The 61,752-nt window shown below is 36.9% G+C and overlaps 2 protein-coding genes across 6 annotated transcripts in view; both read right to left on the bottom strand.

Annotated features, from left to right (window-relative positions):
- Positions 1 to 1,198: 1,198 nt before the first annotated feature.
- MLF1 (myeloid leukemia factor 1) lies at positions 1,199 to 39,000 on the bottom strand. Of its 4 annotated transcripts, XM_079922077.1 has the most exons (8): positions 38,730 to 39,000; positions 20,586 to 20,733; positions 16,240 to 16,281; positions 10,706 to 10,789; positions 9,482 to 9,610; positions 7,295 to 7,454; positions 5,572 to 5,710; positions 1,199 to 4,030 (listed from the first exon to the last, which is right to left on the bottom strand). In XM_079922077.1, the coding sequence occupies exons 1-8, from the start codon at positions 38,957 to 38,959 to the stop codon at positions 3,925 to 3,927; spliced, it is 1,038 nt and encodes a 345-aa protein (XP_079778203.1). In that variant the 5' UTR covers positions 38,960 to 39,000; the 3' UTR covers positions 1,199 to 3,924. The 4 variants fall into 4 exon arrangements, with proteins under 4 accessions (XP_079778203.1, XP_079778204.1, XP_079778206.1 ...); XM_079922078.1 differs by lacking the exon at positions 16,240 to 16,281; XM_079922080.1 differs by lacking the exon at positions 16,240 to 16,281 and having other exon boundaries at positions 1,199 to 4,026.
- An 18,814-nt stretch (positions 39,001 to 57,814) lies between these two features.
- The window catches only part of RSRC1 (arginine and serine rich coiled-coil 1), a 451,866-nt gene continuing 447,928 nt past the window's right edge, over positions 57,815 to 61,752 (bottom strand). For both annotated transcript variants that reach the window (XM_079922011.1, XM_079922010.1), the window contains exons 9-10: positions 61,211 to 61,363; positions 57,815 to 60,565 (exon numbers count right to left, since the gene is read on the bottom strand). In XM_079922011.1, coding sequence (XP_079778137.1) covers positions 60,473 to 60,565; positions 61,211 to 61,363 — 246 coding nt within the window. In that variant the 3' untranslated portion in view covers positions 57,815 to 60,472. The remainder of the gene's footprint in view (positions 60,566 to 61,210; positions 61,364 to 61,752) is intronic.

Genomic DNA, 61,752 nt, shown 5'->3' with positions numbered 1-61,752 from the left:
CAGCATGGCTCTTTCCCTTACCTTCTTCTCTCTGTTCAAATATCCTCTATCAGTGAGGTGTTCCCTGACCAACTCTTCTAAAACAGCAAGCTCTTCCCTATGTTCCTGCACTGCTTCATTTTCCTTCAGAGCTCTTCTTAGATACACCCAGACATTTTACATAGCTGTCTGTTGTCTGACTCTCCCAATGAGAATGTAAGTTCCACAAGGACAGTGATTTGGTTTTGTTAATTGCTGTACCCCCTGCTGTGCTAGGTGCTCAATAAATATTTGTTAAATGAATAAGATCAAATAAATGGAAATCAGAGTAAATTACAGAATACAAGGAAAGAAAAACCAGAGATTCAATGATGAATTTTGTACTTATTTTTTGTATATCATCCATGTATTAATTTTTAGTAAAGGATTTACTTTGATGAATCAATCCATTAATGTTGAATACTTTTAAGTAAACTTTTTTATTTGTAGGCTTTCAAAAATTTAGTCTTTATAAGCCTATGTATTTGTTTAAAATATGTAAATTAAATAATAATTATGTAAATAGTAATAACATTAAGGTTTTACTTTAATTTTAAGATATAATTATGATAAATAAAAAAGTGTATCTGGGGCTTCCCTGGTGGCGCAGTGGTTGAGAGTCCGCCTGCCGATGCAGGGGACACGGGTTCGTGCCCCGGTCCGGGAAGATCCCACATGCCGCGGAGCAGCTGGGCCCGTGAGCCATGGCCGCTGAGCCTGCGCGTCTGGAGCCTGTGCTCCGTAACGGAAGAGGCCACAACAGTGAGAGGCCCGCGTACCGGAAAAAAAAAAAAAAAAGTGTATCTGTTACTTTTGAAATTACTTTTTGAAATTACCACTTTAACAAACTAAGTTTCCTGAAGTAAACATTCATACTCATTGTCCTCTGTGTGTGTATATATATATTCATATTTTTCTGTAATTATTATACCAAGTATATTCTTAATTATTTTTATTAATCACCACTTTTAACCAAAGTAATAAACTTGTTTTCTCCACAGAGGAAACTAGAGGACAAAAGGCCAAGAACTGTCTAGCTAAATTTTTATATGGGTATACATTATAGATTACTTCTGTTAGGTTTTAAAGTGGCAAAATACACATACATTATATCATTCAAAGCAGTTACACATTCTATTAATTCATAGTCATTTTATAACTTTGCTATAACTTTGCCAGGTATATGTTATAACTTTTATATCTTATCTTTATAAGAATAAAGATCAATTCAGTGAAGGTCCTGATTCACTGCAGTAAGGGTCTAGGTCAAACATCAGTAGAATCTCCAAATTGCCCGAGCCCGACTAGCCTAAGACCATTGCCTTAGTCCATTCAGGCAGCTATAACAAAAATACCATAGATGGGGTGACTTGTAAACAACAGAAATTTATTTCTCATAGATCTGCAAGGTGGGATCCAGATCAAGGTTCCAGGAGATTCAGTGTCTGGTGTGTCCCACATCCTGGTTCATAGGCAGCCAACTTCTCACTGTGTGGGCACAAGGCAGAAAGGGTGGAGGAGCTCTCTAGGGTCCCTTTTACAAAGGCATTAATCCCATTCATGAGGGCTCCACTCTCATAACCTAATCACCTCCCAAAGGCCCCACCTCCAAACACCATCACATTGCCACACGTAGGGCACCATCTGATACCAATGTGCTCCTGCCACTGCCCTGTAACAATAAAAGATAATGAAGTCCTAAAGATAAATAATGAAAACCTATCACTGAGACTGAAAGTTACCAGGAAAATCACTAAAGTAGCAAGGAGCCTAAGTTTTCAACTTGGACTTATTGTCAAGGCCACATTCACAAAATAGTTAATATCCTTACATTCCCCAAGGACCCAGCGTTCCAGAAAGATCAGTGGTTGTCAATAAAGAAAAAATAACATGTGAACTACAAGCTATGGCGAGCCTTCTTTTTTATACTAGTTGACTTCAGAATGAAGATAAAAATAAAATCTGAAAAAAGTTAATTTCAGCATCGTGTGAACATAAAGAATTAACACTTAATCTCCAGATGTCACATATTTTGTAAGTGGCCCCTTAGGAAGCACTGTGGCATAGGAGGAAATATATATCTAATTCAATTTTAATTTGATTTCTACAGTAAACAAATTGAGATGAAAAAAGCATCTATGAATTCTCTGTTATATGATGCATAGAAGTTATACTGTTTTAAGTACAATTATTTATTAAAATGTGTTTTCATATTTGAATATAATGATTCAAGTTAACTTCAGTGTAATAATTTAGGCAAAAGGAGAATAATTACAGTGTCTACCGGGATTTTGCTCTGTCTAGGGAATTTATGCAGAAGTGTTATTTCAAATGGATGCCTTATGATAACTTCCCAGTATGTAATAGTATGTTATTAGTATACTAAATTATCCATAAGAGGAAAATTTTAACATCTTTAATACTTGCTCAATTGCTTTCCATTATAAAAATGAATTGACACATATGCATCTTATTTTAGTGACTAATTAAAGGCATGAAACACTGACTAGTAAAATTAACAGGATATGATATAGAAAATTAGATGAGTATAAGCACAATCACACAATTCTACTTCCAAAATTTAAAAGGGAAGATATTAGGATTATATAGAGTGATAATCGATTCTGTTTTTCCCCCCCTTGAAACAACAAAAACTTAAAAGTTAAGATTATATATTCTCACAAACTTCATGCCTAACTTTATAAAAACAGATTAATGCTCGCATTCTAGAATGAAAAAAACCCAAGAGCTGAATTTTTAAATAGTATACTTAAAAAGGGAACAATTGAATTATTAAGTACCTTGCTCAAACACACTTCACCTGTCTAAGAAATTTTGAGACAATCAATCATTCAGGTTTGCAGAATACCAAATGCATTTTTCTAAATGTCACAAAAAGGCCGAGCAGAGTTTCTCCAAGGACACTGCAACTTTAGAATGTTAACCGTGGAGATAGATTAAGCTGTCTGTGAGAAAGGAGAACAGAAATATGCTACCTTAAGATGTTAAAGAGAAAGGTCAATATAAAGTCTGTCGAATGTTGAAAATGTAACACAGAACAAAAAAAGAATACACTGTATAAAGAAACGATAAGAAAATTCATGTATATTAACAATTTAAAATCTCTTTGAAAAGGAACTATTTGATTATTCTTTATGTTCTTTATCAAAACAATAACTAATTTTTTGTAAAAGAGTACTAGTATAGTTTTGCTTTATTTAAAAAAATTCTTGGGCTTCCCTGGTGGCACAGTGGTTCAGAGTCCGCCTGCCGATGCAGGGGACACGGGTTTGTGCCCCGGTCCAGGAAGATCCCACATGCGGCGAAGCGACTGGGCCCGTGAGCCATGGCCGCTGAGCCTGCGCGTCCAGAGCCTGTGCTCCGCAACGGGAGAGGCCACAACAGTGAGAGGCCCGCATACAGCAAAAAAAAAAAAAAAAATTCTTTAAGCTAGCTGGCTACGTAACACATTATAAAATTTGAGCTAAATAATTTTAACCTTTGTAAACATCACCCTATTATAGTGTTAGTAAAAATTGAGACTATTTTTTTTACAGTTTATTCTTTTAACTAATTTTATATGATAGAACAGCTAGCTGTACATTCAATCTTGAATGTATAGGGGAATACATAGCCAATAGGAAAATAATTGTGAAAGCAAAATCAGCATGTGTTATGTTTTAAAGAGTGTCATAGAATGTTTAACAGCTTGCACTATTGAACATTAAAGTTTTATTCCTAAAGTAGGGACAATATAAAGCTAGCACTTCCAAGAAAATTCAGAAGAAAGTTGCTAAGAACACAGTATTGATTTAATAACAAGCAATTGGTCTTAGGTGTATTACTCAGCACCATTACTTTCTCTGTTCAAACAACCAAAACTAAACAAATCAAGTGCAATGCTATTTATTTTTTGTTGATTTTCATAGGTGATCCTTTGATGTTGAGTTTATCCACATAAACATTTGATCTTCTTCCACGTTCAATGGCTGGACTTTGATGCAGTTTCTCCCTGAGAAATATACATGTGAACATTAATACCATTTTTTAAATGGTCATTAAAAAAATCAATACAAACATGACACAGACCACTGTAATTTAAGATGAGTTTTATCTTAAAGGTTCCTTAATAGCTTTGAAAAACATATGGCAGACTATTTCACTTAACATTTAAGAAAGCAACAGCTGCTTTCCTGAGATAGATTTAACTGTTTACCGTTGAACCATGCTGTCCAACATGGTAGCCACTAGCCACATCGTTTACATTTAAATTAATTAAAATAAAATAAAAATTAAAAATTCAGTTCCTCAGCTGCATTGTTTACATTTCAAGTGTGATTCAATAGCCACGTGGGGCTACTGGCTACCATATTGGACAGTACAGATGCATAACATTTTCGTCATTGCAAAAAATCATTTCAGAAAGTTCTATTGGACAGTGCTGGTTTACAGAAAATGCCACTGATAGGCCATAAATTTATAGATCATCTATAAAGAGCATGCTTTTCTCTAACTGGGACCTGGATTTCATAGTCAAACTTAGCACTGTTAGGTTTTTATCAATAAGCTTTTCAAAGTGAGACAAATACTATCTAAAATTAATATGAGAGCAAGATTTCTAAAGAAAACATTGGGGCTCTAAATTCCTAAACAAGTATTTTAAAATAAAAGATGCTAGCACATGAAATTCTGCACAAGTCTTCTAATTTACTTGGTACCCACTTGTCAACCGCTGGTTCTGGGAAGGCTTCCACCTTCTGCAGCAATTCTCCACTCTCTTAGAGCCTAGAACAGATTTCTGTTTTCAGGCCTGCTGAGCCCTCTCTCTCTCGAGTCTAATTTTCAATAGGATTTAGGTAGTGTTTTCAATTGTTCCCCCAGAGTATCAAATAAAATTGTAACTCTAGGATATATACTAAATGTGTCAAAATTTCTATAATCTCTATAAAAGTGTGGTATTAGCACGTTCATATTTCGCAGCTATTCCAAACGGTAATTCCAAAGGAGGCTAAAGTTTTTGCAAAACTCTTCCAAAATATTTGATATCTAATACAGATACTGTTACATATTATACAAGGGTCTAAAAATCTTTTTACCATTAAATGCTCAATTTTGACTTGTTAGGGAAGTTTTGTTCAGCCTTTTAGCTACAGTTCCTCTCTCCTTACCATATCCCTAAACACCAGTATCTTTACCTGGTACAAAATGTATGACTCCTACTCTATCCAGATGAAAATCTGTTTCACAAGAATAACTGCATTATAGTATATTGCTCTACCTTAGGAGGATTTTAGCCCCATTGTCTAAAGCATAATTTGCTAGTAAGGTACTAGTCATATAATCCTAAAATACTATTGGTTTTCAGATACAAATTTAAATTTGTGTTGGAATACTCAGAAATAATATAAAGTTATTACATCTTTCACAAAAGATATTATTGATACAAACAACTTGGATGTTAATCAAAACTTCCCGATAACAGAGGTAAAATTACATAACTTCTCTTCTAAATTGTCTTTAAAAAACACAGCTTAGTTTAGAAATAACTTTTACCTTCTTTTAAGTTCTCGGGATCCTGAATTCTCATGACCAATGTTTCGCATCCTAGAGTTTTCTAGATTGTGCCATTGTCCCCTTGGTTGGTACTTCAGAACCTCATTTTGCCACTCATCGTCAAAAGCATGAGCATCACCTACATCCAATATCAAAATAAAGTGGTAAGTATTAAGGTATCAGCTGTCAGTAATTGCCTTGCTCCCCACACATTTCACTCTAGCCTGGTGTTTCCATCAGCCTAACCTTAAAGTAGAAGCAGGAAACTGCTTCAAATAAAAAGGTCTTGGACTCAGAGTAGTATTTCCTTTTCTCTTTGTTCCTCTCCTATTCCTGTTGATAATTTGCTTATGGATGATCTGGTTTTTCACACACCTGCCTGGATATCACATTACTTATCCAATGGACCCCATGACCCAGCGAGACTAACAGGCTTTCTTCCCGGGTCATCTCATGGTGATGCTACTCTTCCTCTTACTGGGAGGACACTCCTCCTGTGCCTAGCACTTCCTGTCCTCAGTTTGGCCTCACAAGCTTCTTTTTCAATTTCCTGAGACAGGTTACTCATCTGACAGTTCATGTTGTTATGAAGTAGGTAATCTAAATTCCATAATAACAATAAGTAAATGATAATACGTGTTCTTTCAGATTGCCTTTATAATAATGTGTTACTTTACTAAAATTTTCTTCAGTATCTTCATTATTGTGAAGTACTCTGTATATATTTAAATATGGCCAAATTACAAAGGTTAAAATTAAAGAGAGGTTAAGATATTGTGGCTTCCATCTCATTGCATAAGAATAATTTTATCCAGCTCCAAGAGAATTTCTTTTTCTAAAATCATATAATTTAAACCCTTTACTATGCTAAAACATTTTTATTCAAAATACTTTCTAAAAACAGGAAATGAATACAGCTTAAAAACTATAATGAAAAAAGTTAGGAAGTCTTAAATGAGTTGAAGAATGAATATAAAATCTAAGAAGTGGAAAGATTTGCTTGATATATATGTGATTTATTATCTGACAACACCAGAAATTTAAATCTTATCTATACAAAAGCCTAAGTGCCCCACAATACAGAATAGTTGAAATAAATTATGGCCAATTCATGATAAAACTTTTAGGTAACCATCTAGGATGTTTCTGAAAAGTAACATCATAGGTGACTGTTCACAATTATAGTGGGGAATTAAAATAAGCACAATATAAACTATATAGATAGTAAAATACAAATTTTGAAAAACAGTATGTGTGATTGTATGTTTATATATATCAATACATAAAATTATTAGGAAGAAATACACTAAAACGTTAATAGTAGTTATTTGGGGTTGGAGTTATGAATAATTTTAATTTCCTTTATACTTTTTTATACTTTTCGAATGTACTTCTTTGATATCAGAAATAAATAAAAACTCGATTTCCTACTGATAGTCTTACTAAAAAACAATTCAAAAGATTCCATTTTCCAAGTATAAAACAAAAAAATAAATGATACTCAACATTAACAAAAATCACTATAAAAAACAGATCTACAATGAAACACTGAAACCACAATTTTATTACTACTTTGATAACGTATTCTCTACATTTACACTTCATAAACTGTCTGAAACAACATCATATAAAATGTTTCTATAAAAAATATTCACCAAGTTCTATGGGTACAGCTGCTATTTTAACTTTGAGAGGAAGAATGCTATTTTCTCTGATAACTTACTTTCATTCATATTGATGAACTCTTGATTGACCTCTTCATCTCCAGTCTTCTTGTTCTTTGACTTTTTAATGACATGAGCTCGGTCATGGAGGTGATGACCAACAGCCATTTTTTCTAGTCCACTCTCAGAATCTCTCAGTGCTCTCCTAGTTTCCTTTACCTGTGAAAATGATGAAAATAAAAATTAGTTATTATTTAAATAAATATAGACTATAAACTCCTCAGAACCTGTTTACCTATAGAGGTAAGAATATAAATCTACTGCTCTAAAAATAATGGGTACTCAGTTCCACTACCAACTTGTAGTAAAATTATGGTAATAGTTCTCTGATATTTCCTGAACTGCTTACAATTAAAATGTCTAGGACAAACAGAACGAATATAATTATTAAAACAAAGAATAACTTAATTATATTAAACTTAGTGCCTTCAACACTGTCCTTGACAATTAATAGATGGGAGTACATACTAGCATTCCTACAAGAAAGGGCAACTAATTATTCAGCACTCGTGAAATGACTTATATATTCTATTTTCATTTAAGTCACCCATTAGACAGGCAAACCCAAATTTTCTTTACTATAAGTACTAACAAGGAAGTGGAGAAATGGGAACTCATACCAAAGTCTGTGGGAGCTAATTGTCTCAATCACTGTGTGATAATAACTTGGTGATTTCTAGGTAAGGATGAAGACACACATCTCCTCCGATCCAACAATAGCATTCCTAGCCCTTTTGCACGAGGAGACAGGTATAAAGATGAATAGGTGAAAAATTATAAACACCTAAATATCTATCAATAGAAAAATAGATTAAAAAACTGTGGTATAGGGCTTCCCTGGTGGCGCAGTCGTTGGGAGTCCGCCTGCTGATGCAGGGGAAACGGGTTCGTGCCCCGATCCGGGAGGATCCCACATGCCGCGGAGCGGCTAGGCCCGTGAGCCATGGCCGCTGAGCCTGCGCGTCCGGAGCCGGTCCGCAACAGGAGAGGCCACAACAGTGAGAGGCCCGCGTACCGCAAACAAAACAAAACAAAACAAACTGTGGTATATTCATATTTTAGACATTTATATAGAAGTTAAAATAAGAAACCAGAGCTACACATATCAACTTGAATAAATCTCAGAAGCAATTACTGAGCAAAGTCAAGCTGCAGAGGACACGTACAGTATGAAACCATTTATACAAAGTTTAGAAACCTGTAAAATAATTCACTGTATTGTATATAAGCATACATAAGTAATAAAATTATAAAAGCATGCATGAAAATGATAAATTCCAGGTACAGGCATACCTTAGAGATACTGCGGGATCTGTTCTGGACCACCACAATGAAGGGAATATTGCAATAAAGTGAGTCACATGATTCTTTTGGTTTCTCAGTACACATAAAAGTTATGTTTACACTATACTGTAGTTATTAAGTGTGCAGTAGCATTATGTCTAAAAATGCAATGTACATACCTTAATTTAATAACACTGTATTGCTAAAAATTGCTATCATCTGACAACACAGGGTTGCCACAAACCTTTAGTTTGTTAAAAACACAATTTATCTGTGAAGTGCAATAAAGTGAAGCCCAATAAAACGAGGTATGCCTGTATAAGAAAATGGTTGTCTTTGGGGGACGGAGAAAGGGAAAAGGAGGAGGAGGAAGGAGTATATTGGAAGCTTTAACTGAATCTGTAACATCTTTGCTTAAAAAGGAAGCAAAACAAGAGACAACTTAAATAGAGAAAAGTGTTAATGATTTGACTAAACTGGATTGAAGGAGTATGGGGTACTTATATTATATTATTCTCTATGTCCTTTCTGTATACTTGAAATATTTTATGAGTTAAAAAATTCATCTACTTCAAATAGAAACTAAAAGTAGACATTTATTTCATGAAACAAAGACTTCTTATAGTGTCTACTTACTTTGTCAACATGTAAAGCTAATAAACATCCATGGATATTAACATGAAAAAAGGCACCTGGGGCAGGGATGGAGGTAGGTGGGGGAGACAAAGAATGCCTCAAAATAAATACATAAATACAGTTAGTTTTATTGCTTTTCACACTGACCTGTGTTTTCTCCCCCCATCCCTTCCCCTGACCAGTACCAGGTCAAATTTTAATAGTTAAAATTTGATATAGGTGATCTATGATTCCACAACTTTATAAAGTTCCAAGAAAATACTTACCCCTCCTGGAGCCCTGCGGGTTTGAGTTGAGGCCTGGAAAACCTTTGGTGGTTCATCTCCTACTTTGGAATAAGTCATAACTGAGGAAGAACTAAACGAATGTCCATTTGGATCCGTTGAAAGGTTACCCTAGAGGTACATATAAATTGTAAATCCAGTGAGTTCAGTCAAATACGAAGAAATAATGTCAGAGGATTCAAATAAAGTAACAACACTAGCTAGAAGTTCTACTAAAGATAGTATATATGATCAGTATGATGTCCAAATGGTACCCCCATGAAGGCCCTAACCTCCTTCCATTTTAGGTACCAATTCACACTCTCCTTGTAAGGAATAATAAATGACAAGTGATTCATTCAGAAATCCTCAAATCCTTTGAGGTCAAAGACTTGTGGCTTAAATTTATAGATGCCGTGCCCTGAAGCATGTAATACTTGTACAGTCAGTGGTTGACTTTTGTGTGCAATTTTGCCAATGTTGAGCCAATTAGCCATATGCCAAGAAGTTTTATACCTTCTGTGGGTACCAACTCCTACATTTCTAAAATCATTAATAATGTCCTAGATTTGGACATTCTGAAATGATCCTTAGATTTCAAACTGGATGACTAAAATAATATGGGTGGTCTTCATACTGAATCAAGTTATTTTGATTAATATCATGAGTAGAAAAGTAAGAGTATTAGTACTAGTTTATAAGTGTTTGGACTGTATGAATCTAATCCAGTGCCTAAACATCATTCCTGAAATTTCTATTTTCAGAGTTATTTTTTAACACTAAAACTTAATTTCTTAGATGCTACAAATCTTTTTAAGTAGACAAGTTATACATAATAAAAAAATCTAAATTCATATAAAACATTCATTTACAATAGTGATCTTCAGCAGAATAAATGTTTTTGAAGTTGAATGTTTTTATTTTGAAAGTTTAATTAACGCTGCTTTTCAAACTTGCAGGTTCTGAGATCATTTTGGTAGGCTGTGACCAGGATTTTTAAAATATGAAGTAAAATAGAAAATATCAGCACATGCTGTAAACAGTATGATTATTTTCTCATGAAATTTTTATTTCAGCTGTAAAATATATACAGTACACAAGTACTGTCATGATGTAAGATATATTTTTCAATCACTGTGGACCATGGTTAGAAAAAGGTTGAAAGCCACTATAATATAGGATACCAATAACTGAAAATAACATTCTCATCAGTCCTTTAGTACTTACAAAGTTTCTTTGTAATTCCTGCATGCTGTTTCGCATATTTAACATCATTCGGTCCATTGCCTGAAAAGGGTTGACATCTGTACGCTATAGGATATTAGGAAGTATGTTATTAACTATAAGCACAACACAAAGGAAGCAAAATCAACATTCCCAAAACAGCTGAAATTTTTTTTTTTTGATTTTTGCTGTGGGGTCTCATGCAGTGATCGACCAGGCAAAGATAATTTAAGGACTATATAATGAAAGTGATTTGTTAAAGAAGAATTTGAAGCATACACAAAATCCTAAACAGCCAACATACAAATGGTTAGGGAGTTGTAACACTATAAATACATGCATACATACATGTGTATATATCCACACATATATACATGCAAGAACATATAAATACACACACACATAAAATTCAACTTGCTCATAACATAATCTGGTTAAAATTTAAATACTGAGTGGTGTATCCTTGGCTGTGGGACAGCTCTAGCATAGACTAGTCTTCCAATTTTTCCTTCTTCCTTCTGGATATCCTACCAGGCAAATAAATAAAACCCAAGTATAAGATGACAGTGTTCCTTCCAGCAGTCCAACATGGGTGATAGAAGCTGCCTCTGGAGTAATCAGTACTCCTTTCCATCAGACTTGGACCCAAGTGATATAGGTTGATTCCACTAACAGTCCTTGGATTTGCTGCCCACCACTGCCAGCTCAGTAGGGCATACACTTGAAGCATGAGGTATGCTCCTTTATTTATTTAAGTAATTTATTTATTTTAATAGACCTTTATTGGAGTATAATTGTTTCACAATACTGTGTTAGTTTCTGCTGCACAACAAAGCGAATCAGCCACATGCATACATATATCCCCATACCCCTCCCTCTTGAGCTTCCCTCCCACCCTCCCTATCCCACCCCTCTAGGTCATTGCAAAGCACTGAGCTTATCTCCCTGTGCTATGCTGCTGCTTCGCACTAGCTATGTATTTTACATTTGGTAGTGTACAAATGTCGATGCTACTCTCACTTCGCTCCAGCTTCCTCCTCCCACCTCGTGTCCTCAAGTCCATTCTCTATGTCTATGTCTTTATTCCTGCCCTGCCACTAGGTTCATCAGTACTTTTTTTTTTTTTTTTAGATTCCATATATATGTGTTAGCATACGGTATTTGTTTTTCTCTTTGTGACTTCACTCTGTATGACAGACTCTAGGTCCATCCACCTCACTACAAGTAACTCAATTTTGTTTCTTTTTATGGCTGAGTAATATTCCATTGTATATATGTGCCACATCTTCTTTATCCATTCACCTATCGATGGACGTTTAGGTTGCTTCCATGTCCTGGCTATTGTAAATAGTACTGCAATGAACGTTGTGGTACATGTCTCTTTCTGAATTATGGTTTTCTCAGGGTATATGCCCAGTAGTGGGATTGCTGGGTCATATGAGAGTTCTATTTTTAGTTTTTTAAGGAACCTCCATACTGTTCTCCATAGTGGTTGTATCAATTTACATTCCCACCAACAGTGCAGGAGGGTTCCCTTTTCACCACACCCTTTCTAGCATTTATTGTTTCTAGATTTTTTGATGATGGCTATTCTGATCAGTGTGAGGTGTTACCTCATTGCAGTTTTGATTTGCATTTCTCTAATAATTAGGTGATGTTGAGCAACTTTTCATGTGCCTCTTGGCCATCTGTATGTCTTCTTTGGTGAAATGTCTATTTAGGTCTTCTGCCCATTTTTTAATTGGATTGTTTGTTTTTTGATATGGAGTTCCATGAGCTGTTTGTATATTTTGGAGATTAATCCTTTGTTGTTTCATTTCCAAATATTTTCTCCCATTCTGAGGGTTGTCTTTTGGTCTTGTTTATGGTTTCCTTTGCTGTGCAAAAGCTTTTACGTTTAATTAGGTACCATTTGTTTATTTTTGTTTTTATTTTCATTACTCTAGGAGGTGGGTCAGAAGAGACCTTGCTGTGGTTTATGTCAAACCACATATATGGTTTGTGTTTTCCTAAGTTTTCCTCTGAGAGTTTTATAGTGTTTGGTCTTACATTTAGGTCTTTAATCCATTTGAAGTTTATTTTTGTGTATGGTGTTAGGGAATGTTCTAATTTCATTCTTTTACATGTAGCTGTCCAGTTTTCCCAGCACCACTTATTGAAGAGACTGTCTTTTCTCCTTTGTATGTTCTTGCCTTCTTTGTCATAAATTAGGTGACCATATGTGCATGGGTTTACCTCTGGGCTTTCTATCCTGTACCATTGATCTATATTTCTGTTTTTGTGCCAGTACCATACTATCTTGATTATAGTAGCTTTGTAGTATAGTTTGAAGCTGGGGAGCCTGATGCCTCCAGAGGTATGCTCCTTTAGAAGAACAGTTAAGAATTCCTCCAGAACAGTAGTTTCTTAGCCAGGAGTGATTTTGATCCCAGGGGGACATTTGGCAATAATTATACTCATTTTTGTTTGTCACAGCTGGGGAGGGTATATGACTGGCATCTAGCGGTAGAGGCAAGGGATTCTGCTAAACATCCTACAAAGCATAGGACAGCTCCCCAGAACAAGAATTATCCAGCCCAACGTGAAAGTAGTGGTGTCAAGGCTGCAAAACTCTGCTCTAGAAAGATCTGCTATTGATTTTAAGTTTTATCACTGGAACAATCAGCAGGAATCAAAAAGTGAAGCACATATTCTAGTGTGTCACCCAAAGCATCATCTACTATTATAAGGAGTGTTTAGTTCAAGGAACTCCCCTGCTCAAGCAGGAGGAGTGTTTTGAATCCTGTAAGGCACTGTTATTCAATGCTGGTATTTCAGCCCTTCTGGATATTCTTTTGCTTTGTGCCAAGCTGGGACTCAGTAAAGAATCATCAAAGGCCTGTTTATGTCTCTGCCTTCTACTGGGTTTTTATTGCTAGTTACAATAGAAAATAGATGAAAAAAGCAAATTCCTTTTTAGAATCTGCATTTAGCACAGTAGGGAACAACAATGACACGTTTAGGAGTTACTGATACATCTTTAGGATGCAAAGGACTACAATAGAATTAATCTGCATTTCAGAGATTCAACACAATTCAGGAAATGTTGTGAATTTTTTGCTTCAACATTAGGTTGAGAATCAAGGCTGTATAAGAGAGAACAATTCAAGAGAGACAGAAGGGCTGGCCTAAGGAAGGAGAGGAGGAGGAGGAGGAGAAAAAGATCCGATGTTTGGGGTATATTCTGTCTCTTCTCAATTCACTATCAAATCAGCCATCAAAAGATGTATCTGTACTTGCTATGGGGTGGCCCAACGCCTTGACAAAAAAGTGGAGCTACAAATTAGAGCGGAGATTCCAGTGGGCTTTTGAGGCCTTCAGGAACTCTGTACAGCTGCTCTTCTCTGCCTAGAATGTTTTCTCCTGACTCTCAGTATAGTTTCTTCTAATCATTCAAGTATCACCTCCTTAAGAAGCCCACCCGTCTAAACTAATCTCTGCCTCACATCCACCTGTCACTATATCATTACTCCATCTCCTTCAGAGTACTTTGACGATCTGAAATTATTTTGTTGTTTATTGTCTGTCTTCCCACTCTGTAAAAATAATCTCTGTGAAGGCAGGGCTATATTCTCTGTCTTACCCACTACTAATTCCCAATACTTTAAAAACAACTCCTGGCACATAGGAGGGCTCAATAAATATTTGCTGAATGAAGGAACTAATTATCTCTAATTAGTTAACTAATTAGCTCAGCTCAAACCCATATATCCAACTGTTTACCAGATAAATCCCACCTGGACAGCCCACAGATGCCTCAAATGCAAAACACCCAGAATTGAAATGACCTTTCTGAACACCCCTGCCCTCATACCTGCACTGCATCAATGCTCTCTGTTCCTAGCTCAGTGGCATTCCCATCTACCTAATTCCTCATGCCACAAAAATAAGCATAATACTTTCCTTCTCCCTCTCTACTGATCCATCAACCCAAGTTATCAACAAGTTCTATCCATTCACCTATTTAACTCTTTCTCAAAGGAGATTATTTCTCCTTATCACCACAGCTATTACCTGAGTAGAAGCTATCACTAATACTTCCCAGAATACTTGATCAGCCTCCTAGTCTCCCTGTCTCCACTGTGATCCCTTCTAACCTCTCTCCTCCCTGCAGGCACAATGATCTTTAAAAAATGAGAACCTGGGGGCTTCCCTGGTGGCGCAGTGGTTGAGAGTCCACCTGCCGATGCAGGGGACACGGGTTCGTGCCCCGGTCCGGGAAGATCCCACATGCTGCGGAGCGGCTGGGCCCGACAGCCATGGTCGTTGAGCCTGCGCATCTGGAGCCTGTGCTCCACAACGGGAGAGGCCGCAACAGTGAGAGAGGCCCGCGTACCGCAAAAAAAAAAAAAAAAAAGAGAACCTGATTCTACTACTGTTTTGATGAAAATTCATCAATTGCTCCCCCTGCTCTTAAGATAATGTCCACAATCCTTACCAGGGCCAAAAGAAGTTGCCCTGGTTACCTCTCCATCCTCATCTATACACACTCTCCAACTCACATCCTAGGGCCAAATGACCCTAAACACCTTTGGGCTCCCTAGCCTCTAGGTTTCTGCACATGCTGTTTCCTCTGTGTTGAGCACTCGTCTTCTCCCCTCCCAGATTTTCCTGGCTAACTCCTATTAATCCTTAAGGTTCAGGCAGTGTTCTCTAGTTGACCTGCACTCCACCATCCCAAAAGGTCTGGGCTACAGGCTTTTTTCTGCCTGTGCTCCCACAGCATGCTGAACTTCCTGATCATTTTTACTGATAACTCTGTGCTATAGCTGTTTTCTTTTTTCCTTCATCACTTGTCCCACTAAAAACTCTGGTCAGGAAGGACAAATGTTATATGTCAAACTTTAAGGAGAGAAATGGCTGAAGTCTAGCACAAGAGAATAAAAAAACTTTTTCATGAGAGCATAGGTGCATCCATAGGAAATGTTCCAATGTGATGCTATTTTCTGTTACTCCTCAGATTGCCTTTAATGTGTTAGAAGCTAGAGCCACAGAAAACAGGACCAAAGGCCCGGAGAAACAGGGGTGGGAGCAAAGCTGGTTGCAGAGTAGCCATGCTTGAACATGGGAAAGGAAACGCATGAATGAATTGGCAATAGAGTCCTAGAGAAAGCAGCCAATCTGAGCTTTTCCAGATGTGCTTGTCTATCTACAGTTTGGTGGGTTTTCACCTTTTGAAAAGTCTTCATAAGCTTGGGGAAGTTTCCAACTTTTAAACACAACTGTGGGGATCCCTTTTGCAAATCAAGTGAGTAGTCATCAACTAAAATGTACTTTTTCTTTTGGAAAACTGATTTTATTATGTTGGTATTACTTACTTCACAAAACACAGGCCTAAACACTCTAAGATAAATTTAACACATGACACAAGTTTTCAGTAATAAATGCTAAAAAGCCATTATGAAATTGGGCATGCCAATTCAGTTTGCTTGAGTTAATGAAAAATAAATATTTGTCAGAAAATATTGCTCAAATGGTTTGTGTCTTATGATATGAACCATACTACCAAAACTGCCAAAAGGCACAAGAGAACTCATCACCTAGAAAAAAACTCCAATTAATTTTGGTTATGATATTTATTATATAACAATCTCTGAAAAAGAGAGAAATGCACTGCATAATCACATAGTTCAGAGCTAACCAAATTACAGAACCTTTTAATCAAAAAGAATTCAACATATATTTTTAAAGTTATCTGCTTATTATTCATTGTAGAGCCTGACAGGATCCTGGCAGGCAAATAGAGAGACCATATATCACTTTTAAATAAGACTACTCTAGTATTTGTTAAAGGCAGTTGAAAGAGAAAGTATTTGCTATGGATTGAGACAAACATTTCTCAAAGGAAATGCAAATTCACACCAAAATTAACACATAAGGTACAACGATTAAGATTATATCATCTTTCCTTTGTTCAACTATTCCATATTTTTTTAAAAATCAGTTAATCTTTCCTTTAACCTGTTAAAAATCAAAAGTATCTAAATTAATAACATTTCAAAAAATTAGTAGAGCTATTTGGCCAAAAATTTAATGAATACCTCCTAAGAACTAATTTATAGAATAAGTAATATGGACTTCAGAAAGGATCACACATAGATATTTAAAGATATCTGGAGTCTTCGATAGGAAAAAGAACATTAAGTATAATAGATAGAATAATCAAAATTAATAGTTCATAAATTATATTTCTCAATAGGTACAGATGAATGAAAATAAATTTTTAGATTCGTATACAAATTAAAAACTTTCATTACTTGGAAGTTTTAAATGTTGAAAATAAATTTTGAATTTCTTGGTAAAAGGTATATATAAAGTTTTACCATTATTCTGTGATAATTTTCTCCCTGTGTAAGTTATGACAAAAAAACTAGAGAAAACTGTGTTTATATTCAATTTTATAAGTTACATCAGTTGATATATACTTATACTGTATATGTAGAACAGTAATCTCCAAAGTGTATTGATGTACCAGTAAAATTCCTCTTTCTGTTTCTTTTTACTGAAAGGAAAAACAGATTTTACATTGACTCTGGCACCATCTCTCAACCTAATTGTCAAATGGTCACATGTCATATCTTGAATTATAAACTGCCTAATTAAATAAATTTACAGATTAAATTATAGTTTTAAACAAACGAATCCTCTCAAAATGGACAACTGGCTTAAAAGTATCCCAATAAAGAAATCATGAACTGAAGAAACTGCTAATAGTACAAACACAGGAAAACGGCAAAGCTGATGCTTCTTCTACTTCTGTAGGTGTCTCTGTTTTCCCTCCTAATAGGGCTGTTAAAGATGACAAACGTCAAGAAATGGGCCAAAAATAAAGAAAAAAGTTATCAAGTGTCTATTTGAAATATAAATTTTCATCCACTATGCTTAAAAGCATCAGCATATGGCTCGCTACTTAATCAAAATACTCATTTTAAAATTTATAACTTCATAAAAAGAGAATAAAAAGTTTGTGTAAACTGTTAATAAAAGTTCAAATAGAACAGCCAGCATGCTCAGAAAGTCTACTGTTTTCTTCACTGTGCTCTTTTCAAACTAGGCAGCCATCTTTTTCATCTTCTGCAGTCAATTTCTAACTTCTGTTTCTACTTTCACATCTAGTTATGAGACACTGACTTAGAAAAGTCAAGTTAGGATACAGGCCTTCTGTTGCTACTGTTGTTTGTTTGTTTTTGTTTTCTTTTAATTAATTTATTTAGTTTTGCTATTACATAACTCTTTCATACTGAGCCATAAATATGTCAAATGTATCACACCCTAGGGAAAAAAAGGTGAGCCATATCTCACCAGTACAAATTATAATGTACCGGGAAAGAAAAAGTGTTTTGGCTAAAAGAGAAGCTGAATGTTCCTTGTAAAACTGGATGAAATTCCTATATTTAAAAATTACTACTGCCCTTCAACTGCCCTAGGACAGTGCTCAGTACTCTTGGTTGGCAAAGAGTTTTCATAGTTTGAACAAGAAAAAACCCCACTGGTGTTAGCTTTCTAAGACAGTTGATACAATACAATGTAACTGAAGAAGAATGTATACTACTTGATTTTAGATGGGAGAGGCAACTAAATACTACCTAGCAGTATTGACTATATAAAAAGTTATAAAACTCAAAGTTTTATGAAATGGTTTTGTCTAAATCTGATATAGTAAAAATTACCATTTACTTTTTATTTAATAGGTAGATGAGTACTGCAGTTTTTCTTGGGAAAATGTTTAAAGACATTTTTATTAAATTAAAACATAAGACGATAGGTTCACATATAGGTGATTAGTGTACTTTACTCAGCATTGGTTTAAAAAAAAGCTAAAAGCTTTCCAGTCTATTTGAATATCATCATGCTCTCCATTAAGGTGGCCAATAGCCACGTGTGGCTATTTAAAATTAGTTTTAAAATAATTAGAATTTAATTAAAAATTCAGTAGCACTAGGCACATTTCAAGTGCTCGACAGCCATATGTGGCTAACCACACTGAACAGGGCAGATTTAGAACATTTGCATCATCCAGAATGTTCTATTGGATAATGCTACAGACTTTAGCCTACATCTATGATTAACAATCTTACACAAAAGTTAATTTATGTCACTATAAACCAGACAAGGTAGCAACGATTTTAGTTTTCCATTCAAATGTTGTTCTTGGCCTTCCTTTATATTCAGAGTTGTTTTCCTGCTTGACTTTCCTTATTCAATCATCACATTTATGCAACCATATTACTTCAGCTGTGTGGGTGTTTTTGGTTCCCCAAAACTTGATTTCAAGCCACATTGGCAAGGTAACTATGAGGCAAGCTAAAATACAAATAGTTCTAAATTATGAATCGTATAAGCTACAGTTTCACAGAAATTTATCTATTTGGTTACATATATTTCTTATTCCAGCTCATTAAACATTCAGATGTTTTAAGCACAAGTACCCAGGAAAGCACAAGTACCCATTTACCTCTACTTCCAATGGATGACCAGCAATGTGTTTTAAGCACAAGTACCCATATACTTCTACTTCCAATGGATGACCAGCAGAGTTACAGCTTAGGCATCCTTAATAAGAACTTTATATATATATATATATATATATATATATATAAAATATAACTTTATTATAAACAGATCTCCTTTCTATGCTTACAAGGGAATAAAATTGTCACTTCTTTTTCTACAAAGCCTACGAGTAGCTCATTTATGCACGTAAATACAAAGCACTATGTACAGCCCTACTCTTTCTTTGCTGTGGTTATAGCAGATATATAAAATGCTTCAATGCTCATGTGAAAGATAAAATTTCAGAATGTCATATTTGATTTTTCTGCTCTCTTTGACAATTTTTTCCTTTGACCTTAATTTTCAACTTTTATGGAAATTTATAGCCCTAACAGTAAAAAATATATATAATGATACCACATTAACTAATTTAAAAAATAACTGGAATGTAATTAATATATATATTGGAATAATATATATGTGAAAAAGAAGGTGAAGATTACTTTCATTTAAATGGCAAATGCAATGTTATCCATCAAACGTCTTAGGAGTATTTGAAACATTTTGCTCTATTTAAGACCACTGCAAATAGAAAATACAAAAATGTTTTCCTGGAAGATTCGGGAAGTTTCCCAACTGACCAATTCAAAATGTTTACTGAGTTCCAAATATCTACATTTCTATTGCAGAGATTTATCTTTTAGAAAGAAACTCCTGTGGATTTGTTGTTCGAGAACTGCCATTCCTGAGGCTGAAGAAGCAATAGAAATAAGCAGAAAAGAAGATACTTAAGGTATATAAATACCCTGTTTTTTTTTTTTTTTGAGTTGAGTATGTTTGTAACCTTTTAGTTTTGCTCTCAGACAAGACTTCTGAATATATATTGTAGTTTTGCAAGGCTTTTGAATACAATTAAAAGTTAATCTCAGTTTTGAAGGTCCAAGGTAGCCATGCAGAAGACTGGTTTTTCCTGGTCCAATAGAGATAAAGCATTATACTATCATTTTTTATTTTAAAGTGGGAAAAAAAAGTGTTGTATGCAATGATATTTCCTTGCCTGTTCTAATGTAAGACATGGGAGTAAATGATGAGGTGAGGAAAAAACTATATACATATGGAAAACAATGTTTTAAGTTTGGCTTGTAATATATAACTTTATGGTGCTAAAAGTTTTAGTAGCACAGTGGAATTCTATACAATTAACAATTCATTGTTAAAGAACTCAGCTTTCCAACTGGTCCCTCCTTTTACATAAGTTATTTCTATAACATAAATATTAGTCATATCCTGTTGTCAGAGATATATTCTTCTGTAATACTTTTCTTTACTAACTTTAAAATAAAGAACTTACAGTCAAGGAATTTTCTCCATCCTCATGTCCCGTATGGTTACGAGCTCTTCCTCTGCCATCAGAGATGCTGAACAGGTCTCTTCCAAAAGGTTCAGAAAAATTTCTCATCATCTGTCGCATACTTCCTTGGTGTGCCATAAAAGAATCACTGTTGAAAATACATATAATCATGTAAGAGTAAGTGTTGGAATTTAAATAATAAGTAGGCAGCTTAATACTACAAAGAATGAATTTGGGCTAATATGCTTGTTAAAGAGACAAAAGAAGAGTTTAGGAGAATAGAATTATCTCATAAAGACTCACTATTCATGAATACAAAACCTGTTCTGTTTGTTACCTACCATAATTCACTTATGTATAATAGTAAAAATATACCTTTATTTATCTCATTGTATGAAATTGATAAACACAAAGTAACACATCTCAGGTAGTTTAAGCCAGCACTAAAGGAAATGGCAAAAAAGGACTGAAAAATATTGCTACTAGGTAGAGGCCACTTTGGGCAGTCTACATACATTCTAGTGAGAGCTAATAAAGAATGCTGGCTTGTTTATTTTTTAACTCTTATTTATTAAATATGAGCATTGAGAACCATAGCTATGTTATGAATACCATAAAAGATACAACATTATTTTTTAAAAAACAGGGTTTTTTTTGTCTGAATGTTATGGAGTTGTAAGAGTTCTTTATATATTCTAGACATCAGGCTTTTATTATATATGTCTTGTAACTACTTTTTCCCCCAATCTTGGACTTGCCTTTTCATTTTCTTAACATCAGCTTACTGAGCCACACAGCCAGGATCCTTTGTTAGGTCTTCAGTTTTCACCAGACTATGACCTTTGCATGGAAATTTTATTTCTGACTTAGTTTTCTACCTCTGCCTTTCATCTTTAACTAACTCCAACTCCTATGACATTTTACATATCTCCATAAGCATCTTTTATTTTTAGAAGATGAGGAATAAGTAGAATTTAAAACATGAAGGGAAGAATTGTAATAGAAAGTCAGAAGTGGACAATCTGACAATCTGAGGGGAGTATCGTATAAAAGAGTAAATTGTGTTGATTATTCTACCGTACCTTCTAAATTTCCTGTCTTAAATTTAAAAGGCTTCCATTTTTATTTTACATCTTCTAACATGGGAGATTTATTTGTAGTTCTTTTTTTTTTTTACAAAATGTTCTAATATTACTGAACTTAATTTCAGTTAGGTATATTATAGACTTGATTATCTAGTCTCTGATAAACCAATGAACTCACTAATTTATATGTGTGGTACCCAGCTTCTAAGATGGCCCCAATGATCACCACTCCCTGGTATTCATGAGCTCATGTAAACCCTTCCTCCCCTTAAGTATGGCTGGACTTACAGACTTGCTTCTAATAGAATATAAGTGATGGGATGTCAATTCCAAAATTAGGTTTTTAAAAAGACTGTGGCTTCTGCTTGTGTGCTCTCTTAGCATGATGGCTCACTCTGCAGGAAGCAGCTGCCACACTATGAGGCAGCCCTGTGGGGAGGCCCACATGAGTGAGCTTAGGGGCAGGTTTTTGAGACCAGCCAACAGCCACGTGAAGGAACTTGGAAGCATATTCTCCGTCAGTCAAGCCTTAAGATGACGACAGCCTTGACTCACAACTTGATTGCAGCCTAAGGGCCCGAGTTGGAACCGCTAAGCTGCTCCTAGATTCCTAACCAACAGAAGTTATGACATAATCAATGTTTGTTTTAAGCTGCAATAGATAACTAATACATATTACATCCCAAAGAGCAGTGTATAACACATTTAAAACTGCCCTTATTCTGTCAATTTTGGTAGTTTCATTTAATGACTGGGAAGGAAACAAATACAAATCTATAAAAATAAGTAGGTCTGTTTCTGCATCATGAGAAAATGTTTTCTAGATTTTCACCAAGTTTTGAGACTATGTTTGGGATGGTATGAATATATATATATAAGCTTCTATGGCATAAAACAAACCTCAATTGAGGGTGGTGTTTCTTAGATAGGTTTCTTAGATAGGTGGTCTTACTCCAGAGCAGTTGAAACTGAGGTACAAGAAGACACGGAACTTGTATTCTATTTATTCCTCATCTTCTAAAAACAAAAGACGCTTATGGAGATATGTAAAATGTCATAGGAGTTGGAGTTAGTTAAAGATGAAAGGCAGAGGTAGAAAACTAAGTTAGAAATAAAATTTCCATGCAAAGGTCATAGTCTGGTGAAAACTGAAGACCTAACAAAGGATCCTGGCTGTGTGGCTCAGTAAGCTGATGCTAAGAAAATGAAAAGGCAAGTCCAAGATTGGGGGAAAAAGTAGTTACAAGACATATATAATAAAAGCCTGATGTCTAGAATATATAAAGAACCCTCACAACTCCATAACATTAAGACAAAAAAAACCCCTATTTTTTAAAAAATAATGTTGTATCTTTTATGGTATTCATAACATAGCTATGGTTCTCAATGCTCATATTTAATAAATAAGAGTCAATCAAAAGTCACTAAGGAAGAAGTTCGGAACTACAGGTACTGACTACATCGGAAATGCTTCTCTATGTAGCATGCTCCCAGGTGAGTGGAAACTTTATTTAAGAACAGTAAGCAACTCTCCCAAGAAATGGTGGCTAGACAATATGATATACAGGTTCAAGTTCAACAAATGTTTATTTTGTATATTGTGCATCAAGCATAAAGGTTGATTACTGGTCTGGAGGAACTTCTGGTCTGACAGAGAAGTGAGACTTTATGTTTTAAAATTAAGATTTTAAAACTTAGATATTATATTAGTTTACTATTGCTTCTGTAACAAATCACTACAAATTTAGTGACTTAAAACAACACAAATTAATTTTCTTACAGTTCTGGAAGTTAGAAGCCCAGAATTGGCTAGAATCATTGTGTTGGCAGGGCTGTATTGCTTCTGGAGGCTGCAGGGGAAAATCAGCTGCCTTTTTCTAGTTTCTAGAGACTGCTCGTGTTCCCTGGCTTATGGCTCCTTTCCCCATTTTCAAAACCTGCAGCATAGCATCTTCAAATCTCTCCCTGAGACTTCCATATTTAAAAGATTCTTGTGATTAAATCGAGCCTGCCTGGATAATCCAGGTTATTCTCCTATTTTAAGGTTAGCTGATTAACAGAGTTAATTCCAACTATAACCTTAATTTCCCCCTGCAATGCAAAATGACATATTCACAGTTTTTGGGGATTGGGACATGGGCATCTTTAGGGGGGCATTATTCTGTCTACCACAAATACATTCCTAAAATCACTTTATTTAAAGCAATTTCCAATTGTTCCTGTCAGTCTGCATAAAATAGTCTTAGAAGATTGAAAAGCTATAAAATACAGCTTGTGATTAACCTGGCACTAGTGTGCTGAAGGGGATTTCTATGACTGATGATGAAGACAATAGATTAAAGAACTTGAACCTGAATTAGGACAAGCCAAAAGACATCAGCTCTGAAAGCACCAGCTCTTGAAGAAGTATCCACCCCAATGGCAGCATTCTCTCTGACTAATGGCCTGATTTGTAACTATTATTTCTTGTTATAATTCAAGGGGACTTTTGAGGTCCTTTATTAGACAACTAAATAATTACAATTTTTTAAAAGTAATTTATGAAATCCATGCCAACGCAAACTACCTTCTGTTCTTAAAGTACCAAAGAAAGGCTTCTGTTATACCTTGCCTCTCCCTCCCCCAAACCCTTTCCTGATACTTTTCCAGCTACTGTCTCCTTTCTTTTAGCACTTAAAATCTTCCAATAGTCATCTATACTTGTGTCCTTTATTTCCTTGTAGCTCATTCCCTTTATTTCTTTACAAATGCCTTTTCCTTCCCTTCACCTCTGCAATAAAACGCCAATGATTCCCTTAACCTTCCAATTACTGAAACCCAAAGGTCATCCCTAGTCCTTGAATTCTCCACAGCATCTGGAACTCTGGGGGCAATGCACTGTTCTCAGCCTTGTTTGATAAATTTCTCCTTTAAATTCTCCTTTCCTTCTCGCCCTTGATGGAGCTTCTTTAGTGTCACAGATAGATTACTGATGTGTCAAAATGTTGATACCTCATCCTTGTGGCAGCCAGGTGGGGCCTGAACCTGCCAAAGTCTCTGGCGCTGGTTACTTCCAGCTTCTATCAGTCTCTCCTCCTTTGTACTCCAAGTTGCTTTGCAAATATTCTCTAATTGTAAATGATGTTAAAATGCTGAAAAGCACTGCCCCCTAAAGACATACTTCCTCTGGGCTTTACCTGGTCTTCTTTTCCCTGCCCTCTGTGCATTATTTCTTTTAACTTGACCATGCTTAAAAGTCACCAGAGGTACCCATTAAAATGCAGATTCCTGAGACATACGCCCAGGGATTTTTGATTCAGTATATCTGGAGCATGGCCCAGTAATCTGCATTTCAGCAAGCATTTCAAGTAACCCTAATGCAGATGTTCCAAGGACCTCAAATGAATAAACACTATAATCTGTCCTCTTCAACCACTTTATCAGGGACTGTAGTTCAATTTCTGCTTGTTTTGATGCAAATGGTCTCCATTTATTTAACAAATATATACTGAATACCTATGTAGAAGGCCCTGTGCCAGGCAGTGGGTATAGAGCCCTGAACTTTGGAGGGCTAAAATCAATTTCAACTTCCTATTGGCCAGGAAGTTGTAATACTTTTTGAAGTACTCAGAGTATAAATTACAATGATAAAGCAATTATTGAACATTTGCCCATTTCTATCCAAATAAGTCTGTGTTTACTGAAGTATAGTTGATTTACAGTATTATATTAGTTTCAGGTATACAACATAATGATTCAATATATTTATAGATTATACTCCATTTCAAGTGATTATAAAATACTGGCTATATTCCCCGTGTTGTCCAATACATCCTTGAGGCTTATTTATTTTACACATAGTAGTTTGTACCTCTTAATCCCCTCTCCCCGCCTCTCTTGCCCCTCCCCTGTGCCCTCTCCCCACTGATAACCACTAGTTTGTTCTCTATATCCGTGAGTCAGTTTCTGTTTTGTGATAGTCTTTCATTTGTTTATTTTTTAGATTCCACATATAATGATAACATACAGTATTTTGTCTTTCTCTGTCTGACTTATTTCACTAAGCATAATACCCTCCAGGTCCATTCATATTGTTGCAAATGGCAAAATTTAATTCTTTTTTATGGCTGAATACTATTCCATTATACATATACCACATCATCTTTATTCATTCATCTGTTGATGGACACTTGGGTTTCTTCCATGTCTTAACTATTATAAATAATGCTGCTATGAACACTGGTGTACATGTATCTTTTCAAATTAGTGTTTTCATTTTCTTTGGATATATACCCAGGAGTAGAATTGCTGAATCATATGGTAGTTCTATTTTTAGTTTTTTTGGACAAAACTTTGTAGTGTTTTCCACAGTGGCTACAAAAATTTACATTCCCACTGACAGTGTACTAGGGTTCCCTTTACTCCATATCCTTGCCAATATTTGTTATTTGTGAGCTTTTTAATGACAGCCATTCTGACGAATGTGAGGTGATATCTCATTGTGGTTTTGACTTGCATTTCTCTGGTGATTAGTGGGATGTTGAACATCTTTTCATGTACCTGTTGGCCATCTTTATGCCCATCCAGTGAATTTTTTTCCTAAAAATACTGCATTTTTCACTTCTAGAATTTCTATTTGGTTGTTTTTGTTTTATAATTTCTCTTCCTCCACTGAGATTTCATATCTTTTCATTCATTGTAAACATATTTTCCTTTACATCATTGAGTAAAATTATAATAATTGTTTTAAAATCCTTCTTGGTTAATTCCAACATCTGGATCAGTTTGGGATCAATCTCTATTGATTATCTTTTCTCTGGAGAATGGGTCGCATTTTCCTTTTTTTTTTTTTTTTTGTCAAGTAATTTTGGATTGTATCTGTAAATTGTGGCTATTATGTTTGGGAGTTATATATCTGTTATACTCAGGAGTAGTGTGGGTTGCTGTTGTTGTTTTAAGCAGGCAGTTATTCTGGCTGGCCTTAATATTAAAATTCTGTCTCTTGAGTGGCAGCTCAATTCTCAATATTGTTTTTATCCTTGGCTGAACGGCTTTATGTCTCTCCCGCATATACAAATGTAAGGCTCCAATGGAGACTTGTGCAGAATTTATTAACAGCTCTTAGAGATCACCCTCTCTGATTCTCTCCCCTTTTGGGACTTCACTCCTCATTTTCCTGTGACTGTGGCTGCACTGAACTTTGAGCCTGGTTCTTAGCCAGACAGTTTCAAGTCTTCTATCAGAGTTTTAGCCACCCCTACATAGCACAGACCAAGCTTACCCATAGGCTACCATTGCTTTCCCTTCTTCCAACTGTTGAGTCACCTCCAGTGTATGTCTGATTTTGGTCATTTTCCAGTACCTTCTACAGAAAGTTGTTTTTGTGTTTTATTCTGGCATTATACTGTTATCTGAAGGAGGGCTGGTACAACTGGAGCTTTCTTGGCTATGCTAGAAATGAAGGTCTCCTGAATATATTAATCTCACATTCTATAGTCTTTTTTGTTTCATTAGTTTTGTTTCCTTAAATGTTGGTTCTTCTGTTTGGTTAGTGTAGCTTCTGTCTTTCGTGATGTTAGTTTTCCTCAAATGTTTGCAGTTATTTACATATTTTGAACAAGATAAAGAAATAAATGGATGCAGGGACATGAGTGGTTAAAAGTCTTTTAAGTGAGTTTATAGATCTGAATTAGGAGGGAGAAGCTGGAATGTGTGCTCAGTCCTACAGTTTGGTTCAGTATTTGAGATTTCCTGTTTTAACCTCCTCCCCAAACCCTTTCAATCCAAGGCCTAATAGACTACTCTCTTTCTTCTATCAAATTAGCTTCTCTAGCTTTTTACAATTTTCTTTTATTTTTACTGTGGTAAGAACATTTCCTATGAAACCTACCCTTCTAAGAAAATTTTAAGTGTACAATACAGTATTGTTAACTACAGGCACAATGTTATACAGCAGATCTCTAGATCTTATAATTTTCTTTTTCCTTCATTCCTGAGACACAGAACAGCAAAGGAGTACCTTGGGAGCAATAATTTATCCCCCTAAAAAGGAAATGAGGGGAACGTAGTGTGACTGTAGACTTTAATCCTCCCCATCATGTATAGTTATTTTCACTTACCTGCTTTAAAATAGCAACACAAAGGAGAAAAAGACGTTGGGGTTGGAAGGGAGCTACAGATTGGAGGAAGGGGAAGAGGATATAAAAGACAGATTGGCATTCAATCATTTCAACTTCCTTTCAATGTGCCTTTTTATACTGCAGAAGCTCAAAAGGTAAAATTTAATTTCCTAGACCCCACTGCAGCTAAGATTCTGGATTTAGGTTCTGCCAATTATGGACAATGGATAACTGGAAGGTAGAGATGTGGGAGAGTCTGTATGTACCATTAATTCTGTTTGTTGGTAAACATGATCACAGAGCTATGTAGTTTTTCTGTAGCAGTATTAGCAACTGAGAGTGTCTCATCACTAGAGCTTTATGGGTATTGGGGGACAGGAATTGAAATCCATTTCGCTGATATGGTTGCTAGCAGGTACACAATGGCTTTGGAGTTAGGAGTAGCAGCAGCTTCCCAATTTAGTGATTCCTAACTTGGGAAGTGGCAGTTGCTTCCCCAGTGGTCTGGATGTGATGGGACTTTGAGGGTCATTTCTGAAAGTTTAACCTAGTCTGTTTCGTCAGCCATCACAGTGATTCTCTAAGCCATCTAATGCCCTGTAATAAATCATTTTCTGCTTCAAGTTGCTAGACTAAATTTTGTTTTCCACAATATCAACGTAGGTGGGAAGGTTTACTCCTTTTATTTTCGTCAGCCTTAATCCCATTGCAGCATGTCTGAACAGTACTGACTGTTTCAACTATTTTATTATCTTTCTTTTATGTACTCCTCAATATTTTTCTCTACTTTCTTTTCTTTCCCTTGAAGGGAAGGCATAGGTTACCATTATAGGGAGTCAAGGGGAAATTTTTTTTAATTTAAGTTAAAAATAAAGTCTTGCTATTTGTTTTAGTCCTCTTTATAAAACAAAGACATTTGAAAACAGAATATCATACAGAAAATATTATTTGTCTTTTCTGCCCAATTAGAAGCTTCTTGAGGAAAGGGGACACATCTCTCTTGCTCCCTCTACTGTACAAAATTATCTGGCCCACAGATGTTTCTGGACTGACTGATGGAACAATAACCAAAAAAGGATAGGAAAAGAGCCATTGAAGACTTTTCAGCACTTTAAAAGCATTCAGATGGAATATAATGCCACCTTTAAAAGTGCAAGGCAGATATTTATGTATTGATATAGAAGGATTAGCAAGATATGTAGTATACCTCCATTTATATTTAAACAATTCATGTACATATGCTTATAAATGTATAGAATATATCCCTAGGAGGCTATGCAGCAAACTGGTCATAGTGGTTGCATTCTGAGAGGGTGGCTAGATGTTTGAGGGCCAAAGGTGGGAGGGTCTTTTTTTGTCTTAAATTATTTTATTGAAGAATAGCACATATAGAAAAGTGCACAGATCAATCACAACTGTACAGCTCAATGAGTTTTCCCATTTTTAAATGTACAGTTTAGTGTTAACTATATTTGTTTTGTTGTGAGGAGGGGTCTTTTAGTTATGTACTCTTCTGTACCTTTTTGAGTTTTTGCCACAAGCATGTTTTACACATTCCAAAAACACATTTTTGAAAATGTAAAGCACCTTGATACTTTATAAAATAAGGTATTAATTGCTGGATGTTGGATGTTATTAAATTTTAAGAGATTTTCCTCATTTTTTAAAGTCTTATAGTGCATGTGTAAACATGGAAAATTGAAATGGGAAAAAAGTTCTACTCCCACTAAAATGCTGTAAAATAAAGTACACCAATTTATTTCTGTGAAAACCCTAAAGCTTGTCAAATTTTGGTCTTCATGGTAAGATGTTACTAAGATTTTTGCTTCAATAAATTAATATTTCCCATCTGTTTTCAGTTAGGCATTAGTTTTAATTATATGCTAAGACAGAACTTTACTCCAAAAAATATTGTGTAGTTCTGAAGTCTTATTGCCTTAATTCGACTTGAACATAATTTCTGAAAATTGAATGTAGAAATTTATGTCGAATGTTTCAAATGATTAAACTGATTCTACAATAACTGGTGTAAAGGTGAGTGTTTTTAAGTTGTATAAAGGATTTCCAGCAATTATAGTCTTCTACTCAGAAAGCAGTGCCATTTCCCAGGTACGTGTGATGATATTACAAAGTATTAAAATAAAAAATAAAAAGATGAGGGCTTCCCTGGTGGCGCAGTGGTTGAGAGTCGCTCATGTCCCCGTCCAGGAAGATCCCACATGCCACGGGGCGGCTGGGCTCGTGAGCCATGGCCGCTGAGTCTGCACGTCCGGAGCCTGCGCTCCGCAACAGGAGAGGCCACAACAGTGAGAGGCCCGCGTACCGCAAATAAATAAATAAATAAAATAAAAAAATAAAATAAAAAAAGTATTCTCTAAATATATCTAATAGGGAGGCTGTTTCCTGACTGTTTTGTTCTACAGATCTGTTTACTCTTGTGCAGTATCAATTGTTTTAAAGGAAACTGGTTAAGTAGAGAAAGAAATATATTTATGAATGACAAATAGCAGGTCCTCTGCATACCTGACCGAAACGATAATTTTCAACCACCCCTGCATTAGGACCACTGCTGGTCTGGATGATTGATCCATATTCTAAAAAACTGTAACATGTCGGTACTCTTACTTCTTCATTTGTTCTCCTACTGTCACTCCCTTGTCCTTTACACACCAATCCACTTGTGGACATTGCCCTGACTACTTTCCAGCCTCCTTCCTGCTGACAAACTTTATGCAAAGTCATAAAAGGAAAGTGCTCTCCAGTGTGTGCAGGTTGAGGATGCTCTTAGTGCAACAGAACACAAAAATTTCAACAGGAGTCCAAAAATTAAACTGTTCTTAAACAAATTAGTAACCGAATCTCTGAGAATGAAGAGTCTCTTTAGTTGAACGTTCAGTATTAACTACAGAAATGTACTTGTACTAAATTCATTTAGGAAATAGGATAAACTGAAGACACTAGAGCATTAGGTTTATTTAGAGATTATTCATATTTCATTCTTTCCAACTAAAAACAGACTCTAACATACTACGAATAATCAAGTAAAGATATTATACACACAATGAAGAAAAATATCATAAATAATTTTCCCATGAATTCTTACAGAATTTTTAGTTTTGGATTTTTGTCTTATTAATAGGAGCGATGGGCATGGAAAATTTAACAGACTACTATTCCTAGACCTGCCACCTGTTAAAACTTTGAGAATCACTATTTTAGCAGAAGTATAGGCAACTAGTACCATGCAGAAGTTGTGACAATTTAAAAATTAAGTGGATCAATGGCACACAATGAGAATAGAGGGCAGAAACAGTTTCTCAAAATCAAGTTTCCCAAATCAAGACGTGAAGATCAAAAGTTAGTTTACAATTAAGGAATCAGAATTTGGTGTATGTATCTCCCTACTTTTTACTTAAAGAGACAGAGTTTCAAGTAGTTCTAAGACAAATAAATGAGTTGTCTAAGAAATAATTTCTAGTTTTTACCTTAAAAACCAGACTGTTCCTAAGTATTTCATATCTAGATGATGATATTCAATGCCAGATGATACCAAGAAATTGGAATTATTTTTAATTTTGTTAGATGTAAATATGGCATTGTGGTGATGTAAGAATACAACAATATTTTTCAGAGATGTGTTTAGAAATACATATGAATAAGATGACAAGAAGTCTGGAATTTGGTTTAAAACACTTTGGGGACTTCCCTGGTGGTGCAGTGGTTAAGAATCCTCCTGACAGTGCAAGGGACATGGGTTTGAGCCCTGGTCCGGGAGGATCCCACATGCCGTGGAGCATCTAAGCCCATGCGCCACAACTACTGAGCCTGTTCTTTGGAGCCCGTGAGCCACAACTACTGAGCCCACGTGCCAGAACTACTGAAGCCCGCACGCCTAGAGCTCGTGCTCCACAACAAGAGAAGCCACTGCAATGAGAAGCCCGCACACCGCAACGAAGACCCAATGCAGCAAAAAATAAATAAATAAATAAATTTATTTAAAAATACCCAAAACGCTTTGGAGACAGCAGCAGTGATAGAGATGGGTAAAGCAGGTGTAAATTTTGAAATTTTGGGTGCGGGGTATGCAGTATTGTTATACTGTTACACTTTTGTAGTATATATTCAAAATGTTTCATAAAAATCTTTAAAGAATAAAAAAGAAATAGAACTATGTAGAGTTAAAGAATTTCATACCATCTGATGTTTTTAAAATGGATGAGTCAAAAGAGAGTCCTTTTGCTGAGATCTCTATACTCACTGGACTTTTAGAGCTTAGAATATGGGTACAAGTATGAAGATTAAAATATTCATTCTAATTAATATGCAGTTACTTAAGAAAACCAGTCAACTTTCCCTTTAGATACATGGATGACATTCAACTGCATGAAGAAAGATACTTCAGGGAATACTAGTTTTGCTCAGTGAATAAATGAGTATTAAATAGCTATTATTTTCCTATAGAAACATAACATTCAGTAAGATTTATTTTTCTGATTGCATTATAATTGGGTTAAAAATGCAGCAACTAAATGTGGCTCATTTAAAATGTTGCCCAGGTTTCTCTTTATTTAAATAGGAGTAGGTATATTTATACATAGAGCAAATGCTAAAAAAATCTTAATTTTTTTATTGACATGAACAAAAGGCTGCTTGTTGGAAAAAGCATTAAGACAAAAGTGGGCTCACAGTCTGGCTTTTGCACCTGTCTGAACCATTCAGGAAGAAACCTGGCTGGACCCTGAAGTGAGTTCAACTCATGTCTACCCAAAACAGGAGCTGCTTGGAAACAGGACTTTAAGATTTCTCCTGTTCAAGCTCGATTTTTTTTCTTTTTTAACAAAGGCAAAATCTCTTGTGGTAGCAAGAAGTTATTTTAATATTTTAAAAATTAATCTAATAGAGTTTGTTTTCTCAGGTAGGAAGAGTTTTTACATTTTTCTACATATTCATATTGTTCTCTTTTGAAAATTAATGTTTAGGGACTTCCCTTGGTGGTCCAGCGGTTAAGACTCCACACTCCCAATGCAGGGGGCCCAGGTTCGATTCCTGGTCAGGGAACTAGATCCCGCATGCAGCAACTAAAGATTCCACATGCCGCAACAAAAGATCCCGCAGGCCATAACAAAGATCCCACGTGCTGCAACTAAGACCTGGTGCCGCCAAATAAATAAATAAATATTTTTTAAAAAAGAAAGAAAATTAATGTTTTATTCTTCTAGGAAAATAAACTAGAAATATGATGACACTTTACAAAGCTAATACCCTATAAACTGGTTATACTGTGTACATAAACTGGTCTATAGTAATAACTTGAAATGTGGTTAAAGATGTATATGAAAAATATTCTTTGTACATCCATAGGATGCAGTATTTTGCATCCACTAAATTCATGCTTTAAAGAATACCTAAAGACTAGGGAAATGCTTATGGTATATGTTGAGGAAAAGCACAGTATATTTATTTTTATAAATTTATTTATTTTTGGCTACATTGGGTCTTTGTTGCTGCACGGGCTTTCTCTAGTTGCGGTAAGCAGGGGCTACTCTTTGTTGCGGTGCGCAGGCTTCTCACTGCAGTGGCTCCTCTTGTTGCAGAGCATGGGCTCTAGGTGCGCAGGCTCAGTAGTTGTGGCGCAGGGGCTTAGTTGCTCCGCGGCATGTGGGAGCTTCCCCTACCAGGGCTCGAACCCATGTCCCCTGCATTGGCAGGCAGATTCTTAACCACTGCACCACCCGGGAAGCCAAAATAGTATATTTATAACCATAAAGTTTGGTTCCAATTTTGGAGAAAAAAATTCATATATGGAAAATAGAAACGAAATACACCAAAATAATGATAGTAGCTAAAATCTTGAGTTGCATGATTTCCTTTACCAAATTTTCTATAGTCTTCAGATTTTCCATGAGAATGCATTTTCATTTAAATGAGGAAAAATTTACGTATACTATTATAATGGCCATACTACTTCTTTCAGCATTGCTGACACAAACCACAATCAAACAGAATGAAATTTAGCACCAAACATATGTTTTCTACTCCGTTATATTTGCCTATCAGAAGCTAGGAAAAATTGTTGCCCCCTCCCCCGACAAAAAAATCTTAACTCCTAGATTGATTCTGGGTCTCTTGGGATAACCTCAACATAAAAGTGTTTTTTTTAAGGGCTGGTAATGTTTCATTTCAGAATAAGTTTTTTTTCTTTAAGATTCTCTCAAATATATATATGTTGTATATATATATATATAATATTTATATTATATATACATGTAATATATATTTTTTACCAGAATTACAATTTTACTGGCCTGTACAAGAATATAGATATTTGTGCTTCTAAGTAGAAAAGCAGTACACTATTCTTTATTACACAAGGGTCTTAGATAACTGATACGGCAGTCCCATTCATCAAGGGAAATTCCTTCCTTCCACTATACATGGTAGTGGCATAAGCAGATTGCTATGGGTCTTTGATCACAAAAAAATGTTTCCTAGTCTCAGTAAGGTGTATGGGTCCATAAAGAAAATAGATCAGATGATATATTTTCAACACTAGAAATAATGCATACAACCTTCGTAAGAGAATCTTTTAGGGCATGGACCATGACTTCTACAAATTTATAACAAAGTCCATGGGGCTGGGCATATAGTAGAAAACTAAGAAATACCTGAAGAATGAATTACATTTCCATAGGCAATTTTATCTGCCTACTGTTTAGAAGCACAGTTTAAAATGGTGGTGTGGCAGAAGGCTTTGATATTGTAAGAGATGTAGGAATGACTATGGCTCCTTTCCCATCCTGTAGGTACTCCCCTACTTCTGTGTGAATGCTTACAAAGTCACTGATAGAACTAAGCATTATGATATGATCAGATGGTACCAAATGGCATTCTTTGACTATGTCATAATCATGTTGTGCTCCTTGGCTCCTAACTCAATGGTTCGTACTTAATGAGCCAAAGAATGCCCCGAACAGTCTAGCTTATTTAATAAGGTGATTTTGTTTTATTTTCTGCCGTGGCAATATTCTCAATCAAGAAAATATCAGTCAATGCCTGTCTTGTATGTGTAATACATTCACTTTCAACTCAGTAAATAGGTCAAAGCAGTGTCCTCTGACTACCTCCAAAGTGCAAAATAAATAAATTTTTAAAAATTAAAAATAGAGATTATAGATATGTAAATTTTAGCCCCTGATGAGAGCGAGGAGATAGAAAAAGTAACATCCTAAGAATATAGGCAGAGCTTCTCTAACCAAAGACTGGTCATCACAATATGGTGCCCACATGAAGAGTTTGGGTGGCTTAAAGAAATGCTAACAATTTACTATGAAAAATAAGGCTGATTTACCTTATTAAAGGCTGTTTAATGTCTAATAGCTGATAAGTAGTAACACAGCTATTCTTTGTAGACTTGCACAATCAGAATTTCATTTCCGTAGCTCAGAAGATTCGAAGTTCATGTTTCTGTACAAAGCAGAAGTTTCTAGATTGTACTAAATATATGTAAACTTTTACATTTAATAATCAATGTTTTTTAGGGTGTAGGATAGATGCCAAAATCATTTTATTCTCAAATTAATTTTTCTGTCCATACTTGCATATTTCTATTCTTAAGAAAATGCAAACGGGAGGAGAAAGTAGTATTCTTGAGAGAAAACTGCATGCCAGGAAGTGCTAGCTTTTAGCCTTTGTGTTTTAAACCAAATTACAAGTATTATTTGTTTAAAAAGGTATATGTGAATGTATACTGTGAGGCAATTTTCACCGAAATAACTTCAGCTCTGAAACATATTATGACACCAAAAATGTCCCAAATATATAATAAAACAACAAACTTTAAAATATCACTTTTAAAGTTTCCCTTTAGTTTTCTGATGAAACATTTAATATGTGCTATTATAGGAAGGTAACCATTAAAAATGAATATATTTGAATTCAAAACTAGATTTTGTTTTTTACTCAAATCTCTAAAGTGTTTGACAATTTGACACTGTATTTTACTAGTCCTAATTTATTTAATAATTCTAAGTTTATATCCAAGAAGTATATACTTTTTGTCTGCCCACTTTTAATTAGTAAATTAGTAGAGTGTGCTTATTATTAATATCCCTGATTCTGAACTAATGAATTATTTAGAAAATGGTAGTATTTAAATTAGAAAGTGCCAACATCGACAATGGCACCTGTTGAATGCAAATACAGAGATCTTCCTCTACTTGTGATGATAAACCCATCGTAAGGTGAAAATAACCGTAAGTCGAAAATGCACTTAATACATCTAATCTACCAAACATCATAGCTTAGCCTAGTGTACCTTAAACGTGCTCAGAACACTTACGTTAGCCTGCAGTTGGGCAAAACTAACACAAAGCCTACTTTATAATAAAGTATTGAATACCTCGTGTAATTTACTGAATACTGTACTAAAAGTGAAAAACAGAATGGTTGTCAGTGATGGGTTATTCACTCTCGTGATCGTGTGGCTGACAGAGCTGAGGCTCACTGCCCCTGCCACTGCCTACCTCATCACAGTATTGTACCACATGTCGCGAGCCCGGGAAAAGACTGAAATTCAAAATTCAAAGTATGGCTTCTACTGAATGTGTATTGTTTTCTCACCATGGTAAAGTTGAAAACTCTTAAGTGGAACCATTGTAAATTGGGGACCATCTGTAACTACTTTCAGCAATCCAGCAATCAACTAAATACCACATTAACTACAAGACAGAGTAAAAGACGCCAGATTGTCATTAAACAATATCTCTTGAATACTTTCTACATGTCAGACATTAAAATAACCACTAGTGAACCCAATGACCAGACACATAATGTTAGCAATAGGGATAATATTTATATAAAAGATGGTGGGCATGGAACCCTTCTGTGTTCCTTAAGGTCAGTGGATGATTTAATAAGGAGTCTGTCACCTTTATCAATTCCTTATGCTTGACTTGTATTAAGTTGTGGATTCTCATTTTGTTTGGGGTGCGGGTAAAAGGGGTGGGTCAAATGACACATTACTTGAAATAAATATAAACTCACATTCTCTTTCTCCCTTGTCTCCCCTAATTATGTTTATTCTCTATATTGTTAATTGTGGAGCAAAGAAATTATACGTCAGTTTTATAAAGTTAATTAATTTTATCCCAGATTTCTATGATATGGCTGCCTACATTTGAAGAAGGCTACAGAAAATGATGACTGAAAAACCTACTGACATGTAACTGATGGTCCTATCCATCCTCAGCCCATGGGAAGAGTGTTCTTTGATGTATGCCTACTATTTGTGGTCTGTTACTATTTCTGACCCTGACTCTTGGGTTCATTGCCTTTGCTCAGAAAGCGTCACCCAAGAGTTTAAATTACACTTTTGCTAGACGTTTTAAAGAAGGTACTAATTATACATTCATGGTTTAGTTTAGTTCATTGCTCTTTTGATATAATCAAAGACAATACAACTCAAAAGTTGTCTGTCATAATCTTCTTAACTGTCGCCCATTGTACTGATGTCACAATTACATAAGAGCCACTTCAACAGCTCAACTAATCTATGGATATATTTAGTCCCTACTCTCAGAGGCTTTTAAAAGAGCAAATCATAATCCAAAATTTGAAATGTGTTAAAATGACACTGGTCATAAGCGTCCCAACTGCTACTAAACAAGTTAAAACAGCATGATAAATTTGCTAGAGTCCATACACCCCTTAATTATAATGAATAATCTTTAGAATAAAATATTAATCATTTAACTTTTTCTAAATTTATCATTTCATCTTTCTACTGTTAATTTTCTTTCAGTTATTACTTTTATGTTATTTGGTTTTAATATAGTACTAATACATTTAAGCCAATATAATATTTTTCTTTAAAAACAAACAAAAAAATCGATGTAGTAAACTGTTAACATTTTAACTTTTTAAAAAGATGGTCCCCAAGTTGCACAGATAGAGAATTTAAGTGATCAAAATAAATTAGGACAGCAAGTCAAAATTCAAACTGACAAAACACTTGGGTAAAAAAGTAACACAAATCTTCCTGTTTTAGGGATCACTAGATTGTGTTATTACTTTTATATAATCGACAAAGGAAGAACTAAAGAAAAAACAAGACACAGCAAAACCCAGAAAATTAGATCATAATGAAACAACTAATTTCTGGATGCCTTCGTCTTAAGGCATCATATTATTTCACTTGGAACCATTCACTGGGTTGGCACTTGTTTACCTGAGGTGTTCAGTGCACCTCTCTCTGCTTCCCTGTCCTATTTGTACTTTTGACAGAAAGAGGAGTCTCTCTCCAAACAAGGCTAGCTTTGTAAGAAAGCAAGCAAAGGAAACAAACAGGGCACTTGGCAATTTCCAGCCACTTCCAGGGAAAGACAGCAAAACCCTCCAAGTGCTCTTATAAGCACGTATTATGGAAAATACTTCTTTAAAAAAAAAGGTTCCTTTTTTGAAGACTTATTAAACATTCCCTGCCCCTCATTTGGAATAGAAGCAGGTGTGGAAAGGGTCCTGTAAGTATAATTCTCTGCAGAAGTTCCACCGAGAGGGCAGTTACCGTTGTCACCTGCAAAGCCTCTGCGGCTGCGAAGACGGGACTCCCAAAACCAGAAGCACAGGGGTTGCGGGGCGGGAAGTATCCGAAGTCTGGCCAAGTTGAGAGCAGCCGGCACACGGGTTTGTTGGGCGGGGAATCCCCCCACCTCACGCCCGCCAAATTTCTCTCCCCTCCTTCTCACGTCCCGAAATCCTCCTCTCCTCTCCCTCACACGCCCCTAAATCTTCTCCGTTCCCTCTCACGCCCCCCAAGTCTTCCTCTCCCTCAAACTGCCTCCTGGAGTCACTCGAATTCCCTCTCGCCCTCTTGAGTTTTAACTGACTCTTTTCCCTTAAGATAGCTCCGTTCAAGATCCCCGAGTTTCCGCGCGACCGCCGGCTCCCGGCCCGCCGACACTCACGAGAAGAAGGGATCATCCTCAAAGCTGCTGCTCAGCATCCCGAACATCCTGGCTCTGTCTCGGGCGGCGGCGTTTGCGAACAGATTGGAAAACGATGTAACGCCGCGGCCGCGACCCGACCCAGCCGGTCCAGCACTTGTCGACGCTTGTCTCCCAGTCGCTAAGGCAGTGCCCGTCGGGAAAGGCGGTGCTTGACGCGGAGCTGCTTTCCCATTGAACGCTGGTCCCATAACGTCACCAAGATGAGGCGGGGAAACAATGTGCCACTGCCATGGCAACCGCCATCAACACAGGAGACTGGAAGTCTGGCCACGCGCCAGCCAGGCAACCCATCGTGAAGCCTCGGGTAGCACAAGATAGCTTGTTCTCTGGGCTGCAGGAACACAGAAATCAGTCTACCCCTTGTGTGACCTTGGGCAAATCCCCCTCGGCCTCGAACCCCAAGTCTCTTTTCGGGAAAATGGAGATGGGTCAAGATTTAGGCCAAATGGCGTCCAAAGACCCATTCACCGGCCACATTTTGTGATCCACAGCAGAGTCCTATATCCAAAATGCTCTGTGGTGGTTGGTCGGACACTGTGAACAAATAATAAGAAAAGATATGCAAAAAGTTTTTGAGTACAGTTAGTAAATAGTGTACCCAGTACTTGAGGGAAATGGGATGAGGCCTATCAGATTTCAACAATCTTTGCCTTTTGTGAGCCTGAACTGAAAGCAGTGTTTCCCAAAGTGGGAAATGCTTAAGTTTTACGTAGACATGTTCTTTAAAAATAAGATGAGAATTTTGCTCTCTTCCATCCTCTTTCCAGTCCCTATTTCAAGAAGCAAGTCTCACTTTGATGCTGGTATGTCTTTAACACCTTCTCCAGCATTCCTTAACAGAGTAGGACTCAGGCACAAGGCCTGCAGCAAGCAGCCGTAGCCAACTAAAATTCCATTACTGTATATTTTTGTTTTAATTGTATTTATATCTGAGCCTTCTGTTTATGGCAAGTGAAACTGGTTTTAAATTTAAAGCAGTAACTAGTCTTTAAACACTAAGTGAAAAAGTGAGCTAATTTAAGGAAACAGTACAGGTGGGATTTGGATATGTTGGGGGGGAGGGGGGAGGGCATCATGACAGTGGTTCTCATATTATTGAGCTTTGGAAAACACTGTCCTGAGAACTTGCAGGAGCCTAGAGAAAGGTGGAGAAGAAGAAAGAAAGAACATTAAAGAAAGAGAAGAACAATTGAGTCTAAGAAGAGAGAAAATGCACCTTGCATGTCCATCCTTAATTAAGTGGGCTCCCCAGCCTCTCTAGAGGGCTGTCATGTGGAGACAGAGTGTTATCCATGGCTCCACAGGGCCTCCTGGGATTGGGCCAGAGAAGTGGCACTCTGCCAGAGTGAAGAAGCGTGCAGGGCCTGATTTGGAGGTGGCAGGAGTACTCAGGGTTATTTTGGGAGCCAGAAATTTAATCCTTTGGACCTTTTACCTCCCCACCTTTAGCCAAGTTCTCTGGCAGCCCCCCTTTCCCGAGACTGGTGACATGAGGTTGGGCAGCCTTCACAGCCCAAGTTGAGATAGTATAGCCCTTCCGGGGAAGAGGATATTTTCTTCCCCAGCCTCAGAATGAAGTTCAGAGAGCATATACATATTAGGGATCTTCTTGACTAGTTTCAAGGCAAAAAAAAAAAAAAAAAATTGTTTTAGAAGACCTGAAATTATTTTCTCTTTAAAATAATACAACACAAGATGTTAAGGAGGCCACGCTTTAAAAAAAAAAAAACCAAAAAATACTTAAATGAAATGGGGTAAGTTATTTGTGATAAATGATAGGATTAAAATAGTTCTGGATTAAGGTCAAATAAAGCAACTTGTGAGAAGTTTTTCCCTCTTGTTCCCATTGGGATTTTTCTTAGAATTGCACTGTTAAAACATGAAAACTTTAGTCCAGGCACAGGTTAGTCAGGGAGTTACCTGGAGCTTCTAAAAACAGTTTGGGCCTAATGGCCAATGCTTAAAAAATAGTTAGTAGAGGAAAAAGGACAGTTGAAGCTAAAGAGACCTCATCAGTTTCAGATCAGATAGGTAAAGAGGGAGGAGGTGAAAGACGAGGTGGGTTGGCAGAGGATGAATACCAGAGGAGGGGAGAATAGAGATGCAGAGCAGGACTAAGGGGAGAAGGTCTTGGACTTGGCTGTAGATAGAAAAACAATAGCTCATATTTACTGAATGTGTGCCAGGCACTGTTATAGGCACTTCCTGTGTATTAACTCATTAAATCCTCACAAGATTTTTATGGAGTAGCAATGGTTTTTTATCTCCGTTTATAGGTAATGCAACCAAGACACAGAGAGGCTAAGAATATTGCCAAAGTTCACACAGCCAGTAATTGAACTGGGTGGGGTGCCTGGAGTTTTCCCTGGTGGGGGCTACTTACACCAATGTGGGTGATGGGCCACACTTAAAGATGCAGGATGAAAGCAAGTTATTATTTCTCAAAATTATGCTGACAAACTAAAAAATGGACCCAAATTAAACAGTATAAAATTCAGTGGGAATATATTAAAATCAATTCAATTCAATTGTACAAATATCTACTGAGTGCCTACCCTCTGTCAGTGATTGATCTAGACACTGAGTTGTTGGTGAACAAAACAGACAAAAATCCCTGTCCTCCTGGAGTGTATATTCTTGTGAGGGCAGAATGAAAATAAATAACATAGAAAGTAGTATGTTAAAAGGTGATAGGTGTTAGGGGAAAAAACCAAGCAGGGTAAGGGGGATGGAGGTGTGTAGTTATAAACAGGGAATTCTGTGTAGGCCTCATCGTGAAGGTGAATTTGAGCAGGCTCACTGGAAGGAAGTGGACATGTATTGGAAGAGCATTCCAGGCCAGTGCAAAGGCCCTGAGGTAGCATGTGCCTGGTGTATATAATGCACTGTCTATTCATAGGTCCTGAAACTTACCTTCAGAGGAATGAGATAAGTCAAGTAAAGTGAAAATTACCTATAAGGATAATAGCTCCTGTTTGTACTTCTTATGTTCCAGGCATTGTATTAAGTGCTTTGTATACATTTTCTCATTTAATCCTTACAACAACTCTGTATACTAAGACAGAGGTCCCCAACCCCTGGGCCGTGGACCGGTACTAGTCCGCGGCCTGTTAGGAACCGGGCCACACAGCAGGAGGTGAGCGGCGGGTGAGCAAGCGAAGCTTCATCTGCTGCTCCCCATTGCTCCCATCGCTCGCACTACCGCCTGAACTATTCCCCTCCCTCCATCCCTGGAAAAATTGTCTTCCACAAAAACAGTCCCTGGTGCCAAAAAGGTTGAGGACTGCTGTACTAAGATGTTTATCTCCATATTATATATGGAAAACCTGAGACACAGAGAAATCTGGTGATTATCCAGTCAATTCAAATCCAAATTAGCCCTATTCCAAAGCTAGTATTCTTGCCACCACCCTGCTTTATCTCCCTATAAAAAATTAATCATTTACCGAGTATCTCTAAGTACTAGACACTTTTACATGTATAATCTCTAGAGAAGCAAGAATAACTACAATTCTGCAGCCTGTGGAACGAAAACCACATTCACAGAAAGATAGACAAAATGGAAAAGCAAGGACTATGTACCAGATGAAGAAACAAGATAAAACCCAGAAAAACAACTAAATGAAGTGGAGATAGGCAACTTTCCAGAAAAAGAATTCAGAATAATGACAGTGAAGATGATCCAAGACCTCAGAAAAAGAATGTAGGCAGAGATCCAGAAGATGCAAGAAATGTTTAACAAAGACCTAGAAGAATTAAAGAACAAACAGAAGAATTAAAGAACAAACAGAGATGAACAATACAATAACTGAAATGAAAAATACACTAGAAGGAATCAATAGCAGAATAACCGAGGCAGAAGAACGGATAAGTGACCTGGAATACAGAGTGGTGGAATTCACTGCTGCAGAACAGAATAAAGAAAAAAGAATGAAAAGAAATGAAGACAGCCTAAGAGACCTCTGGGACAACATTAAACGCAACAACATTCGCATTATAGGGGTCCCAGAAGGAGAAGAGAGAGAGAAAGGACCCGAGAAAATATTTGAAGAGATTATAGTCCATAACTTCCCTAAAATGGGAAAGGAAATAGCCACTCAAGTCCAGGAAGCGCAGAGAGTCCCAGGCAGGATAAACCCAAGGAGAAACACGCCAAGACACATAGTAATCTCTAACCACACTACAACTTAGGTTTCACTTGGAAAGTCACTGACCAAGTTGAGAGAATACAAAGAAAAGCATGAAATCCACAACAACGCTACAACTCTATTAAAAATACCAAGAGTTTGAAATGTCAGTGTGCCCTCTTTTCTTTCATCTATTAATTCATCAACTATTTATTAAAAAAATAGCTATATCCCGAGCACTATTCTAGGCATTGAGGATTCACAACTCCCTGGCCTCTTGGATCTTACATTCTAACAGACAGCTCTTTTACCAGCTAATTCGGCAAGTATTATTGTTACAGCACTTCAGAATTTTCAAAATGCTTTTGAAGACATTATCTCAAGTGCCCAAGAAGACGTAAACAGGTTCTTGAGTGCTGGACTTTCAGACTTAATTCTAGCTCTGCAGAGCCACGGGTGCTAGGCCATGATAAATATCTTTACTACAGTTAATTTCAATGTGTTTAGGGTTTCACTGTCTTAATCCGTTTGTCTTAAACTGTGCACAGAGATGCTGCAGGAGAGTTACAGCAAATTCACAGGGGGTGCCATGCAACAATTAAAAATTTGAAGGAGGACTTCCCTGGTGGTCCAGTGGTTAAGAATCTGCCTGTCAATGCAGGGGACAAGGGTTCGATCCCAGGTATGGGAAGATCCCACATGCCATGGAGCAACTAAGCCCGTGCACCACAACTACTGAGCCCTCACTCTAGAGTCCGTGAGCCACAGCTACTGAGCCCATGCGCCTCAACTACTGAACCCTGTGCGCCTAGAGCCCATGCTCCACACAAGAGAAGCTTCTGCAAATAAGAAGCCAGTGCACCACAATGAAGGGTAGCCCCTGCTCACCACAACTAGAGAAAGCCTGCATGCAGCAATGAAGACCCAGAATAGCCAAAAATAAAAAAAAAAAATTTTAATTAAAAAACTTCAAAGGAAACAGAAACTTGACATCTGTCAGATGTTGTGAATCTACTGGCTTGAGATAGTTCACATATTTCAATACTGTGCTACATTCCTTAAGGTGATGTCATAGCTTTGGAAAGCTAGGTTTTGAGAAATTACCATGATGACAAGGAAGTACCTTGTGAAAATCAGTGTGGAAAAGGAAATGTCGATGGCAAAGCTCAATCTGTTCCCGAAGTTTGAGAAGTTAAGCCATGCTAGAGTGGCACACATCTGTCAGTGTGATTATTTAAGAATGATATAAAAATTTTTTTCTTTCAATGTATGTAATTTTTAAGAAGGCTACTGAGTTTCTAGGACATACATATTTAAGTTGTTTGGACTTAAGTTGTTGGTAATAAACAGAACCAACTACTGAGTATTTCTTCAGACCTAGGGGGCACAGTGAATATATTACTGAGGCACTAAGGGCTCATGACCTGAGATCATTTGGGCACATCTGTCTTAACCCCATGATCTTTCTTTCTTTCAAATTTTTAAAAATTAAAAGTTGTATCACAAATCCAATTTTTCTAAAAGGTATGATTCATTTTCTTTTTAGTGTTTATTCTCTTTTCAACTAGCCGTCTTACCAGCCCTCTTACAAGTTTGCATTATATTTTTATGAAAGATGGGAAATCATACATAGTGATAAAAGACATATAATAAAAGCATAGGTCCAAGGTGTTCAAACTCCCTGTTGGGGCCACCTCTGGTCCCTACAGCATCATTGTTCAAATTAGGAACAGTTGCCTCCCTCTCAAGATACTTCCATTAATGGGACAATTGTTTAGTAAATTTATAAATCTACAATGTGTACGGTATGATTGGTGCCCCCTTAGGTGTTTCACACTTGATTACGGTAGCCCCCTCCCAAGCATGAATTCTTTCTACTTGTCAGAAGTTAATGTACCCAGCTCATCCACAAATTCATGAGCAAGAAATATAATTTTATTTTCCTGTAGCTGAACTTGATTTATATTCTGTGTTCCCATTCTATTGGGGGTGACCCTTCCTTCTCTCCCAGGCAGACAATGCCAAGGTGGAGTTAGTTGCCAGCTGTGCTGCATCCCTGAAGGCATCTTTATTCCACTCGCTGGCTGGAGTCAGGACACTAAGCGTCTCACGATGTGTGGCACAGTCTGGCACGATGAAGAACCGTCTTGTCCTAAATGTCAATAGCATTCTTCTCCCTTGAGAGTCATACTCTCTAAAGCAAGTTTTTCCTCCTGTGAAGTAAACCTTCAAAGCAAATTTGACTTCACAGAGAAAAATTTTCAACGCTAAGTCCTCCTTTTTGGTGCCTGCTGCTGAGGTGAGAGCCAGGAGTTTTGTTCACAGCACACCACGAATAAGCAGCACACTTTTCCAGTGGTGTTTACGGTTATAGCTCATTTTCTCTGTGGACACGTTATTTTGCACAAATTGTAATTGTCATATTTTATTTAGAAAAACATTGAGAAAATGTCACCTTTGAGGTATTGGTAACAAGAGGTCTGCCTCTGCTGAAAGGTGCTTTAGGCAGCCCCTTGGGGGCAGAATCCGAGGCTTTAGTCCCTGGGCTGGGGTCCTAATGTTCGGGTGGCAAAAAGGAAGTTTGTAGGAGAGAAGCAGAGGAATGTCCTGTCCTAGTGATGGAAGGCCAGAGAGGACAGAAAAACACTGGGGAGGGAGTGAAGGCTCACTGTAGGGTCAGGGCTGAAGCATGGATTATACTGCTGTTACATATGGGCAAAATTTTGGCCTTTCCCACATTTCTTAGATGTAAATCTTTGAGACTTTGATATTTTGAAGCACGTGCCATGTTCTTTTTAAAACATAGTCTTAGCTAAGGGCTCACTTCCATTTACTAACAGTTTCCACCTAAAAATTGTCTACCAAAAGTTTTACAAATTTTATGCTAATTCTCTCAGTAACCCTGTGAGGGAGGCACCACCTCCATTCTGCAGATGAGAACACAGATTCAGGGAGGTGGAGTGATTTGCCAAGGTCCTCTAGCTGGAGACTGGTAGAAGAGGGATTCTGATCCGGATGGGGCCACTTCAAGGACATTTTCCTCTCACTACACCCCTAGGTAGTTCTCATAACGAAAAAGAACCTGATGGAGTGAAATGGCATATATGTGAAGCTGCCAAGATTGTCCAAACTTTGGCATAGCTTGTTTGGTTTAAGTACATCAAAACTTTGGCCTGTGTTTTGAATTTTCTTTAAAAACAAACAGTAGCAAAAATGTTATTTAATGAATAAAATGAAGCCTATTACTCCAAAGACAAGGCATCTGAATGACAATGTCAAGTAGAAATATGTTATACTAATTTTTTTTAAGTGACAAACTTTCCACAGAGACCATAACAGAGCCATGTGTAGTTATGGAAATCCACACCCGAAGACTAATAAGTTTTCTAACTTACTTTTTAATTGAGGTGTAATTTAAATATGGTAAAGTCCACTAATTGTAAATGTACAGCTCAATAAAATCTTACATATGAATAAACCTACGTAGACACCACCCAGGTGAAGATACAAAGCATTTCAAATACCCCAGAAAATTCCCTCGTGGTCCCTCCCAGATCATCTCTCTCAAAAATAACTAGTATTCTGAGATTTGCTTCTTTTGCTTAACATTATGTTTGCAAAATTCACTCATATTATTGCATGTAGCAGTAGTTTATTATTTTTCATTACTGTGTAATATTTTATTGTATGAATTTACCACACGTAATTTACCCATCTACTGTTGATAGATTTTTGGATTGTTCCTTTCTTTTTTTTTTTTTTTTTTTTTTGCGTTTGACTAGAGCTGCTATGACCATTCTTGTACATGACTTAATTTTTTTTTTTTTTGGCTGTGCCGTGCAGCTTACAGGATCTTAGTTCCCTGACCAGGGATTGAACCTGGGCCCGGCAGTGAAAGTGCCGAATCCTAACCACTGGACTGCCAGGGAATTCCCATGACTTAATTTTTAAAATCAATTTAACATTCAGCTGTTTTTTCATCTTTATTTTCATTGAAATTCGGAAAGCTTTCTACAGACAATAATTTCATAAGGAGGATTTTTCTATTGAGTCAACTCTTTGATGTTTGCAACTGTCTATATTTCTTTTGTGTCTAAAATAGAAGGAACACTTTGTTGCGTCTTTAAAAAATTGAAAAAGTTTAGAATCACGAAGCCTAAAACAAGTTGAATAGTAGGTAGCATTCTTTAAGAAACACCGTTGAGGTCATCTGTTCTCAGGAACTGTTTAATGTGACTGTCTAAAGCATTATTTTAAAAGTTATTTTTAAACCTTTGATAAGATTTGGAGAGAATTCAAGCTGTGGGTGGATGTCCCACTGTGAAGGCAATCATATGAGAAGGCTGTCCAGGGCTTGAGGGAATTATATTGGAAAACTTTAAGAACTTGAATGCCTTCATCCTGGTCATATGCTTCGATGCTTTTACTATTTGAAGTGTTAGAAAAAATTTGCTTCCATCTTAGAAGAGTTGTTTTTAATTTCAAGGCCACATGCAAGTTCTAATGCTATCTGGGGTATATACATGGGCATAACAAGATAAAGGGGTGACAGGGAGTTAATCATAAGTAGCTCCAAGCTATACCTGGTTTCTTCCTAATTCATTTATCACCCTCAGACCTGGAATCTCCCTTGGGATACAGCCTCCAGGAGGGCTCATACTATGGAATGGCACTGGAGCCTGTTGGGAGAAACTGAGGTGGGCCACGCCTGGGGTTGCTGGTGGGCAGGAGAATGCTGTGTGGTCTGCTGCATGTTCTTAATGATAAAAGCTAAAACCTACTATGTGTTAGGCACTTTAATTCACAACAGTTCCATTATTCTTTTATAGAAGTAAGTAAACAGGCTTTAGAGAGTTAATATGTGTAAGAGCATATTACTAGGAAGTAGTAGAGTTGGGACTGGGAGCCAGGTTGTCTGGCTGTAGAATCTGGGCTCTTGATCGATGCACTGGTATAACCCCTGCTGCCTTGCTGTCCAGCACACAGGAGACTAGCTGTCTCCTTTATCTCCAACTGAGGATGGGGCTTTGCCTGGAGCCATAGTCAAAAACACAAACATCAATAAGGGCCAGGTAAGTAATGAAAGTGAGAGAAGTGGAATAGGTAAGATGATAAGGAGAATAAGAACAAACATTTATTGTTTCCACTGTGTGCCAGGCACCACTCTAAGTGTTTTACATGTTTTAACTCTCTTAATCCCAAAAACAATCTAATGAGATAGACACTATTATTACACCCATTTTACATGAGAGGAAGCTAATGGTCAGAGAAGAGCAATCATGTGTTCAAGGTCACACATCCAGGAGAACCCTGGGAGTCTGGCTGGGAACCCACACTCTTATCCCTGTGCTGTATGGCCATGGGTGCCTGGAAGGGCGTGACAGTGGGCACTGGAGGGGGCTTGTCTCCAGCAAAGCGGGGAACTGCTACTCAGCTCCAGATGACTGCCCTGCAGAAATTCATGCCCACTGGTAGTATGGAACGTCACATGAAATCTTCCAATTTTTTACAGTTAGCAATTAATTAAGAACAAGATACCCTAGCAGGCCAAACAAAACAAGGCTGTGGGCTGAATCTGGCCCGCAGGCTTCGAGTCTGTGATCTAGTTACTTCGAGCTTGAGCTGTCATGGCAGGAAAGGATACTTGAGCCCAGTAGCATCCACGTACTGCCTTCTGAGCATAGCTCAAAGCTGCGCTGACAGCAAGGCCTGTGTTGTGAGAGCTGAGAAGTGCCCGGACTCCCAGCTGAAGGCCTTCATGAGTGGATGCCAGTTGCCACATCACTGGCTGTCCATATCTTAAAATACTGGCACCATAAAGCAGTAGTTTCATTTCTGCAGGATATTTAGATTACAAACTAATGTTTTTCATCTGGTGTGCAAACATTTAGCACAAGTTTATCAGTTTGGGGTATTATATTACCTTTCTAATTCTGTTGTCTTAAAGTAGACCTGAGATAATCTTGCCTGTGCTCTAAAATGCTTGCATCCCAGTTTTGTAAGTTGAAGTACTTGTGGTTTTTGACTCTAGCTCTAGGTTAGGCCCTCCCTCAATTGGAGGTAAATGAAACAGCTAGTCTCCTCTGTGCCAGAGAGTGGGTCAGCGGTCCCTGTATAGCTTTGGGAAAAATCAGACTTTCATAGTGTATGCAATAAAGGATCAAAAGCCCATTTATCCATATAAAAGCAATCTGTTAAACTAAATGTGATTGGATGCTTCCAAGAGCTTTTTCCCCCTCTTAATATTTGTTACTTGTTTACTTGCTACTTGTTTTGTCACTAGCCAGAATGTATAGGAGAGCTATACATTTTAAACAAAAAGCTTACTAGGCAACATTTTTGGAATTTTATTTCTTTTACTTAATTTTTCTCCCTTCGAATCCTTATTTCCATACTGGGCATGTACTCTGGGTTCTTAGAAAGAAAAATGTTTAAGGGTTGTATTAGTTTCTTGGAGCTGTCATAACAGAGTATCTGGGTGGGTGGCTTAAACAACAGCAATTTACTCTCTCACAGTTCTGGAGGTTAGAAGTCAAGCTGTCGGCAGGGCCGTGCTGGCTCTGAAGTCTCTGGGGAAGAATTCTTTCCTTGCCTCACTCCTTGGCTTGTCCCCATATCTCTCCAGTCTCTGCCCCCATCATCAAGTGGCCTGCTCCCCTGTGTGTTTCTGAATCCAAATTTCCCTCTCCTTATAAGGATGCCAGTCACTGGATTTAGGGCCCACCCTAATCCAGTATGACCTCATCTTGATTACATCTGCTAGGACCCTACTTCCAAATAAGGTCATATTCACAAGTTGCAGGTGGACATGAATTTTGAGGGGATGCCATTCAACCCAGTGCATGCATCCATTAGTAACTTGTACAGAAATAATCAGAATAGGCAGGGAACAAATTTTTCAGAATTAATCATTATAGAAAACTTGGAATATAAGCCAACAATCAGCTGGCAAGCTTGAAAGTTATATAATTTTACAGAACTTTTACAGCATGTGTTTAGGATATTAACCTCATTCCAACTTCTTCCTGCCTTTTCTACTCTCATTCTCTCCCTGGCCCTATTTTCTTCACTGACTTGTTAGGATTTCTCTTTTATCTGCTCATAGTCTTTGAATTATTATAAAATACCTGATGCTTCTCTGGAACAAAGAATGGAAGGAAGAAATAAATAAATAAATAAAATAATAAAATAACCACCATTAATTTAATGGTAGTGTTGAGATATTGGCCTCCATTTGAGAACAAACTCATTATGAGAAGCTTTCTAACATGAGAAAATGCCAGTGTAGATCTCAGAGTGATGTCTCTAATTGCCTAGACCTTTTTACATTAGGTATCTGCATGAGTTATAACTCTTTTGTGAAGATAAAAAGGCTGCTGCAAGAAATAGCCCCAGTGCTGTAAGGGCTGTCAGACAGGAGGGCATCTCAAATGAGATTAATGATGTCTGCCTTAATATAAGAAGATTTAGCATAACCAAGATTATGGATTCTGCAGAAACCTGCCAGCACTCATTTATCTGGAATAAATACTATTTTTAATTAAAGTCCTAAGGTAGGTTATTCCTGAACTAATGAGATCTACAGCGATTACCTTTGCGAATTAATTTTCTTTCTTAATTCTCAGTCATTTTGATGATTATGGCTTATTCAGTCTTACTCATGGCAGTCAGCTTGTAGGACAAGCCGATTTCTAGCTAAAGGCACTAAATAACCCAATATTTGTTTTTACATGGTACTCTCATTTTCTAATTATATTTATCATTTAACCCAAATACTCTTATAGATCTGTCTGTCCAACTGAGCTGTATACGGCAAGTTGGCTTTATGAAATAAGATTACTCACAAGAGCATAAAGCTTCAATCTAAGTGAAATGGTAGGGAGTATAAAATCAGAAAATTACAGGACTGCTATTCTTAACTATTTGTTTAATTGATTCTGGTCTTTGCTAGGCACTGTACTTTTTGAGTGTTGTACACACATCAGCTCTAATCCACATACAAACTCTGCAAGATGGGAATTACTATTCCTGTTTACTAGATCATGGAACAGAGGCTTAGGGGGTTTAGGCTTAGGTTTAACTCTATAGCTCACTTCATACCACGATGCCATGCAGTCTCTGCTAGCAGTGGCAATCACCCAGCTTTCAGCAGACCTCCATATATACATCAGTGTTTATCAGTATGTGGTTCAACCAGGTTTTCAGTGACTCAATAGGGTTGGTTACTCTTGCGGTGTAACAAACCACCTAAAAACTTTGTGGTATGGAGGTGCCATTTTATTACATTCATAGATGCTGTGGGTAAGGGATTTAGACTGGGAAATGAAGATGGCTTATCTGAAGGGCCTCAGCTAGGGGGACTGTGGCTGCAGGAGTCTGCACTCACATGCTGGTTGTTGGCTGGAACCTCAGCTGGAACTGTCAGCCAGGACACCAACATGAGGACTCTCCGTATTGCCTGGGTTTTCTCACAACATGGCGGCCCTTAAGTAATTGGCATCTTGTATGACAGCTCAGGGTTCTGGGGTGAGTATCCCAAGAGAATTAGGCATAAGCCTTTCCTGAACTAGTCTTGGAAGTTATGCTGTGTCACTTCTGGTGTGTTCTGTTGGTTAAAAGCAAGTCACCAAGATTGACCCAGATTCACGGAAGGGGATATAGACCCCTCCCTGCCCCCTCAATGGGAGAAGTGTCAAAGAATTTGCAGACATGTTTTAAAGCCATCACAGTGGGTAATAAATACTTAACTACATATTGTTACCTGTGGCTTACATGTTAGTGTTGAGGTTCTCATCTATTTCCCTGCCCCTTCCGGACGGCTCACCTGGTTGCCAGAAATATAAGCAAGGGCACGCTCCAGGCAAATGCACCTCTATTACTAGTTGGGACTCCTGCCCCTAATTTCTAGCTGATCTACGACTTTGATACATTGGCTGGGGAAGAGTTGAAGCACTGGGAGCCTCCTTTTCAACCTTTCTTCCTAAGACAGAGAGAATCAGACTACGCCTCTCGTTTACCTTAGATGGTTTTGCTTGGCTTTTTGGGAGTGAGAGCAGGCTGAAAAAATTCGTATTTATTGCTTCACTCACAAGAGATCACACACCTGGTTAATTCAATTTTTTAGTAAGTTAAAATATTTGTTGACAGGAAGATCCTGCTGGTGGAGACAGAAATCATTGATCAAAGGTTGGCGGTAAATGTAGAATGAGAATTGAATTGAGCATTTTCCATGTGCTTACAAGATAAGATGAACGAAAGGTTCTTTTTTTCCCTTCAAGGAGAAAAAGTTGAATAGACATGGAAACTACTTAAATGGAAAAGGAGGTGATTAGGCACATGAGTTAAATGGATGATTTGGTGCCTCCTTTCCCCTGGGTCCTCACCTCAAGACATCATACCATTTTGACACGGAGTCAAGCTGAAACATTCATGCCAGACCTCTCTAAATGGGATACATTCAGGCTCCGAGAACTACTCTTAGCCGATGAGTACTGGCCTGGAATAGAGAACTGAGGAGTAATGGTGATTAGGAATTCTCAGGGTCGAAATGCCACTCACTCACTTCATGTTTGAAATGTTTGTACATAAAGCTACTGCTGTCACAGCTTACTGTAACTTCATGAAAAGGATGCTTGTCAAGCGGCCTTTGGAGAGCTGGAAACGGGAGTATGCCACCCAGCAGCATTTGATGGAACTATTTTCTGAATTAGCAAAAATTTGAATGGGCAGACGTGCTGTGTAGCCAGGTTTCTTTAGGATCTTCTATATTTTTAAAGGAAATAGTAAGATTCATAATTATCAGGCTATTTTCTGCTCTGACAAGCTGAAATACATTTCCTAATCTCTCTTGCAACAGGAGAGTAGTCAGGTGACTAAGTTCTAAGGGATGACATACAAACTTCCAAGTTTCCTTTAATTTTAACTTCTGAGTCTTCTTAAGAGGAAAGGAGTAAGTACATCCTTCACACTGCCCGGAATGTGGGCAGTGGGATGTGAGTACGATGGCTAGAGCCGGACTGAATCACATGGTGGAAGCCACCTACCTAATGAGGATGTTAGAGCAAGAGTCAGGGTTCCTCACATGTGAAGCCACCATACCTGCCTTTAAATGTCTTTCATTTGAGAGAGAAATAAACGTTTTTCTTACTTAAGCCACTGTTTGTTGTTACTGTTGTCATTGTTTACGAAGCCAAAACTAATTGCTATAATTAATCCTAATTGATACACTGCCCTTGCAGATAATTTTATCTGCTTTGGTCCCAGCAGGAAACAAATGACATACTCAAAAGAGTTTAACGAAGGCAATATATACAGAGATGTGAGCAGGGTTAAGGAAGCCAATCAGGGACTAACAGCTACCGGAAACTGCCCCAGCCTCCAGGTCAGAAGGCAGGAGGAGGGAGCTGTTACTATAACATGGTGGGAACTGTATCCTTGAGAGAGGGGCTAGCCACACTTAGGAAAGCAACCACAACTGAAACAGCAGGGGTACAGAGACCCAATTCTCTCTCCTCCTTCCTGTGATTTCCTGCTAGTGCCTACTATTGGCCGAACCCAACCAGAAGCCAGAGGGCAAGGGAAACTGGGTGATATAGTCTGTAAAGGTCAGCCTCCTGGGACACTGCAGAGAACAAAAGACTGAAGAATGATTCTGATGGATGATGGCGAGAACTAGCTATATATAATGTCCTCTCATTATAAAATGACTTTTTAGTTCTTGAGTGATTTGAAGATAATCTTAATTTGCATGAAATCATCCAATTTGAAAGTTAACTTATTGTTGCTGTTATTTACTAGTTAAAATGTGAAAGGTACATACCCTATGTCCTAGCGATTCCACTTTTAGGGATCTACGCAGCCATTAAAAACAATGAGGCATATAGATGTACTGCTCAGGAAAGTTATCTAAGGAATATGATCCGGGAAAAAAATTAACTGGAGACAAATCTGTTTTCATGGTCTGAAAAGAGAGCCCATGTGTCAATATCTCAACAGAGCCGTATTTGTTCAAGCAGAGGGAAAGGCTGGGATGACTGTTAATAATGGTCACCAGAGGCGACAGACTATGCAGCAGCCGACTAAGAGGGACAGATAATGTTTACATTCAAAAACTGGTTCCACATGGATGACCTTCCTTTTTGTGTTTTGTTAGTATTTTTCAATGAGAAAAAAAAAAAACCCATATCACAAAATGTGAAAGATATCACTTAAGAAAAAGCTTAATTCTTGATATAACTCTCATTTTGTGTACAATTTTTCTAGCAAATGAGCAAATTTAATAAATTATATGTGGCCATTTGCTAGCTTGCATAAATTATATAATTTATAGAAAAAATATATAAATGAATATTGAGAAAGTTTTGAGGTACTTATCAGAAAGAGAATTAGTTTAGTAAAGTGGTGGTCATTGATATTTAACTTACAAATTTCACATTTGAACTAGAATCCAATATTCAAATCCCCCATCGACATTTAAACATTATATTATTTTTTAAACTCCCAAAGCAAAAATACATTTCAAATCTATGCTGTCTTTGTTAGTGAAAAGACAGAGACTTAAGTCATCGATTGTAGTAAATTCTAAAATAGGTTTTTCAAAAAATAAGAACTCTTTGATGAGTTTTGTAACCCTTTCAAAGCTCTCTAAGGTCTGTGTAAATGCCTTTCAAAGGGATTTAGAAATTAATTGAACAATGCCTTTTGGGAATTATATTGCAGTTAGTATAGCAAGATAAACATATTTAGAAATTGGAACTTCAAATTAAGAATCCCAAACAGAAACTGAGTCTCTGATATTTTCTAGACTGTGTCGAATACTAACCTATTTACCAGTCACTTGTCACTTTCTCTTATTAATTGTAAAAAAAGTGAGTTAAAAGTCTCTGAGCACCTTTGCTGAAAACGGCCCACATGACCTTGGAAACACAAGTGTGCTCGTAGGGGAACAAATGTTAATGTGAAAATGGTTTACTTCCTGAAAGTTTAAGTGTTTTAGATGGAACAGCTATTACATAACACAGGGACTGGGCTGCTAATTATGCTCTATGGTAGGTATAAAATTTTTTTTGAAATGAACTATTTCAAACATGGAGAAAGTATATTTATGGGAGATTATAATTTTGGATGACTCCTCATTTTCCCTGCATGTAGTAACACTGCGGCTGATTCAAATACAAAGCGTTCTGAAAAAAATATTTTTTCAAACTATTAATAAATGAGTTATCTTATGAGTTATCTTCTCCAGGTCATTTAGATTTACTATGGCAGAAAGAGGAAGAAGAAAAGCTACAATGGGGCTATATAAATAATCCAGTTACAGAATTTGTTTAAAAAGTCTACCCAATCTTTAACATAGGCATTCAAACCATTGTGCTGGTATGCGGTAAACATTTATTTATTTCTCAATTATTTGTTTTCAATTCCATTTTAAGCTTGTGATATTTTCATGGAACACGAACAGGTAGATAAACTGTAGTTATGGATTTTATTCAAGACATGGGATTTTAGCAGTTCATCTTTTAAAAGATTATGAAGGGAGCCTGCACTATACTAGGTTTTGTACACTGGGATTTAAGCCTGAGTACCATGTTACAAGATGTGAAGAAGAGAGGGTCAGTTCAGTTCATCATTCTCTCCTAGCACTGCAGCAGGATCATTTTGCCATTCCTTCTCAAGACCTAAAAATAAAATGGTACATTGTTGAGTTAAAAGTGTTGTCTTACTATATTGGTAGACTTTACTTCTTTAAAACTGACCTATCATTTGCAAGGAGAGCAGTCACAGAAGCCGGTGGGTGGACCTTGAATGACCACATCTACATCATTTAAAATATTATTTATATAATATAAAAATTGGCCCAGAAAGAAAGTCTAGGCAAGTGAAGACTAGTAAGATCCTTGCTTAAACTCTAGCCCCACTGTTGTTAGTCGCTAATGTAATAGAGAAGACCGGTGTACTCTATATTCCCCAGGAATTCCAAAGGCCTTTGTCAGCTCAGAGACGTGTGGAGACACAAATCACAGAAACCAAACTAATCTGGTCACAAAACTCATCTATTTTTTTTATTTAGTATTTTTTAAATAGATTTTTAAATTGTGGTAAAATATACACAGTTACCACCTCAACCATTTTTAGGTGTACAGTTCAGTGGTATTAAACATAGTCACGCTGTTGTACAGCCATCACCACCATCCATCCCCATAACTCTTTTCATCTTATAAAACTGAAACTCTATTCCCATTAAACAATAAGCCCATTTCTCCTCACCCCAGGCCCTGGCAACCACCTTTATACTTTCCCTCTTTATGATTTTAATTACTCTAAGTACCTCTTCTACGTAAATCATATAGCGTCTGTCTTTTTGTGACTGGATTATTTCACTTTGCATAATGTCCTCAAGGTTCATACATGTTCCTTCCTCTTTAAGGCGGAGTAATATTCCATTGTGTGTATATATATATATATATACACACACACTGCATTTTACTTCATCCATCCATGGACACCTGAGTTGCTTCCCTGGCTATTATGAATAATGTTGCTATGAACATGGGTGTACAAATACCTCTTTAAGACCATGTTTTCAATTCTTTTGGGTACATACCTAGACACCTATTTGTTTTTGCACTGGCTCCAAATAGCTTGAGTATTTTAAATAGCCATACTGCTAAACAGACTGCCCATTTAAGATGAGCAAATTCATTTTTCCTTCATTGACAAATATTTATTGAGAGACTTCTTGTGTCAGGCATGGACTAGATTCTGGGGATACAATAATAGCAAAAATAACTTGGAAATACATGATGACAGAGCATTTTCTTTGATTTGGGAAAGAACCCACCAAATAGAATATACTGATCAACACCCATCTCTATGAAAAAAGGTGAAGATGATTAGAGAATTCACAAAGAGTTCTTTCTTACCTCCATTTTTATCCTTGTTCTTCTGTAAAGACTCAGATATTTTCTTATCAAGATGACTCGCTTTTCCATTATTCCATAAAGGAGTTCCAAAGAGTAATAAGTAGGGCTTACATTTAAAGGATGGCATTTAAACATTTTCTGAATAATTCAAGCACTGTATCCACTGAGTAATGGCCAGGAGCTGGTTCAAGACCTCTTCCGTCATACTCATGAGGAATTTGGGGGTAGGAAAAGGGGGGGAAGGAAGGAGTAACATGGGTGTAAGAATTCCAGATCAATTCATCCATAGTTTAGTGACCAAAAATGTCCCGTGTCTTGTTTCATTTCTAGCTTTTGTTACTACCTTAGTTACTCACTTGATACCAAGATTTTCACTTGATACCCAAACCAAAGGAAAATTTGGAGACAGACCTAACCACAAGGAAATGAACTGTGTCTTTTCATTCCAAAACAATGCTTTCTGTAATAGCACACAATGGAAAAACAGGGGATTAGGGAATACACCTTTGTCCCCACTGCTGTGCAAGGCCTTACTGGCAGATGCAATCCTTTCTTAGAAGTACTGAAAGTCTCCTTCAGCTACCATTACACGTCTCACTCAAGTCATCTTGGCTGACAAGTGGTGGTGACACAAGACTGATGATAGTGGCCAAATCAGCTTATTCAGCTGATTCTCCACCAAAAGGAAGAAATGATCAGAGAAAGCCAGAGGGCGACCAGGAACCTAAAATTTTGCTTGGATTTTAATAGGATCGAGAGGGCAGGGCCACTTGGGTCTTTCACAAGAGGGACTCTTCCTTGGGTTGGAAGTGCAACAGTTCCCAGACCCCTACAGCAGCTACCAGGAAGGTGGAAGTGGATAGCTGTGAGTTCCTGTGGCTCCAAAGGCTTCCTTAATTTTCTCACTTGCAGTAATCTCTCTCTTTTTTGCAACTATGTCCTCTCCTCTGCCACTAAGTATTATATCTCTTATGTCATATGCATGTCTGGGCTTCATAACTAAGCCTCTTGAGGGCAGGATCCCCACTGGATTCACCTATGTATACCCAACTATCCTTACTCTGCCTAGCACAAACTAGGTAGTCAAAAAAACGTTAACGAGTAAGTGGGTAAATCTGATGGAAGAAGCCCTGAGATCCCCCAGTAAGCAGATAGTAGGTCACTAACTGCAGAGCAATCAGGGTTTCTTGTGGTCTTGGCAGGGAGGGACATCAGAGAAATCTGGGGACAAAGCTGGGGTCTATTGGCCATGGCAGTTCAAACACATACATAAGGAGTACACTGAAGATGGAGTGTAGTTTTTCAAATAATTACCCATGCGACTATTTGTTCCATATTTCCGTTAAGATGGGCTACCATGCCAAAATGTTCCCTTGGCATAAACAGTACACTTTTCTACCACGGGCTTTCTTTTGTGTTATTTTACTGAAAAATCAAAATAGGCAGATAGGCTATTAGTATCCTCATTTCACCTGCTGGGATGCTGAAGTGAAGTAGGTGAAAGACTCAGCGTGTTCTGTGCTCATATTCTTAGGTATCTGCCTCCTCGTAATTAGGGAGTGCCAGAAAAAAAAAGTTCTTATTCCATTTTCCCTGAAAATGCACTTGTTCAGAAATGAAAACTTGTATTATTAGTACTCATCATTTTGTGTGAAGTCAATGTTTCAAAAAACACTCTGAGGTCTCATGTAAGTCCAAACTGTTGCCACTAGTCAACTGACATGAAAGGGACTGTTCTGTTTTATAGAGTCATTATATTAGGATATTAAAGAAGGCCCGCATGGATCGCGTACCATGAGTTTGGTGATATGTTTGATAGTGGTCTATGAAGTCTTTCTCATTAAATTTGATTTGGCTTATGTGGTAATATTGTAGTCTTCAACAGGATGCAGGCAAACAAAGTTAAGTAATATATTAAAATGAATCACATTGGAAATCAGGAAGAAGGGGAATAGTCATTGAGTTTAGCAGGGACTAAAGTTTAGTTAATTAAAAAAATAACTTGATTCTCTATCTCTATGAGAAATTTAGCTTTAAAATATAAATCTATTACAGTTCAAGCATCTGTATTTGGGCTACTTGCCAAAGAGGAACTCTGGTGTGAAATATAATTAAAGTGGATCATAATATTTTCACTATGTTATAAATGAGGAACATCAGGCATACTGAGAAAAAATGCCTAGTCTAGCTTCTCTGGAGAATCACTAGTGGCCCAAATGACAACCCATATTCTTGCCTAGACCACTAAAATATAATTCCCCAAAGGGTGATAGTCCTTTTACTATTTATAAGTTATGTAATAAAGGAAATATAAAATTATTCAGTACCAGTAATCCCTTTTAAAAATCACTAAAAATTTGTGTATGTTAAAAACCACACACACCTGAGTTCATACTGGGCACTTCCACTTATAGCTAAGGAAAAAAAACCCACTAGCATATATTCAGAATATGAAAACATGTTTGTATAAAAACAAGTATTTGGTCATCAGTCTATTTTCCATCCCTTTTGCAACTGATTTTACGTTCTTTATATTTTTCATTTTTAACAGGGATTACAACTTTAGTAGTTTCAGAAATATAAAAAGATGGCATCAAAATGTCCTATATATTGGTAATCTTAGCCCAAGAACTTTTCATGCTTATCTTGTGTTCTGGGCTACAGTCTTCATAGATACAAATTCGAGCAGAACAAAATAGAAAAGGGAAATAACTCATGTCAGCTGCTGAAGGCAGTTTGTAAGGCAGGCCTAAAAGTCCTTATCTCTGGCCTGTTCAGTATGGAACGCATAGTTGATTTTCATTCAGCTACCAGAGAAAGGTATTCTACGATGACAGATAGCCTTATCAAAACTACACTTAGCTGGCTTCCTCTGCAGGGTATAGCAGTTGGTTAAGTAACACTGAAGTGAGAGCTCTTACCAGTTTTCTCAGAAACAATTCCCCATCATGAGTATTTGGCCAACTGCTTAGGTCTAGCATGAACATGTAATTTTTAAAAGAATGAGCTGGGACCTGCTAACATGTTTCAAAGGATCACCTAGTAAAAGCTGATCTCTAAGCAAATAAACCATCAGTTTATTTAATTTTCAAGTAGTTTTTTTTACTAAATGTATTATTCCTCTAAGAGTAACATGGTTCATGCTGCTTAGGTTGTTTACAGTGCTTTTTGTTGTGCCTAAAATTTTTCAATAAGGTGAAATAAAAGATTCAAATATGGTTTTATAATACGTGGAAGATAAAATCTCATATTTATAGCATATACTTCGACTCTTTTATATGCATGACTAGTCAAAATTGTGTCTTTAAATGGCAACTTGATATTTTTCAAATTGTACTCAGAAACACTACTGTGTACCATTTGCCTTAATACCAATATGTTCAGGATTAGCTTTATTAACAGTATGACATTTTCATGCATTCTTAAACTTTACACTAGTTTTAATGTTCACAATATTTGATTAAGTTCAACTCAACAAATATTCAAGCCTACATGAGAAAAGAATGAAATGAGGTTACCTTTTTATATAATAAGCTACCTTATTTTTAAGAGTTAATACTTAAAAATATTAAGTACTAAAGTATTAAAGTATTAGGGATTTAAAAACCTAAATTTCCAATGTTACTGTTAATTCAACCAGATGAACATAACTTTAGGCCACAGGACTGCCCATTAGCCTTTCCTGTCGGAGGGCAATTAATCTCTTGAACCACTTTTCTTCAGCATCAGCTTTCTCAATAAATAACTGAAATAAAAAAAGAAAAAAGAAGAAAAAATGTTATTGTCTGCCAACAGCTTAGATTTGACCTTATAAATCACTTGTATAGAATACATCCTTCAGCACAAGATTTGGATACTATTTAAATATTGATGACCTCTTAACTGAAGATCATCTATTTGGAATAATGCTCAGAAAGTTTTAGAGTAAAAGGACTAACATCAAAATCATTGGTTAGCAATTTTACATTTCATTTTGTAAAGTTTATTTCCTACAATCTTTCTGAAGACACAGTGGTATGACACTAATTCACAGAAGATAGCACGATGTGGTGTTAATGACATGCTCCCAGTCCATGAGCCAACTGGAGCAGAGCCAGAATTAGATCTTTTAGTGCCAGAATAAAAATAAAACAAAACTTCTTTTTGCCCATTTTTCTTTCCCATAGAAAGAATCTCCTAGAAGTCAGGTAACATGAGTTGGTCCAAACCAGCTTCAAATACGTGTAACAGCTCTAAAGGCTGGGGGTGAGCTGCCTATTTTTAGCAAATAGGAACATATGGATCCATTTCCTCCAATGGTCTTCTTGTCACCAGCCCAAAAGGACAACAGTTTGAATTAACTTCAGTCAACTAGACTTAAACTGACATTCTTAAGGTTTAGGTATCTTACATTTGGATGGGCCAGAGAATTGTCATCTTGGTACTTGATAGCAGTGGGGATGCTGCTAGGGTCTATTTCTTTTTCATTACTCGGTGGGTCAGCCACTACTGATGCTGGTCCTGATGTTGCAGCTGCATGCTTCACTTCACTAGGTTCCACTGACTGAAACATGAAATACATGCTATTAATTGGATAACAATATACAATTAAAATGTTGCTTTAATAATATTTCTGATTTTGAATAATAACTGCTCAATTGGCCTCCTTTGAGATGATACTAACCACAAAATGGCCCTAGGTTATTGAATGAGAAACAACTATTCCTAAAGTAAGCAAACAAATACAAAAACACTGTGAAAATGTTATTTCTTACAATCAGCATATTTTTCTTAAGAAGTTGGTACTTATGAGTCTATACTATTGCAAAAGTACATACATTTCACATATCTAAATTCCTACTTAGCCTTTTTTTCTACCCCTATTGGTTCTACACATACAGTTTTTCAATTTCTATTTTCTTTTGACTTTTTTACTTCTGAATATCCACTTCT

Source organism: Stenella coeruleoalba (assembly GCF_951394435.1).
Source record: "Stenella coeruleoalba genome assembly, chromosome: 5".
Lineage (NCBI taxonomy): Eukaryota > Metazoa > Chordata > Mammalia > Artiodactyla > Delphinidae > Stenella > Stenella coeruleoalba.
This window is presented reverse-complemented; position numbering and strand designations above follow the sequence as displayed.

Coding starts and splice junctions, on each gene's coding strand:
- MLF1 (XM_079922077.1), bottom strand. CDS start 38,959: ATGGGACCAGCGTTCAATGGGAAAGCAGCTCCGCGTCAAGCACCGCCT. Junction 7,455..9,481: donor CCCGCAGGGCTCCAGGAGGG/GTAAGTATTTTC, acceptor TCATTTTCACAG/GTAAAGGAAACTAGGAGAGC. Junction 4,031..5,571: donor TCCCGAGAACTTAAAAGAAG/GTAAAAGTTATT, acceptor TATATTTCTCAG/GGAGAAACTGCATCAAAGTC.